Source organism: Hermetia illucens, chromosome 3 (genome assembly GCF_905115235.1).
Source record: "Hermetia illucens chromosome 3, iHerIll2.2.curated.20191125, whole genome shotgun sequence".
NCBI lineage: Eukaryota > Metazoa > Arthropoda > Insecta > Diptera > Stratiomyidae > Hermetia > Hermetia illucens.
This window is the reverse complement of record NC_051851.1, coordinates 126,708,909-126,780,997: the sequence shown is the minus strand read 5'-3', so window position 1 is coordinate 126,780,997 and position 72,089 is coordinate 126,708,909. Positions and strand designations below refer to the sequence as shown.

At 40.6% G+C, this 72,089-nt stretch overlaps 6 protein-coding genes across 6 annotated transcripts; 3 read left to right on the top strand and 3 right to left on the bottom strand.

Moving 5' to 3' along the window:
- The first annotated feature begins 41,559 nt into the window (after positions 1–41,559).
- LOC119652133 (protein G12-like) lies at positions 41,560–42,192 on the top strand. The gene has a single exon (XM_038056072.1). The coding sequence runs from the start codon at positions 41,560–41,562 to the stop codon at positions 42,190–42,192; it is 633 nt and encodes a 210-aa protein (XP_037912000.1).
- Positions 42,193–48,027: 5,835 nt separating this feature from the next.
- Positions 48,028–48,660, top strand: LOC119652131 (protein G12-like). The gene has a single exon (XM_038056071.1). The coding sequence runs from the start codon at positions 48,028–48,030 to the stop codon at positions 48,658–48,660; it is 633 nt and encodes a 210-aa protein (XP_037911999.1).
- A 5,640-nt stretch (positions 48,661–54,300) lies between these two features.
- On the bottom strand, positions 54,301–54,933 carry LOC119652130 (protein G12-like). Its single transcript, XM_038056070.1, has one exon. It carries the CDS (start codon positions 54,931–54,933, stop codon positions 54,301–54,303), a length of 633 nt encoding a protein of 210 aa, XP_037911998.1.
- A 2,462-nt stretch (positions 54,934–57,395) lies between these two features.
- On the top strand, positions 57,396–58,126 carry LOC119651119 (protein G12-like). Its single transcript, XM_038054492.1, has one exon. The coding sequence runs from the start codon at positions 57,444–57,446 to the stop codon at positions 58,074–58,076; it is 633 nt and encodes a 210-aa protein (XP_037910420.1). The 5' UTR covers positions 57,396–57,443; the 3' UTR covers positions 58,077–58,126.
- A 5,267-nt stretch (positions 58,127–63,393) lies between these two features.
- LOC119652129 (protein G12-like) lies at positions 63,394–64,026 on the bottom strand. The gene has a single exon (XM_038056069.1). It carries the CDS (start codon positions 64,024–64,026, stop codon positions 63,394–63,396), a length of 633 nt encoding a protein of 210 aa, XP_037911997.1.
- Positions 64,027–70,484: 6,458 nt separating this feature from the next.
- Positions 70,485–71,214, bottom strand: LOC119651118 (protein G12-like). The gene has a single exon (XM_038054491.1). The coding sequence runs from the start codon at positions 71,162–71,164 to the stop codon at positions 70,532–70,534; it is 633 nt and encodes a 210-aa protein (XP_037910419.1). The 5' UTR covers positions 71,165–71,214; the 3' UTR covers positions 70,485–70,531.
- Between the last annotated feature and the right edge of the window lie 875 nt (positions 71,215–72,089).

The following is a 72,089-nucleotide window of genomic DNA, read 5'->3' as shown; positions in this document are numbered from 1 at the left end:
CGGCCGTTGACTGCCGTCCTGCGAATTAAGCCACCATGAGGAATGCACTGGCTCGCGGTGCATTAAATGGTGGCGATTTCGTGAGAAGAAAAAAGAAATAATCTCACTTACGCGATTGCCAACCATTACGAATGTTGAAGAATCGTGGAACCAAATGAAAGATACGATCCACAAAGCGGCCTCTGCAACCCTCGTGGTCACCAAGCCGGGTAAGCGGTACATCAACCGAGACAGTTTGGTTTGAAATGACGATGTTGAAATGAAAGTCCGTGAAAAGAAACGCCTCTGCCACAAGTTTCTCGACGAACAAAGGCTGGCCAATTGGCAAATTTATAATGAAAACAAAGAAAGCAGTCGCTGTCACCCGAGCGGACTATTACAAAAATCTTTACGATAAACTGGACACTCCGGATGGCGAGAGAGATCTGTATCGACTTGCCAAAAGCCGTAGTGAACCCATACAGAATATCGAACACTTCTGTTGCATTAATGACAAGAACGGTACTTTGCTTACCAACCGTGGAGCCGCAACGGATAGATGGCGAGAATACTTCGAGAAGATTTCAACTAAAGAATTTGCTCACCCTCCACTTCCATAATCATTGCCGATATTTAGACTAGTTCCACCTGCCAGCGCAACTGGTGCTCAGAGGTGGCGGGAAGCAAGACAGGGTTGCCGCCCCGTCGGCTGAACCAAAATCAAGTGGCCGAGAAGAACCTCCATAGTGGTGGCACCAGGAGACGCTGTATCGCATTGGTTTGTCGTCCGTGATGCAGTAGGCAAATGCTCCAAAGCGCTAATTAGGGCGATCAGACCCGAATCTGCACGGGGACTCATTTGAAGTTGCAATAGGTCACGAAACCTTTCCAGGGGTATATTGATACCATGGGAACGGGATAGCCCCTGAGTTCACATACTCCAGGTGAACTGCTGTTGTATGTGCGTTTAGCTCGGTTGTTTGCGGTTGGCCCCCGTGGGAGCTTCAGGGGTGTTGTGGTTGCGTCCAAGCGAGCAGAGACCTTCGAGTCTCAGCGTCGTGTTGCGCATCCACCAGTATGAATGCTGAGCCATGCACTTGCCAGCTTGCTGCGGTGGAGCTCTGATTGTGGTGACAAAATCAATTCGTGTCCGAAGAGAACCGCGGGATTAAGTCCAGGAAACATAACACGATAAAGTAACTATCAGCGCAACTGAAGTCGAGGAGGCAATAAAACGAATGAAATTGGGGAAAGCCACAGGGCCTGACGACATCGCGTCTGAGCTCTGGAAAGCGAAGAGCTGTGACTCAACTCTATGGCTCAGTGAATTCTTTAATCGGGTTATTCAAGAAGGTAGAACACTATGTGATTGGCAAGAAAGTACTACTGTTCCAATATGGCAAAAGAAAGATGGTCCAGCAGAATGTTCAAATTACCGTCCGATTCGGTTGATTTCCCCCCATCAAGATTTTTGAAAGCATTCTTGACGTGTCTCTGTTGGTGTTCATCAAGGGACCGCCCTCTCACCACTCCCCTTTGTTCTTGTTATGGACACCGTCAACGGGACATCCAACGTCCAACGTCCTATACATCTGCTTTATGCAGATGATGTTTTCCTAGCATCTGATAGCAAAAATGATCTCGAGCAACTTATCCAAAAGTGGAATGATCGCCGCACACACGGTCTCAGATTGAATCTAAGCAAAACTAAATTTTTGATGACCGATCCCCATGGAAGAGGCACAATCACTGTCAGTGACAGTGATCTGCCCAGAACTGAGCGATTTCAATACCTCAGATCAACGCTATCAGTGAATGGAGAACTGCGTAATGAAATTGCTTCACGCATTAACGCAAACTGGATGAAGTGGCGTCTCACAACTGGTGTTCTTTGTGATCTACGTATCAACGAACGTCTCAAATCTAAAATTTACCGCAATGTCGTCCGTCCTGTCGCTCTTTATGTTTCTGCGTGTTAGTCAATTATAAAAGAGAATGAACGCATCTTGCGGTAATGGAGACGAAGTTATTGCGTTGGACTAGTGGCATGACACGTTTTGATCACATCCGAAATAAGGTTATCCGCAATCGATATGGAATTGGACCTCGTGGAAAAACTGCGACAGAGGCGTCATCGATGGAATGGTCACCTAATTAATGTTCAAGGCAGTCCACTTGTCAAAATTGATCTGAACATCGTAGTTGATGGTAAGCGACCGAAAGGCAGGCTGAAACAAGAAGTAACTGCTGAAACCAGCTTCCTATATGCAAGTTGGTTTAGTTGGTAAGACGCGCAATTTTAACCACTTTTTGCGATTTGTCGTATTATATTTTGATACGGGCCACATGGAATTTTGTTGGGAACCATGTGGGATTTTCATTTGCGCTTTTTGCTTTTACTCAATTGTAATTTCAATTCAATAAGAAAACATAATTTCATTTCAATAAGAAAACATATATTACGATAAAGTTTGATATGCGTTCTGCTACTATTAGCAAAGTTATAGCGTCAAATTTGTCTTTTTCCTTTCCGGCACCATATTGAAGCTGGGCGCTTCCGGTGTGAAAGGTTTTGTTTGCTTCTTGTGTGAGTATATTTGAGTGTAGAACTATCCCATTTGTACCTAGCCCGTTAAGAATATGCATTTAGGATATCAGATTTAGTACTTCGGGGTGTAAATTTACACGGTAGAGACAATTTTGAGCTACTGTAACTTTGTTAGTAATAGTATGATTTTGATCAAGCTTGGAGATAATATGCTTCATATTATATTTTATACTACTACCAACTTTTACAATTCTGAGATAAACTTAAGGGGGGTTTACTCAATTATCCCAAAAATATTGTAATAGACTATTATTAACTTAATTTGAACCGATATCGATATGGAGAGTATAGAGACAGCTTCATGATTTTTATCAGATTTTTCAGTTGGGTAGTTTCTAAGAATGGCTCCGTTAAAGTAATCATCACCTTGCACCTCCCCCCCCCCCCCACTCCCGCCTTTTCAACAAATCTCAAAACTAAGACCGGTTTCGAAAAGTACTAATCGAGACCTTTCATTTGATACCCCACATGACTATACTTGGTGAACAAATTATTACACCCCCGTTTTACATGTATGTGGACCCCCACTAAATCTCAACGTAGGAGGATATCACTCACTGCATGTCTGGGGGTCCACAGGTCCCACTTTCTCACCATTTCGTGTCAATCGGTATAGCCGTTTCTGAGAAAAGTGCCTGTGACAGTCAGACAGACAGAGAGACGAACAGACAGACAGACAAAACCTTAAAAACGTGCATACGTACACAAGAGTTTTTAACATAAGATGAACATGAAACATTTATACTTGTAGCGTCCAGCTTCCGGTATTCCGCATTCTGCTTCAATTCCATTGATGCTATGTCTGTGTGTTTCAAGCAATAATTAGAAATCCGTTTTTTTTTCGCTTTTTTTAGAAATTTTTTTGTGAAGAACTGGATAAAAAGCCCGATCATATAGTTGATTATTGAAATACAGAGCAATTTATACACCCATCTCCCAAAAAAGGTGTTTTCCTGCTGCAACGCTAGAGGGCGCTACGATCACCTTGAAGAAAAAAAGTAAATGGCATTTTAACGTCAAGACTTAACTACAGTCCGCAAACTAGCATTATTAAAAAGTATTAAAAGGTGAATTTTTGGTGCCTCGTTGTGAATTTTGGTGTTTTTTTAAAGGCTTCTTAATTGAATAAAAAAAACTACTGAATGGATCGCAATTATCCTAGTTTGCGGACCGTAGAAATATGTTCTGAATAAGTCGTGAAAATTTCAAAGAATTTCGTTGGATCGATTTTGGGCTATGGTGGCAGCCGATTTTCGAGTTTCGAGAAAAACGCATTTAAAAAGTAGAATGCGATTTTTAGCCATAAAATCTTAACTGATCATTAATCTGCTATACGTAGTCAATAAACCTTAGGTCTCTTGAAGAAACAAATGCACAGCCTTGGCTTCAATTCTTCTCCGTTTAGTGAAGTCATTCGAATGTAATTCGGATCGATAAATACGCGCTTCATTACGGCGATGGGCATAAATCTGGCATGTAACTTATTACGTGTTTAGCACTCTAATTTCCGAATGACTTCGAATATCAAAAAATCACTCTGCCCATATATTCTACACTTTGTCTAGATATAACTGATGACAAAAAAAATTCGATTCCGCGGATCTGACACACGGGATGACCCCCCTTAAGTCCTAGTGTAGGTTCGATCTTAATGGAATGATTTGATATAAGATGCTATTCTTTGCCCTGTTTGCCAAACTCTCGCTCAGATGATAGATATATTTAAAACTTAAGTAACCAGGCCAAAAGCGCAATACGACAGTTTTTTACTGAAGAATACTACAGGGTTTGTTGGCAGCAAAGTCATACGCATACAGTGTGTTACATCCTTTTACGTCGAATTTAAGGGAAAGTTCCCCATACATGCAAAAGTGGGGTGTACATTTTTTTCACCAAATATGATCACGTGGGGTATTAGATGAAATGTCTGGATTAGTACTTTCCGAAGCTAGTCTTACTTTTGACATTTGCTGGAAAGGTGGCGAGTGCGAGGGATCGAAAATGATCATTTCTTCAACGGACCCATTCTCGGAAAGTACCCAACCCCAAAATCTGAAAAAAAATCAAGAAGCTGCCACTATATGGTGTCTAGACTCCATACCGATATCTGTTCAAATAAAGTTGATGATAATACATTACTGTAATTTTCAGTAAAAAAAAAGTTTTGTAGCAATGTAGGCTGTAATATTAAGCATGATCTTACCAAGTTTTGTGGAAATCACACCATTACTAACAAAGTTATAATAGGTCTAAGTTGTCACTTCTTGCAAATTCAAGACTTTCAATGTCAATATCACCCGAAAGAGGATAATTTCACACAATATATGCATATATTACGTACACGTCCATGCATACTTATGGGACAAATGCACACTCAAATGTCTTTATAAAAGAAATACAAAAACCTTTCATATCTGAAGCATCCAGTTTCCCGACTTATTTTAGTTTGCACGAACAAAACAAATTTAACGTTGACACGCTTTTCTCATAAATTAGATAATACTTTGAAGCTAACTTAAAAATATTAACTGTAGTAATACTATCTGTCTTCTATCTTTTTCAAAATTTTATGTAAGAGAACGACTGTTCTATGAATTTCTCCACATTTGGTTATTCGTATGAATTCGTGTTGAATTCAATGGGGAACATCAATTTTACTATCCTTACCAAAGTAATAGTATAACAGATCAAATTTGTTTTTTCTGGAGAATTAATTGCATTCTAAGATCTCACAGCAAAAACTCACAATACAAATGGATTTTTTACTTACATGCAAATGTAATAATGGTGAAATCAAGGTCTTCATTTAGTTTGGCTACAGAATTCTTGTTTTAAATGCCTTGATTAGATCTCTTATGAACAGAGGGAAACTTTTGATATCTCAATTCATTTGCTGGAAGTCTTGTCAAGGACACCGTCCAGAAAGAAAAGCTGCATAATACCCCCATCCTCATTCAAAATAGAGATATCACTTTAATGAAATATGAATATAATCCCGTAAGTCAAAATGTGAGCGCGACTGATTCGATTGGATGAAAAACAAAACGAAATGTATATCAAATATCAAATTAGGAAGAATTCAAAAAAGTTGCTACGCACGGCCTTATCAGAATGAAGGATTATAATTCGCTACCAATGCACAGTTTTTTCAGTGTTCTCCCATCTTGAATCGATAAGAGATTGACGATAAAAGGATTATAAATTCAAAGGGGACTTTTTATCGGTAGACGCAAGTATGAGCAACGCACCTCCAAGACCTCTTACGAAATCGGAACAATAAGTTTTGACGTTAATGCAAATACGGACCAGGTGCTTATCAGTTTATTCATATCTGAGTGATTTATATTGACTTATATAAAGTCTGCATATTTCGATCAACTGCATTCCAATAAGGATGCAGACTTTGGAAGTTGCATGTATTATACAAATAATGTATGTGTAGTCGTTATAAACTTGTACAGGCGAGCTTCGAGAATTCGATTTCCGTTTAATTGAAAATAGGCTGAATTAATCCAGACCGGGATTAATATTAGCAGAGCAGGTGGACAATTTTTTCCCCCATGATTTTGATTGAGTTGTCTGGAGCTGATTGGGGGTTTATAATCAGCTTGGAAATTTATGAGCAAAATACATTATTATATTTGAGCTGGCTATTGTTAGAAAAATTTTTGCTCCCATGTGGTCAAAATATGTTTTGACAGTTACGATAAGAAATGTATAATTTTGATTGAAGTAGTTTTGTCACTGGGACATTGGATTTGAGTCAGGCTGACGTTATCGACGTAAATAGTTTCAAATGCGATTGAATAAGATAAAATGGCTTTAGCCAGGGAAATTCGTTTGAAATGATTCAAATAAATTTGGGAGTGTTGGAAAACATGTTTTTAAACTATACTCTAACCAGCTATGACTTAATATGTTTGGTTTTTCCCTCATATTAAGGATATTGTCCGTGATTCACGACTGTGTTTGAAGTTAATTCCATATACTTACTTGTTGCCACCCGGTGCTTACTGCAACGCAAAGCGTTAATACGGTTTAATGCTGCAATTAATTATTATTAGACCATGATAACGATAAGCGACCAATTGGTTGCTTCTATTTTTTTGCCATAATGTGCTGGTTATTTCTAACTCGTTCATTATTCGTAAGGCGACGATCGGTTAAGAACCAGAGCTACACAATAGCTAGATATGCATTTTTTTATTAAAAAATACTTTGCTCAGTTGGTTAAATGACAACATGATAACTGAGCAAAGTTCGAAGAGCATCGCACAAGCTTAAAGATATCCTAAGCAGATGAGATATTTCTAAACTGATTACTGTTAATCCTACGAAATTTTTCAATCCTTCACTAAAATTGGTGACCACCAAATTGGTTACCACCCATTCGGACCCCCAGTGTCCACCCGTGTTTGAATGGATCCATGCTCAGTTGAGGGAAATACCTTTCATAACTTTGGGCATCATTATCACTAAAGTGTTTTCGGGATGAGAATCAAGCTCTTTTGAAAATATGAAGGGTGAAAGAATAGGACAAGTGCTTCAAGAAATCTGAATTTGATGTTCGTATCATCAGGAAGGGAAATAACAATTCCTACTTCGCCTAAATAAAGAAATTCTGCAATCTATGCATGAATGTTAATAAATATTGAATATTTACTAAACATTGGGAAGCCGGAAACTGGGCGATTAAGTTATGAAAGCTTTGATGACTTCCTTTATATTCTTGTTTTGAATGCAAAATTGTTCTACTTGCACGTAGTGTTTTTTCACAGAAAGTGTTTTCGTTAGTATCAGTGTTTATGATCATCAGTAAACAATATTTGAATAGTATTCAAATATTAGGTACAATTGGCTGCAAAAAGTAAATGGAAAAATTCTAGCTATCTCACCTATTAATCTCTTTTTTTTTTGCAAATTTTTCAATTAGCAGAGTGTTGCACTCAGATTAGTAATTGTTACTTGACACTTCCAAGCTTCAGTTGCAAAAACACCAATAGAGAAAGCAATATCGACTTACTATAACATTGTATATAAAAGGATTTCCAAGAAACTTTCCAGAATGGTGGTTCATACTAAAAGTTATATAACTTCATTGATTTTGATTGAAGCCTAGATATGGCTATGGACCACAATGTCTTTTCCTAATTTTTTTGGTTGGGTGTTTTCTGAGAAAGAGCCTTTCAAATAATTTATCCCTTTCTAATCCCCGCACGTCCCCGTTTTATACCAAATGTAAGCCGTATTTCGAAAAGGACTTATTGTGACCTTTCCTTTTACACACTACACGAAAAAAAAATTTGCGAAAAAATTTAAAAAGAAAGAAAAATAGTAATTGAATTACATACCAAAAAAAAGAAATGAGAGGATAGCAGGAATTACCTTATAAAATTCCTGGGTTATTCTAGCGAACATTTTATGTTGATATCTAGTTTCAATTCTATAAGCACATTTCCAAGAGTGCGCCGAGCGATTCAGATGCAGAAAAATTCGCTATTAAGAGCTTTACTTCAAAACACGTCTTTTTGGTGGGAGGGGGTAGGGGTAGGTAAGCAAATCTAATGAAGCGATTTGATGCAAATTTTGTTTCCAAACTCATCGCGTAATAAAAATTCAAATTTTGAAATTTGGCAGCACTTTCTTCAATAAGAAAACGAAGAAAAAGTGTGCTATAAGAAAACGAAAAAATAGTGTGCTATATTAAGAAGATTGCTAAATTGCCAAATTCAGAATTTATGGCCCAGTGTGTATAGGTGCCTACAGTAAACTTTCATCAATTCTAAAGGAATATTATTATTTAGTTGCGTTAACTGGTCCCATATTTGATATCAGGTAAAACGTAGGAGAGTGAGGGCCCAAAATATGACCCCCCAAAAGTGTCTCGTTCTTAGAACCTATCCAACTAAAAAGTTTGAAAAAAATCACAATAGTAAAGTAAATCTACGCCTCAAAATACTTCCCGTTCCGATATCTACACAAACAAAGTTAATAATATATTAGCATATTTTAGACATTTTGCCGGAAACCCCCTTTAAGTTCATGCTAGAACCACAAAACTTGACGCTTGTATAAAGGATAACACAAACTTTGGGAAGCTGGAACGAAATCCAACTATTATTAACAAAGTTATAGAATTTGAAAATTTTACATTTTGTGCAAACATTTTCTAAAACGTGTATGACGTCATCATAACATATCAATTCGTCAAATCCACGCTACTGGACACAATACATTGCAGAAATATTAAAGGATAGTCAAAAAAGTATACACTTCTACCTAAAGAAGCTTGCATAAGCAAAGAAACCCAAAATTTGGATTCCTCATGAATTCAGAGAAATTCATCTGACCTATTTTGAAAAGGAAGATAACTGGTCTTGAGAGGTGGGACTTGAAGTTCCCCCTGAAATTATTTCAAACGCAGAACTTCACCGGACTTTACCTAAGAAAGTCTATGTTCTCCATGTGGTATGAGGTTTTGGTAACTGCTAATAATGATTTAAATAATCGACTTCGGAAAAGGCCGGAGGTTGTCAGTCGTAAAGGAGTTGTTTTCCATTACGACGTAACGAGACCACACAGATTTTGGCGACCCGTAAAAAGTTGTTGGAGCTTGGATGGGGTGTGCTACCTAACTCACACTACACTTGTCTGAACTTGCGTCGTCAGACTTGCACTTGCTCCTCTCCCTTTAATACTCCTTGAAAAGAGTACCGTAAAACTCAAACCAGGTAGTAAATCAGCACCTACGAAGGAATAAATATAAAGCTTACCGAAAGATGCAAAGGTCATTGCATAAAATGGAAAATGTATCATTGATTGACCTTTCTTCTTTAGAAAAACAAGTCTAGAAACCGGAAGCTGGGCGTATAAAAGATTTTGTCTTTCCCTTTGTGAGAAACTATGAGTGCGTGACACTTGTACTTGCAAAAAAATTTAAAATTCAATTACGTATCATTTCTCTTCTCTGCAAAGTACTCTATCGATTATAGTTAATTACATACGCTTCACACTAGCAGTCCAACATTATTAGCAAATATCCGAAAGTTCACCTAAAACAGATACAAACAAGTCGGGAAACCGGAAGCTGAACGCTTCAGGTATAAGAAGTTTTGTGTATTGCCTATAGAAGTATATCTGAATAGGCATTTGTACCAGCTTAGTACTTAGCTCGTTTATCGTTTATCGGACCCTTCACTTTAGTATGATCTAAACATTCAAAGTCTTAGAATGCAAGTAACCTGCACAAATTTGGCCTATTATAACTCTATTGGTAATGGTGCGATTTCCACCAAATTTGCTGGTATTATACTCCATAATATAGCCTATTACCGCAAGTTGACAATTCTAAGATAAACCTAAGAGGGTTTCTAGGCAATTTCCTAAAAAATAATTATAATGAATATAGTAATATACTATTATTAACTTTAATTGAACAGGTATCGGTATAGAGAGTATTTTGAGGCCAAAATACCATATGCAAGGACCACCATATTCTTTTTCAAATATTCATCCTCATCCTCCCCAATACCGATTAGGTGCCCACCGCAACCCGTTGAGCTGTATTTTATCTATAACCAGATTGCCGAGGTATCGCTCATACATTTCATCATTAGGATACGGAAACCGCCATGCTAATGTAGGGGACCAAAAATTCTTCGGAGGATTCTTCTCTCGAACGCGGCCAAGAGTTCGCAAATTTCTTGCTGAGAACCCCGGTGTCCGAGAAATAAATAAGAACTGACAAAGTTATTGTCTTGTACAGCTTTGACCTTATGGTGAGAAGTTTCGAACGTCAAACTTTTTTTGTAAGCTTTTAGTTGATCTTCTGCGTGTCTTTGTTTTGTTTGTGTTACAGTTTTTAAATACAATTTAAATTCTGTTGTATTCTTCCAATATCGATCGCCTATTTTTTTACTTTACCTTTTAACCACTTAGTCTTTTTCTTTAAAATAAATTATAACCCGTTTTCTTCTTATTTACAAAAGCATTTATCTAAAAACAATGCACCACACTTTGTTACTATTTCACACTGCCTATTTCTCCTATTTTTTTATGAGCGAGCCGAAGTGTTCGGAGCCGCGGTTGGATACAGAAGAGACCGACTTATTTCCATGCGGTCCTTACTGTCCCAACCAACGGCATTTTTTTTACCGCTGGTTCTCCACTTCCCCGGTGCGTTCTGAAAACGAGTGAGTGGAGAGTTTCCGCGTTCAGCGCCATCTACCCGTCCGCATCCGCAACATCCGAAATAAATTTCGAATGCTGCAGATCCTGCCGTGCCACATCACTCCGCCCCCAGACGAAACCTAGGGGGTTTCGGCGACGGATCCCCGAACTTCGTTCGCCGTTAATCCACAAAGCGGACACGACGTTGCTTCGGGGCGCACACGGGTTTCAGCCTGGACAAAGAGACCGCCTTTTTGTGACCACCGATCTCGAGCTGGAAGAAATGTTCTCCCCTCTCGAGAACGCGGTACGGGCCCTCATATGGAGGCTGCAGCGGCTTCCGGACGGCATCCGTCCTGATCAGCACGTGCGTGCACGTGTCCAGCTCCTTGGGCGAACAAGCAGGTATGGACGAGTGTCGAGTGGGTGGTGGCGCTTTGATGCGTCGGAGATTGTCCCTCAGCAGACGCACCAACCCCGACTCCGTGAGACCCGATCTCTTGTCGAAGACCGGATCGCATGGGAGTCTTGGGTTCTCCCCGTAAACCAGCTCCGCGGGGCTGGCAGCAAATTCCTCTCGGCGGGTTGTACGAAGGCCGAGTAGGACGAGAGGCAAGACTTGAGTCCAGGACGGGTCGTCGCGTGCCATAATGGCGGCTTTCAGCCGTTAAAAAAAATAATTATATCACTTTTTTTTTACGCGCAGACAGCCTCTTCAGACCACACAATCTCTCGTGTGTCTTTTGTTTTGGGGCCAGACAAGTACGCGTTCAAAATGGACTGGTGATGGGCGGCCTTGGGCAGGAAACGACGATAAAAGTTTAGCATGCCCAAGAACCTCCTCAACTCCCTCACTGTTTTTGGACGCGGGAAGCTTGTGATTGCTTGCACCTTGTCTGGGTCGGGCTGTATTCCTTCAGAGGAAATGGAGTGGCCGAGGAATCTCACCTGTTGTTGAAGGAATTTGCACTTCTCAACGTTTAAGACTAAACCGGCCTCAAGGAGACGTTGAAAAACGCACTCGAGATGGGCTAAGTGCTCAGACTCAGTAGAAGAAGCGACCAAAACATCATCCAAATAGACGAAACAGAAATCGAGGTTTCGCAGGACTGAGTGAATGAACCTTTGAAAGGTTTGCGCCGCATTGCACAATCCGAAAGTCATTCGGGTGAACTCGAAGAGTCCAAAGGGTGTGCATATTGCCGTCTTTGGAATGTCTTCAGGAGCTACTGGGATTTGGTGGTATGCCTTGGCTAAGTCCAAGGTCGAAAAGATGCGGCAATTCGCGAGGTGATGCGCAAAGTCGTGGATGAGTGGAATCGGATATCGGTCAGGAACAGTCTGTGCGTTTAGCCTTCTGTAATCCCCACAGGGACGCCATTCGCCATTTGGCTTAGGGACCATATGTAAAGGGGAAGACCAACAGCTGTTTGAGGGCCTGCAGATACCCTGTTGAACAAGTTGTTCAAATTCTTCCCGCGCGATAGCCAGTTTCTGGGGTGGTAGAGGACGCACCTTTGAAAAAATCGGGGAACCAGTAGTATTTATGTGGTGCTGCACATTGTGCTTTACTGGTTTCGAGAGACTACACTCGGTAGTTATCTGGCTGAACTTTTGGAGGAGTGTCCGAACACGAGAGTCGGAGATGTCTTCCAAAAGAACGGAAAGGTTATTGTCAGCGTGAGATACCATTTGGCCCGACGAATTTAGTTTGGTTGTGGGGTCTATAAGGGACTTATTCTGCAAGTCCACCAGCAACCCATAGTGACACAAGAAGTCTGCGCCTAATATGGGGAAGCTGACATCCGCCAGGATGAAACGCCACGGAAACGTCCTACGCAAGCCAAGACTCACGTCCACTTGCCTGTACCCGTATGTATTGATGCGGGAGGAATTTGCTGCCGCCAGTTTGAGGGGTTGTGGGTATAGTCGATGATGCTGGGGTACGGGAAGAACCGAAACCTCCGCACCCGTGTCGACGAGGTAGTTGCGCCTGCTGAGGGGGTCGAAAATAGTTAGGCGACGTGGCGCTGCGCTCTGGGTGGCCGTCGCCAAGACCCCCCGCGGACCTAGTTTTTTGCGGTAGGCGCGAATTTGCAAGGTAGCGTACATCTTGTCGCTTTATCTCCGAAGTTACGATGATACCAGCAAATACCCTGGTCCGCAGGCTGTCTTGACGACCTGCTACCCGAACGCCCTTTTCGTGTGGCAGACCGTGAGCGAGCTCGCGACCTGGCACTCGAACGCTGAGCGTCCAACGTCGCCCGCATCTCAGCCACGCTGGCAGTTAAGGCAGCGATCTCGCGCCGTAAGTCGCTGACCTCATCCGACGGTGGTTGAACGGCCGCTATGGTTGGGCGAACGTACACCTCCTGTACCTGATCGGCCGTTGCTGCTAGTTCCTCCAAGGAACCGGAGACGCAGGCTAGGATCGCCTGGGTGCCCTCCGGGAGCCGACGCAGCCAGAGCGACTTGATCAGGTCGTCGCCGATCTTGCTCCCACCCAATTGCCTCATTTCACGAAGCAATTGGCTGGGAGTTCGATCCCCCAACGTTAAACCCGTCAGCAAGTGGTCTAATTTTGCCGACTCGCTTGCCGACAGGCACCTGATCAACTCGCTCTTGAGCTGCGAGTACGATGCCGACTTCACTACGTCGGACACCAGAAGTATGGACTCTTCGTCCAGGCCGACCACCGCGTAGTTGAAACGGGTCGCGTCCGATGTGATGCCGGACATTTGGAACTGTGCTTCCAAATGCACGAACCACAGCTCGGGGTTCCGCCGCCAAAACGGAGGAACGCGTACGGCGAGGGCGGTCACTTGTGGGTCCGATGGGCCTGCCGCGTCTTTATTGTCAAACGACATTTTTCTTACCGAAAAGTACGAGTTTGTGATGCAGACGCGGTGAGTTTATACTGAAACGCGGTGAAATTTACACCGACACGGCAGGCCGTACCCACAAATGCACGCACGAACCGAGAAAAACGACGACCGAAGCGGACGCTCTCCAGCGCAGACCAAAAACACCGGGAAAACAGAGAACTCGCGATTCGAAACACCTCAACGCCGTCTCTTGCAGCGGCTTTAATTTTATTATCACTTTTTAATATAATGAACAATTAGTGCGCAACTAATGCTACAATTGAATTTGGATATAAAATTATTATAGAGATGAGATAATATGAGATAATGAGATAATAATATATAATAATTTCAAGCCGAGCTGGGGTCCTCCTCGACGGCGGCGCTGGTTCAAATTCGTCGGGCTGTAGCTGCGGCGTTGGCGGTGCTGGGGACGTCCGTTTGCTGCTGTTGAACGTTGTCGTGACTACTCCTAAATTCTCAAGGAAAATGTGCTCACCAAAATGACGACGGCAATGACGCGGCCACTGACTGCGAGGAGACCGGGCGGTTGTTCAACTTATCCTTTCCGAACGCTGCAGCGCCAAATTGCTCTGAACCTGCTCGCGGGCTGGACTCTGCCCAATTCTGATTTTCCGGATTTATTATTTTTACGCCATTAATCCGCCCACACACATTGGGAACACCTCTGAAGCGCGGATAGTATTTCCTGCAAAGATTGTCGGAAGGTCGTGGCAATGATGGCAGGTCCGGTGCGTGAAAGGTGTTGTGCAGGAGGGCGCGCGTACGGGAAGTCGCGTGAAAATCTACTTCTGGTGAGGGTCCGTCGTGGGTCGCGCAGTACACTGTGTAGAGAAAGTTTTCTCGCGTTTTTTTCTTGCCTCTGCTCCGACTCGGGATGTGGAGATGCGACACGTTTTCGTGATGTTTACAACGGCACTCGACACTCAACTGTAGATGCGAACGCGTGAAAATCGCTTGCCGTACGGTCTACTGATGTTTTTGATAGATTTCTCGGTGTTTGGAAGTTCTATTTCTGCCGTGTTGCTCGGACGAATTTTGTCGTTAATAGAACTTCACCAATGGTGGCGATGGCGGACAATTTGTCACTTTTTTCTATCGGGGTCACCACTTTAGTTGATCTTCTGCGTGTCTTTGTTTTGTTTGTGTTACAGTTTTTAAATACAATTTAAATTCTGTTGTATTCTTCCAATATCGATCGCCTATTTTTTTACTTTACCTTTTAACCACTTAGTCTTTTTCTTTAAAATAAATTATAACCCGTTTTCTTCTTATTTACAAAACATTTATCTAAAAACAATGCACCACACTTTGTTACTATTTCACACTGCCTATTTCTCCTATTTTTTTATGAGCGAGCCGAAGTGTTCGGAGCCGCGGTTGGATACAGAAGAGACCGACTTATTTCCATGCGGTCCTTACTGTCCCAACCAACGGCATTTTTTTTACCGCTGGTTCTTCACTCCCCCGGTGCGTTCTGAAAACGAGTGAGTGGAGAGTTTCCGCGTTCAGCGCCATCTACCCGTCCGCATCCGCAACATCCGAAATAAATTTCGAATGCTGCAGATCCTGCCGCGCCACAAGCTGAAATACGGCTCTATGCGCATCGTTGAGGCGTCGCCATTTTTCTTATTTTTGTTTCCAGGTTTTAGCTCGCATTTTGGTTTAACTCGTTGGGCTTACGCGAATTCCTATGTTTGTGCTAATATTTTCAAAATGCAGTGCGGAGTGAATCTTGTATAATGACGTGTGAGGGATTGTAACGCTCAAAAGACCTCCCCACATTCCCAAGCCTGGCTAGCACGAAGGTGCGCAAGCACGTGTCGACCGAGCGCTCGGATGGAGCTTCAGTATTCGCGGGCGGGCCTTCACGATCAAATTTGCCAACATTTTAGGTTTTTGGGATAGCTCTTCCTTCGAGGTCGTCTTCGGCCACTCAGGATGGTTATTTGATCATCCTACTTTTCATTAGTTTCATTACATTCATTATTAAATCCATTTTAACATATATGTTCAGTGCTGCCCTCAACACTAACGCTATCAGATAAGTAGATAGAGAAGTGCGATGATAAATCAGACTGTCGACCTTGGTTTTGTTAATATTTGTCTGCACCACGACTTTGCGTGCTCCTTCTCCAAATTCAAACCCATTTGGCCAGGACCAAGCCAATGTAATAAGCACAGCCGGGGTGTTTAAGGAAAGACGTTATGGTTCATTGAAGTAATACAGATCCTTCGGATGAGGCAGCATAAAAGACGTAATAGATGATATAAAGGAATAATCGGTGGCAGAGATGATGACCGAGATTACTTCATTTTTGTTTTACATCCACAAGAGAAGAGACTTCACTGAATGTTATACGGCTGAGAACCGCGATGAAATGGTAGACAGCCGTTAACGTCTCTAACTGGATCAATCACATGCAAGTTTTAGTGCGGTATATGCTTCCACTTCCCTGAATAACGAAATCATAAGTCCCCTTTTATCTTTATCACGCTACGCTACATTTTCCCAGATTTGCCGTGGTACCCGAGCACAAGCGCATCGCGCTCGCCTCCCGTAGCTGGGATAATAAAAACCATCAGAACTTTGTGCTCGTCGATCTGCCTGCAAGTTTCAGCAGCCAGTCAAATCTCATAAGGCCCCTTCAGGTCATGGCTAGCAGAGGGACAGATGTAAAAGCATTTTTGATAGCTGTCCAATGCTCATCACTATTTTCTAGCGAGCTGTTCAAGATGGCTAACATTAGGGTAAAAAGATAACTTTCCCACTACCAAACGACAGATATATCAAGCAAGCGGACTGTGTTGAGCTTCGGGGGGTCGAGGCTCTCTATTCTTGTGATTAGATGGTGATGAAGAAAGTAGCAAAGACAAACGACCATCAAGTAATTGTTTTAATTGGGGCGGATGTCAATGCCTGTCCGATTTTGCACATTTAGGAGGTAATTTCTATTATAAATACTGCTTATCTCTATGTAGTTGACAATACCGGACAGTTGAAACCTTAACGTCCTTGTGGTCTTATGGTTTCCTCCCCTAGACTGGATTTAATTGTCTATAGAAAGTCTTCTCTTCTTCAACGTTGGTGAGAGACATGTACATGAAACATGAAACAATTAAGATGTTTTCCATTCTGGAGTGGAATCTAGCAGTGAGTACATGAGGACGAGCCTTTTGAATGCAATGAGCGTGAATTTAACATTAAATTTACGCTTATTTCCACCAGTTCTGCCACATTATAGGGCAACGGAGCCACGGAGGTAGACAAGTGCTCTCCAGAGTTCCACCATTTTACCTCACCTAATCCTGGAATGACAGGCTGTTTTTGTCGTTGAAGTTGGCGAAGAAGAGAAGTTCGAAGTGTCTTAATGACGTTGTCGACGGGCGTTTACATATTCTAGAATTTGATGTTAAACTGTTGTCGAAGACAAAAGTCCGTAACTGATAGATTATTCCTCCTCTAAGGTATGGTAGCCGTTTCGAAGAATAAGGAAATTTCACCCAACGTATTTGTCGAGATGGCCAAGAGTTACACTATGATTCTACAGGGACCCCCCTCCCTTCCTGTATTGCTCTGGCGCACTCACAATACAATTAGAAATGAGATGGTCTAATGTTTCTGACGTCGGAGTATACATTCCGCACTGATCGTTCCCCACCCGTTCTTTGATTAAAAGTTTCGGGTGGCGACCATGTCATCTTGAATTGGGTACTAAGTTCCTCTGTCTGAGCAAAGAGATTCCAAACACGCAGCCATCTGTTCAATAAGAGCTATTAGAGAGCCAGAAGCAATTCACGTTTTCACTATGCATTGGCTTCGAGTTCCACTCAACAATCTGATCCCGATCGAGATTCACCCTACTCGAAGGATTTAAAAGAGCATTCCTTCAAGTTAAGTGGAGTCAGCCCGCAATCTGCTACGCCAGAATTTGAGTGGTGCATTTGGAATTTGAACATAGTAGTCCGTATCTGCCTTCGGACATTTTTCAGTCTTCTCCGTGAGGGCATAGCGAATACACTCAATACAAACATATTTGCCTCGCATATACTAACGGAAGCCTACCTGGGTCATAGCTTGGATTGCATGTCTGCATTCTCGCTAATGCTGCCCTTTCTACTTCCATTAGCTCTTCGCCAATTTTCACTCCATGGTGCTACGAGAGATAAGGTGATCCTAGTCTCCAAGAAATTGCCTTAATTGAACATTGAAAGCTGAGAACATTATACCAATAACCCCAAAAACAATTTGCAAAATGTCAACAATATTTTGAATTTGCCTCTAAGATTGCAGCTCGAATAGAATTTCATTCAATTTTGAATCAGAGCTCTTGAGTTCCGAACTTGTTAATGAACATCTCTTTTGGGATAGCTTTACGATATAGATTCGAACTTAATCAATAGGGACAGAGAACAGAACACCAAATTCTTTGAGAGTACAATATTTAATTCTTGACCTCCGACGAAGTGCACATGGGAAGTGTAGATGGGAATTTAATTAAAGTTAGACCTATACATAATGGAATCATAGCCTTTCAGCTTTATTGACTAATTTTCAAACTGAATTGATTGATTTCTTGTTTGTGTTTCTTAAGAATACTCGTATTTAAACCACGATTCACAAATTTAGTGAAATGTGACTGAAGATGGGCCAAAGAGTAAGTGTAGCCTTGGGGGACATTACAATGGTATTCAAAACAGAAAATGTTCATACTTAACTCGGGGCTATATTATTAACTGGTTAAGTATTGTAATAACCTCTGAAATTTCGTTAAGCGGAGGAGGAAAGATACGTCCTCCAAGCAAGCAAGTTAAAACGATATAAGGAGGCATACACGGCAATAAAAGAGATTTGTGAGATACATGCGACAGTCTATTTAACCATTAACCATCCCATATTCTAATCAACGTTCTACCTTAGTATCATGAGGTGTATCAAATTACATCATCTCGGTTAGTATTTTCAAAAGGTGGCCTTTCGAAGCTCTACCTGAATGGAGTCGTATCGAGGCTAAGTTACGACAGCTGGTCTACTCGTGTTTGAATCAATTATAATACAAGAAATTATTCTGAATTAGATGAATTTTTTTGCGTTGCTGTAATCGACTACAAAAATAAACGGCAAAGTAGTTGTGTTGCCACTTTGCGCTAGAACCCGGATGGAATTCTTAAGAACAAAGATAACTTCGCAAAGATTGGAGCTCAGTGGAGCTTCATTATTGGCCGAAATGGTAGATCTGCACAAAGTTCCTGTGTTTTGCTGATGCGATTTTACAATAGTGCTGGCCTGGATAGGGAGAGGACCCGCAAGACTGGAAAGTGCCGTGTTGTGAATCGAGTACCAAGCTAGTCAAATATCCCTTGTGGTGTAAAGGTCCAGAATGACTTTCTAGAAAACATGCACACAGTATAGCAATAAATTCTATCAACGCTTTGGCAATTTATTAAAGAAAAACTAAAATAGATACAAAGCTGAAATTATGTCAGAATTTACAAAATAATCTAATAAGTAAGCGTACATAGTGGTTATTCGAAGTGATCGCCACCGTTCTTCACACAGTCATCGATCGCTGCATGAACTGTTTCAAGCGGCCTTTCACGCGCGTCTGTCACTATGCTGGCCTTCAAAATTGCCAAGTCGGCGACAGGCAACTTCTTCAAGCGTTTCCACAGAGAATAAACCAATGGATTTAAGTCTTGGCTTCCAGACGGCCAGCCAGCCTGGCACGTTCACCGATAAACAATTTTGAAAGCACTAATTATTACCCTCGAACAAGCTTGCATTCAAAGGCTCAACTGCGATCTCTAACATCTGTTCACACACCGCTGAATTGGTCTTGACACTGGATTCACAAAAATCAATGTCCATCGCGCGGAGGTAGGAAACTCCCACTACACCACCACTGAAGGAGGGTGGCGCCTCCTTTGATCGCGTGGTGCTCGATCCTTAGCCTCATAACATGACCTTCCATACACCCGATCATTTTTGGTCGATAGAAAAGATTTTTTCATCCATAAAAAGGATTTTAAGATACTCATTTTTTGCAAAGCGTTTTATCAGCTTTTTACACCGCTAAAGACAGAGTTCTTTTAATTTGGGCGTAAGTAAATGGAGATCATCGCGTAAAATACAATTGATGTTCCGACGTTCATTTCATTCGCAACACGCTTTGGTTTGTGTGTGTATGGTGGGGGAGAAGCTACAGCTTATGAGCACTCAGGCCGTGTTGGCCTATTGTACTCGACGCTTCGGTTTACGTAGCTGATTGCGATAAACCATAGTATGAGCAGCCTGCACAATGTTCGGCTGTCATATAGACCTCGGACGCCCTCTCGTGGCCGATCTCCGATGTCATTTGTTTCTCTGTACCGTTGTAACTGTTTATAAACGAATCGTTCGTTTGATGAATCTCTTTGGCGGTCTTTCCACACTTGTATAAGGCAACAATAGCCACGCGTTTCTCGTGCTTGCCGAACCTCATCGTTACGCTGTTCACGAACAACTGCCTATGGCGGTATGAAACTTAAGAGGGTGTAAGAATGGATTCCGTATTACACATTCGCAGTGTTGCTTTTCGTTTCTCATTTCTCTTGCTACGACGTTTGCGATTTACTGACAGAATTACGACTATACTATGCACATAGGAATATCAAACGAGCTCGACCTGGTAAAGGGTTACCAAATTTTTTAAAGCTTGTAATTCGGTTCTCCGCTAGATCAGCGTGCTAATTTACAGTCAAAAATACGGCCAAAGCAGGCAGAGATTACGACGACTCATTCAAAAATCGGAATTTTCCACAGATATAGAAAGCATCAAAAAAGGAAGACAACTACAGAAAAAGCTACGAAAGTTAAAGCCATTCATTGATGAACAAGAACTATTGATAGTGAGCTGCAGGCTTCGCAACGCTAACTTCCAGGAGGATCATAAGCAGCATTCATATCATCCAACTAATAATTTGAGAAACTTACAACTGCACGCTTCACGTGAGCGTCATGACAGTCAGCTCTTATTTAATTTTGTGCTACTTCATCCTCACTGACCAAAATATCCGCGGTGAGCTGAATCGGTGCCCTACTTCGAAAAAGTAGGCGTAGAGTTTATCAGAATAATTGAGGAGCAATTTACTAGTCATTGGAATCACTATATGGAATACTCTTTTAAGGATTTGTGTGAAACAAAACCTTACTAGAATCGGTTCAATGTCAGTCTGTTCATCTGCCTGTCACAACCGATATACTCGGAAGCGGCTGAACCAATTGTCATGAAATTTGGTGATAAGTTGAGAACATGTGGTCTGTGTGCCACTTCACATGCAGCGAATGGCATTATTTTGCGTTTGGATGAAAGAGGGGCTCCCCTAAATATGCGAAAGCGGAGTGTGAATTCCTTTTTCACAAAATATGGTCACGTTGATATTGGGTAAAACAGTGGGGAGTGCGGGCTTAAAATGTGTGCCCCAAAAAGGGTAAGAGATCTCGTTCCAGAACCTATCCAACCGAAAAATTTGAAAATATTCACAATGGTGCACGCATTTTGTATGCAGACCTCAAACTACGTTTCAATCTGATATCTACTCAAATAAAGTTAAGAATAGTATATAAGCATATTTTAGAAATTTATCCGAAAACTACCCATATATTCATCCTTCAAGTATAAAATTTGGTAATAATATAATACACAATGTAATAATCAGACACACAACGTGCATATGGACGAATGGGAAAAAGCGTCAAGGAAATTTCTCACGCTGGTATTCCGACTTGTTTAAATTCAAATACCAACTTGAAAATATCACAAATTAGTTTTGATATGCAATTACGTAGTTGGTGTCAGATGCAAATTTCCAAGTATCGATTAGAGATTTTAAAAACTACTGAATGTATCCGTATCCCTAGCGGGTGGAATACAACCGGTACTATCTGGTACTACTATTGCTACGGATTAGAAATGGAGAACTCTAATACATTTCAAAGCCAAGACAGGAAAAGAGGATGGATTTTGGTGACCGCCCTGCTTAGGGTCAAACTTGGTTAGGTGACCTTGAGAGACTAGGGGGAGACCAAATATTCAGGCCCTCCATTAGGATTATTTTACTACCCCCTGAAACTGCCAATTAAAAGCCTTCCGCCTTCGCAGGCTTTTGTGAATCTGAGAACGCCATCTAGAAGTAGATTTGAGGCAACAGCGACTGTTACCAGCTAACTTGCTATGGTGCTGTAATTAATGCTGACTACGCTGCTTGGCTGTTGGAATAAATTTGAATTATCCTATCGAGCGCAAAGTGGCATGTATTATATCTCCGTCTAGAGTATGGTTGTTACTTCTCCGGGTGCTCAAGGCAGTGTTATAATCGGGTTTTCTGAAGATACCTCTGAGCCCGAACCATATTTCATGATTGCCCCTTTGATGAAGATCATCCCAGACGACCCAAGGTCATATGTCGAGCACTATTCACTTTTTTTCATTGCAACTCAAAGACAAATCTTAAAACTCAATGATCAGCAGGTATTAAAGCCACCTTATGCCAAATCAGGAATTTCTAGATGGACTCAGGACCGTGCGATATTTTTCTCACGGAAAATAGCATTCAACCCATATATACCATTTGACGGTTTCTGTTTTAACTCAAAATAAACGCGGGCAGATTTAGTAATACTTGGACAATCGAACTTGTGGATCTATGTTTGCAGCTTCCTTCTGTTAGCCTAAGTTTAGTCTTAATCATCAGGTGGTGCATGAATGAAAAGGATTTTATTTTGAGTTTGTAGTGAAAGTCATCAGCTCATACCTATAGTACCGCTATAACACCTGAGTAATCTGCAGGTGCACATAGCTTAGGTTGGAACGTACTTCTAAATAATTGAATGCTTGTGCCAGCTGGGTCTATCGTTTCTGATGAACATAACTAGGCTAGCCTCCCCGGCATTTACGGCGAATTTGTTTTCGTTCCGTTCACACTATGCCCAAACACTTAGCGACAATTACTATAGACAGATGGTCCGCAAATATTTGTGCAAAGACCTTTATGTATTTTAAGGGCCAGTACCACGAATCATAATAAGAGGTGTAGGGGAGTTGTTCCCTGTGAACAAAACCTAAGACATCTTGTTTCAATAGACCTCCGTCCGCCTACAATGTGGACCATCTTTCACTCCAGCAGGCGAACAAACTGAACTGTATTTCAAATAAATAGACCCGAGGCATCCATTCCCTGTATTACTAAAGCAAAAATGATGCCATGTCGGCCAGAAATTTGGTATTTATGAAAGGAGTTAAATGCTGATTTAACTCACTCCAATGGCACTACTTTGTGTGCTAAATTCCTGTCTCTTTGGTGAAAGCTGTATCTGGCGATCAGCAATGGATGGTTTTTGCTATTTCTCTACTTTCCGCTTTCTATGTGCTTTCCGCTCAGAATATAGGTTACAAAGTTGTTGGCTACGTGCTTCGGCGAAGGTCCGCTTCGGCTTTGAGGTCGCCTCGAGAAAGCTAGTCTTTTCGCAACGCGCCTCCATGATGATTGTTTAGCCGACCTCATCCTTTCCTTAAGAGCTTCCTGCGCCTCTTTGTATCGATTCCAACTTGTAATTGCACTAGTCTTCAGAGCTCGGTTGAATAATCGCTTTGTCACTTTTCGCTGTTTTGCCAAATCCGAGTTATTCCATGGTGTTTCATTCTTCTTAAGTGTAATGAGTGTTTCTCTAACACTAGTGATCATCAGCAGTAATGAAGCCAACATACCCACATTTGCGGATGACACTGCTATCTTTACTACCGGATTTTTGGATTATTAGAAAAGCAACGGTAAAGGCAAAATGTGATTTCGTATTGACCACATTGACCGAAAAGCTCGGGATATGGAAAATCAAATTAGTGAAACCCAATCGACTTCCAATAACTTCACTAACAAAAAAGGAAATCCAACTAAAGTCATCATAAATGAACAAGATTTACCACAGGTGAATGGAATTAAATATTTAGGAATGACACTTGATGTGAAGTTCAGCTGGAAAAAAAAACATCCTAAAAAGAAGCAAGAGTTGAATGACAGATTTACTGGCTATTGGGCAGGAATTCCCAATTTCCGGTCGACAAAAGCCACTCATTCACAAGCACATCCTTAAGCCCTTATGGCGGTACAACATACAGTTTGTAACTGTCTACAGGAAACTAACTTCATACAAACTTTCTAAAGCAAAGTGCTAAAAAGTACGGTAGACGCTTCTTGGTACATATAAAATAAGGATCTGCATAGAGACTTGGGAATACAGGTGATTAGAGAGGTTATCAATGAGCACTAAATTAAGATATCACATGTCTGAATAGACGACTGAAAGGAAGCGGGTAAAAATCCGACATTCTTGTGGCACATGAATTTTGGAATTTGTTTTTAAACGTTTCCACGTTAAAAAAAAAACTGGATTGTTTTTTCAATCCCGGGAAAGGAGTTGATACGCGAAGGTAAGGACTGAAAAAGTTTACATTTTTATTATTTTCGTTATCGATTTTTACAGTTTTATTCACTCACCATTATTGAATTAAGTTAATAAAATGGTTATCTTGAGTTCATATTTAGAACATGACAGCAAAAGGACGAGAGCAACGAACTCCCAAAATAGTTTGAAAAGAAGTAATGATCATGTGAGTATTTTAATACTCTTTATGGGTTATAAATAGTGTTATTAAAAAGCAATCATTATTCCCAAGTTCTTTAATCATTCCTCTGGGAGTTAGTCTAGCTGATATATTTAATTCAACTTTCCGAATAATTAGCAAAACAGGTGTTCACCAAATCAATGACATATTTGATTTCGTAGAAATATTCCATTCAGAGTAAACAACTGTGGCTTAACTTGCATTAACGGATTGTTATCAGTATTATTATAACATTACTGTAATGATATACATACTTTATAATATAATTATAATGGCGAAAATTTTAATTGCTTGCGATCATTTGTACTGTTAGTCGTATGAGCAGTTAATTCAAGAGCCAATTAAACATTAATATAAACTAATGTTTCTGTAATATTCGATATACTTTTGATTTCCATTCTGTAGTGTGTTGATAGCTAACCATATGCATGAGGGTTTTCGCAAGATGGGTTTTTGCGATGGTTTAATAGACTGCAGACAGCATGGAGGAAAAATTCCGCTCAAAGTGCTTATCAACGGGACCCCGTGGCAGAGTACTAGGTAACCAAATTAAAAAAACGGGATCACGAGATACTAGAGGCTACCGTTTCACATAAAGGTAGGGAAAGACACTCCTTTGAAGCTCAAGCTGGCAAAACCTTAGAACAGATACAAAGACCCGTAGATCCAAACACTTCTCCCAAAAAGGGGCCCGCGAAAGAAATAATCACTCCCTAACTTTACCTCTCATTTTCGGGTTCACAGTGTCAACTTTTTCATAAAATATAAAAAATAAATTTAAATAAATTTAATTATCTTTGGGAAAACTATGTGTAACAGACAAACACTTGTGAAGAGATGCCAGATCTCTCACCAAGCGTCTCGCTCCACGCTGATAAGGGAATTCTCGGCGGCGTATGAACATTTACTAGTACGCATCTAGAGGTGAAGTCGCTGAAAGCTGGCAAAGTTAGGATCGGATAGTCGTCTGTAAGATTCGGGAGGAAATATCTTCTGTTATCTAGATGGTGGAGTACGGTCAGATTGCCAGATCTTGAACAAGCACAATAGATCCAATTGATGCAAACATGTTGCGAAAAAGGAGTTCCGAGAAAGACCTTGAGTGTATATTGCATAAAGGTTACAGGGTGGAGTGGTTCAGTAGTAGATATTAGCTTCATAGCCGTCGTCAAGCTATATGTAACGAACAACAAGTGAATCTGGTATCCGAAAGACATAAGGCGCAGAAACCTTCGCTGAGACGTTTAAGGAAAGTTCCACCCCAATAGGTTCGACTATGGCCGCAGATAAGGCGCGGAAATATTGTCCCCAGATTATCGAAATCCTTGTAGAATAACGGAAGCAGGCAACTACGCGCCGAACGCCCGCACGAGTGATTACATATTTAATAATATATCATTGGAAAAAAAAAAACTATAGTAAACTAAGGAACTATTTTTATAAAGCTTAGCAAATAGGAGAAAAATCACAATCCTATACCGATTGGGTGCATTGAGAACGTCGTGTGCGTACCGTACAACATCGGACGAAGCAACGTGTATGATAGCAAACATGGTCTCCACTGACATCTTGGTGAACGAGGGTCGACGCTTCTATGACCCACTAAATACAACCGGCCAGTCCTGTAACTATCGTCGGCAACTAGCATGAAGTGAAGCTATTTTGGAGCAGCAAAAAAGATGGGATGATTCTCCTAAACGACGCTGGACTCACAATATTATTCCAAATGTTTCCTAATATATAAAACAAAGGCACGGTGAAGTTAGCTACGACGTAACTAAATTGCTAAGCGGATATGAAGGGCAGTGTGCATAACTTTATGCTTCGGGGTGGCCCCATATTGCCCGACATGCAAAATTTTTTTTAACTGCCCGATGTATGCCACATACAGAGCTGAGGCGGAAATTAACCTCGGTGCGCGGTTACCATGGACCACATGCTAGCTTCGGAGACAGCTCAAAGGGCAATTTAAAAATTAATGAAGGCGATCCACAACTTATTGAGGAAGGAGGAGCTTTGGAGGGAAGTAGCAGATAACGACACAAGCCGCAGTTCGTAACTGATCCAGCCCCGCAACGTAATATTGAAATGATAGTCCCGCGGGCTAAGTGAAGAAGAAGGAAGTGGTTTTAGTGAGTAAAAATGTCACATAACCGCATGGTAGGAGCCAGCGATAGGTTCCGTTCCCATTTTCCAACACCAAAAAAAGACAGACAGACGGACAGACATCAAATCGATTTTATAAGGGTTTAAATGAAGTGTAAAAATTGCTTTTGTAAACTTGCTTTCGTTTTTGAATGCCATGAACTATTTTCTCAACAGTCCCAACTTGCCTATAAGCAACTTCCAATATCTGGTGACCCAATGACTCGAGATGCCCAAAACTCTTCAAAAATACTCCGATCTGATAAACACAGGAATCAGGAGCCGAAAGGGTTAAACACGAATTACAGAGGAATTCGAGAGAAGTACTCGAAATTAAAGAGCTTATAGTGTTTTCCTAGTATTATATATCATGTAATGTGTGTAGATATCTACAACGCATACAGAATGTAAAAATTTTTCACGCAGAGAGAGTGCAGATATCTTTCACGCAGGGAGATAAAAACTCAATAATAATCAGGTATGAATTGAGATTTAGAAATTCAGTAAGCTTGTACTAGATAATGATTTCAGCATTCTACAGATAAGGGCATTTTTGAACGAGGAAAAGATAATCTATGACCTGACAAGTTGATTATGATACTGAATCTGCTCATAACATTATATTAGAAGAAGGTGAATGGTTCATGGTTTTATGCTTTTGTTATGTGAGCAATATTCCATGTAAATTTACCTATTTGTGTATGGCTAAAAATTCACAAGGGAACATTTTGAAAATGTTACGTAGAAGTATTGTGTAACACCGGCAATAAAATACATTTAAACTCCAGTTGTAGGATGCCTGTCTGCTTAGTGCTTTTTGTATAAGTCATTTGTTAATTGAAGAAAATGAATTTTTTAGTTGAATACTTGATTAGTTTAGAAAAATTTGTTGAACGGTGAATACTAGACAATTCTGCCTTGCAAAAAGGAGCAACTGAATTTAAAACAAAAAGTTGCTGCGATCGAAAATACGAGTTACTCGGATGTTGCACGTAGCATGCCTTGCTCTCAAAAGAGAGTAGGAACGTAGAGTGGTAACCACGATGAAGCACCCTGAGAAACGCACGCTTAATCAACACCAACAGTTTTACTACCGAACCCTATCTTCACCTCGACGTGGTTATCGCTGAGAGTTCTTTCTTAATGAAAAACTGTAGACGGAGAAGGATGAAGTCGAGTCTCCCGGGCCTAGAAACGGGACAAATTGTACCAACTGGTCCTCCAGGTTGTGAGTTGGATAAAACCTACACGGAAAACGGAAGTTATGAAGCCACACAAGGAGCCTCGCACTAAATATACTTTAAAACGGCGAACCCGGCAGCGAAAACAGAACAACGATCTGCGTATTTTCTCATGGAACGTGCGCTCTCTGTACAGACCGGATGCTGCTGAGCAGCTAGCCAATATAAGTCGAAGGTAACAGCGTTGCAGGAGACGCGCTGGATAGGGACAGGTTTCCTGGAGAAGTGCAACTGGACCATATATTAGAGCGGCAATCCAGTAAACCATGTACTCGGGGTAGGTTATCGGCTTTGAAAAGATAAGCAAAATGAGCTCTGCGTTTGCGAGGTAAATTTAGAAATATAGCCTCATTAACGTTCACGCCCCTACAGAGGATACTGCAGAGTCGGAGAAGGATATCTTCTACGAGGCAGTTAAGCGGTCCCCCGAAGCCTCTCACAAGTATGATATCGAAACCATACTTGCGGATGTTAACAGTCAAGTAGGGACGAAGCTAGTTTTCAGGAGCCCAGAGCTTACAGAAGGACACCAATGATAATGGACTCCGAAATGGTTATTGGACACAAACTCTCCAGACGGAACCACTTTCAACCAAATTGACCATGTATTGAGTGGACGTCGCCACCTCTCAACTTTGATGAAAGTGAAAACATATAGGGGGGCTAATATAGATTGGGATCACTATCTTGTTTGTATAGTGCTCCGAGATCGTATTAAAACACCAGCTACAATCCCCTCTGACAATCAGGTGAGAGTGAATACTGAAGCCATTCACAGCACAACCCTCCATAGCACCTATAAGGGGGGAATGGATCCCTCAAAACCGCAGCTAACAGATGTCCTGGAGATGAAGCATCTACAAACGATATTCAAAACGACCTGAAGAACGTTATCACTGATATGGCCTAAACATTCTTGACTCCAGCTGCACGGCTCCGATCATTAAATCATCAACGTAGAAGTATCTTTATAAAATCTCTGCAGCAATCGGATATCTTCCACCTTCGTCCTTGGCATGTTGCTTCATTGTTCGTACTGCTAGAAATGTGGTTGAGGCCATATCATAGGTTACAGTATTCAAGCGATATGGAGTTTATGGGGTTGTCTTTGTGTTCCCACAAAAGTATTCGTTGATAATCTCGATCCTCGGGGGCTACTTTAATTTTCTAAAACATCCTGTCGTTGTCGGCAGTGTACACATACTGGTATTTTCTTCATGTGCTTAAAATTTGGGATAAACCGTACTGTAGCTTCGCGCCTGTCTGAAGATGACCATTTAAACTGGCAATACCGGATTTCTTGGCATCGAACACTACCTGTACTTTGGACGTGGTGCTGCTTTGCTTACAGACATGATGATGAGGTAAATAGAAAACATTTCTTTCGTCTCCAAAGTATGGCTGTGCTTTTTCTATATGACTCAGCTCAAGATATTCTTCCAGAAATTCATGATATGTTTTAGCCAGGTCTTTATTTTTTGACACCATTTTCCCAGCTGTTTTTATCTGCATAATGTCATGTCTCTCGAACTTTCTTCCGTGTCGATTTCGAAGAATCGTTCAATTGGAACTCTGTCATCATTATCATGGCTGTTACCTTCGTCAATTGACTTTGTTTGGGGCTCATAGTTTTTCAGAATATTATCCAAACCAATTTTCTGAGCTAGTAGAGGATGACATTTCCTTTCTTCAAGAATTTCTTCGGAAGTTTCAATTCCCAGCATCAACTCAATATCTGTCTGGTCCGTTGAAAAGTGGATATGCAAACTCTAATGACGAAATTGGATTAAGATCATTCACCAAAATAGTTTCCTCGCACAGCTCTAGAGTCAGTTTTAGTATAACCAAAATTTCAACCAAGTGTCCGAATAGTTCAGTGGTTCGAGCACTGGGTTGTCATACGGAAGGCCGCGATTCAACCCTCGCTGGTGGCAGTGGGATTTGTATCGTGACTTGACGTCAGATAAAAGTCGACTCAGCTGTGAATTAGTACCTGAGTCAAATCAGGATAATAATCTCGGTCAAGCGCAATGCTGACCACATTGCCTCCTACAGTGTACTGTAGTGTACCGTTATGGTCTTGAATGAAGTGCTCTAACACACTTCAAGGCCTTGTCCAATATGGATTGTTGCGCCAACGATTATTATTATTAAAATTTCAACCAGACGATTGAGCTTTGAATGGAACTTTGATGTGATTCGGATCGTTCCTTTTTTCCGCACGGGTAACTCCGATTCCGGTGACGTTCGCACCCCGATCCGTTTATCAGCTTTAGCAAAAAAAAATAATGACGTTCGCGATTCTGGATTGATCGCCGCTCGTAGTGTTGCTTTTTTTGCCTAGCGTTTTATTTGTACGTGCTCTTGTTGCTAGATTGCTGATCCTGGATAATGTAGCAAAGTCTGGTGAGGTCTCTTGCACTCAAATCAAGTATATTTGTTATTACGTTTTAGGGATTTCTTATGCAACAGACAGTTTTTTAACAAATTACTGATTGAGGTGAATTGGGTGCGTTCACGAAGAGATTCTTCAATATCTCATACCGATATATGCTATACCTCTGTTCTTTGTATAAGCCGCATTTCAGATCTGTGGTCTTACTCTTTGCAGATCGACCAGAGTTTCCCACAGATATGCGTGACTTCTTCTTTTCCACAACAGGACACGACTCTCGTGGTAATTTTAACGTGGCCAGTACTTGATGTCTCCTCAAAAAAAAAATCGTATAATGATGACTGTAAGCTAGCAACGAAATGGAAGAATGCGCATACCGATTAGTGTTGCATTCTCAAAGAACGTGGGCACACGCAGAGATTTATCACGAACTCCAGTGAGCAACGAGGCATTATCTGCCCCATACATAAAAAGGGAGCAGTGCAGCAATTATAGAGGTGTCACGTTTCTGAGTACCATCTATAAGATATTCTTCGCTATCTTGCTAAGCCGGATAGGCCCATACCCCTAGAAATTCATTGGCTTCACTCCGGGCAAATCAGCAACAGATCAGATTTTCTCTCTGCACCAAGCCATGGAAAAACTACTGGAATATGGACATCAGTTGCACCATCTTTTCATCGATTTTAAAACCCCCTATGGCAGCATAGCCGGAGTAAAACTGTACACGATCATGAGGGAATTCGGTATCACAACGAAATTAATGAGACTGACCTTGGCCAATGTGCGAGGCCAGATAAAAGCAGCAAGATCACCGTCTAAGACAAAGGGATGCCCTATCATGCGTCATCTTTAACCAGGCCCTGGAGAAAGCGATTCGCGATACAGATGTAAATGCGAGAGGCACCATCCTCTTCAAGTCCACTCAACTACCGGCCTATGCTGACAATATTGACATTATGATAAGAACAACATGAGATTTACAGTCGACCTTCATCCAGATCGAGCAGGCGACGCAAGATCTCGGGTTGCACATTTATGAAGACAAGACGAAGTACATGGTGGCAACGTCAGCACCAAAAACCAAAGAACGAACAATATTGAACCGAACTGGTCAGGCGAAAACAATGAAGATAGGAGACTACAACTTTGAGACCGTTGATAATTTCTTCTATCTAGGGTCGAAAATCACAACCGATAATAGCTACGATGATGAAATCCGCGCATGGTTGCTGGTAGTCAGCAGTGCCTATTTCAGCTTACAAAAACTGTTCCGCTCGAAACGTCTCAAAGCTCTTACTGTACAAGACTATGATCTTGCTCATTTATTCCTCGGAGACCTGGGTTCTGCACAAGAAAAATTGCGAACTCTTGGCCGCGTTCGGGAGAAGAATCCTCTGAAGAATTTTTGGCCCCTTTCATTAGAATGGGCGATTCTGTAGCCTACATAACAACGCAATCTTTGAGCAATACCCCATAACCGTCAGATTGTGGATAAAATCCGGCTCAACAGATTGCCGTGGGCGGGTCACTTAATCCGTGTGGATGAGGATGATCAAGTCCGGAAAGCCTATAAGGGTAATATCCACAGTAGAAAAAGAAGACGAGACAGACCCCGTCTGAGATGAAGCGATGGCGTAGATCAGGACGCCAGACAGCTTTTAGGGATATCGAATTGGTAGACCTCTTTGAAAAACCGGGATGTCCGGAGTTCCTTACTAAGGCAGGCCTAGACCGGCCAGTGTATTACGCTTGACCTCTTTTAGCACGGAGAATAAACGGAACATCATTGACATAAAAGGATATTAGAATTTGATTATTTGTTTCAGATATCAAATCTGTAAATCCAAACACGCCAGGCGCAACACGCAACGTTATTTCAAACTGGAAACAAAATAATCTTGGAATACTTGAAACAAATAATTGGTTCAATTCGAACAGGATGCAGGGCACTTATAGTCCTTAAGGGGACCAATCGATTGCTTTTTTAATGATTTTAGTGGGGCCTTTTCGATAAATTTCCAAGATATGATAACATATCACTATTAACTTCATTTGAGCAGATCATGAAATGGATGCATTTTGAGGCCGAAATATGTTTCACAACTTCTGGACAAACTGCTCTTCATCAAATTCAAAGTAAAAAATACGATATATATAATACATATGCGGTAAAGTGAATCAATTGTGCGATCAGCTGGTATCAGAGACTTCTGAGATGCCAATGTCCACACCATATTGCGTGGTTGGGTTATCAAAGTAGAGAATTTTATAGCCATTTTTCCAGCGTACGCATTCTATGTCTTCTATCTTTTGACACCACACCATGGAGTTTTTTATAGACGGCAAATATCAATGCGCTCCTCCGGCATTCCAGTGAACGTACGAATATTTAGCGTGGACAAACGTATCTATTTTATTTGGACTGATGGCAAAAATCTTTATCTATTTCTGGACAAGATCGGACCCCGTTTCGCAACGTCGACTGAGGTGAAGGCCTCGGAATTAGGACTTGAATGCATTTTCATTGTTTGCCTGTCATGGCACCAAGAGAGATCAGATCAGATTTAATATAGTAGAGTAGTAGTAGTTAGTTAGTTTAATTAACTGGGGGGAGTCGCAGCTCCGAGCACTCAGGCCATTGATAGGCCCATTGTACTATCCCCGTAAGTTGCCTATTCAATGGCTTCCCGCCTATGGTGTTCGCAGGCTTTAGCGAATCTTAGAACATTCTCCAGAGGCAGAGAGTGTGCAGATTCTTCATTGAAGAAAACCTTGCCAGGCTGCCTTCGTCTGAGATCTGAGGATGCCGGACAGCTGCATAAAAAATGCAGGGCCGTCCCCTCCTCCTCCTCCCCACATTCCTCCCACTTTTTAAGGGACAACAAAAATGTCGCTCTAGTGGCCCTAGGCTCCTTCACAAGGATTTTCGCTTGCCGGCAAGAGTCCAAATTTCGCCACTCGGTTGCGTGAATCCTTGCAATTTCACCCTTCAGAGTAGACTTGACAGTAGATGGTCGGATTCCAAGAGCTGGTTCTGGCCCCACCATTGTGGATCTAGACCCTCGGTGAGCCAGTCTGTCAGCCTACTCATTACCGGCGATGTTAGAAGGCCCCGGCACCCACATCAGGAATGTTTCGTTCAGTCGGCCAAGTTTCAGCAGCACTCCACACCAACTGGCTTGATATGTTGTTGCCATTTAGTGCTGATAATGCCACACGACTGTCAGAACAGATTCGAATTTTCCATTTTTGTTGCAGACATTCTTCTGCTGCCAATGAAATGGCATATACCTCTGCCTGGAATATGGTCGTCATTTTTTCGAGGGGTCGGATTCTCCGAGAGCGTGATTATTAAGTCTGTAAAGACTCATGGCCACTTGTCGACCATTCTTCTCTTTCGGTGATTACGACAGTGTATGTCCTTTCAAAGACGAATCTGGAAACTATATGATCGGCCGGCATCAGGGCTACCGGATGTTTTTCAAGGAATTTGCAGATAGACGCATGACCGTTTGATTGGCCGCCTTTCCACGCCCCAATGGTATCGAGCCTATATGCGTCGTTGGCCGCTTTCCGTTTTACCTTCAAGTGAATGGAGGGTAAATTTAGGATAGCTTCAAGTGCCGCAGTCTCATTGTACTCATTGCTCCAGTAATACTTAAGCAACCAAGTCTCTGAATCTGCGTTAGCAGCTTCCTTCTGTTAGCAAAGTTCAGTCTTGGTCACCAGACGATGCATGCATACATCAAAATTTATTATGGATGTATACATCCAGTATATCCGTTTAGGTGAAAGTCCCCAGGTCTTACCTATCGCATTCCTACAGCACCAGAGCAATCTGCAGGATTTCTGATATTGTTCCTGGATATGTTGCTTCCACGTTAACTTGGAGTCGAAATGTACTTCTAAGTACTTGACTGTTTATGCCAGCTGGATTTCCGCCCCTGCTAAGGTATGTAGTCTTCCTAGCGTTCACCGTGAGTCTATTGCGGAGGCACCAGGAGTAGGGTAGTTGCTATTGTACTGTATGCATCTCTCTCCCTGATCTCAGCATTCTACTTTTGTTTTGTTTGTAAAACAAAACCTTTTCAAAATCGGTTCAATGTCTGTCTGTCTGTCCGTCTGTCTGTCAGTCTGTCTGTCTTTTTAAGGTTTTGTGTGAAACAAAACCTTATTAGAATCGAGACGGTGTCTGTCTGTCCGTCTGTCCGTCTGTCTGTCTGTCTGTCTGTCTGTCTGTCTGTCACACCCGATTTATTAACGTTTTGTGTGAAACAAAACCTTATTAGAATCGAGACGGTGTCTGTCTGTCCGTCTGTCCGTCTGTCTGTCTGTCTGTCTGTCTGTCTGTCTGTCTGTCTGTCTGTCACACCCGATTTATTCGGAAACGGCTGGACCGATTGTCACGAAAATTGGTGAGAGTATGTAATCTGGTGATCCCTTTACATGCAGTAAGTGGCGCCATCTTGTGTTAAGTTTAAGGGGGGGCTCCCCGTACATGTGAATGGAGGGTGCAAATTTTTTTTTTACAGAATGTAGCCATGTAGGGTATCAAATGAAAGGTCTCAATTAGTACCTTTCGAATCTGGTTCAATATTTGATATTAGATGAAACATAGGGGAGTGAGGGTTCAAAATATGACCGACAAAAAGTGTAACAGGTCTCGTTCTCAGAACCTATCCAACCGAAAAATCTGAAAAAAATCACAGTGGTGCATCTCTACGAAATCTAGGCCTCAAAATATATCCGATTCCGATATCTACACAAATAAAGTTAATAATAGTATATTTCCACATTTTAGAAATTTACCCGGCACCCCCCCTTATGTTCATCCCAGAAGTACAAAATTTGGCATGCCTGTAACGATGAATATAATGCACAGTTTGGTCAAGTTTGAAGAAAATCCAACAATTATTAACAAAGTTATTGGGGGCGAAACTTTACAATTTTTCGTGAATTTCGTGCACTCTACAACCTGCATGACGTCATCATGACATATCAATTCGTCAGTACCACAACGAAATGAGTTCTTATGAATTGGGTCGCAGAAAATTATTTTGTTTTAGTTTTTTAGTTATTTGTCAGCCAGACATGTGTGTATGTAGGTATATAATATATGCGTGCTAATGAACTTTGCGGGTAGTGCCTAATTCAAATAGATATAAGAAGTAAATCGGAAATATGGGTATGATCAATTTATATACGTGCATATATGTGTACAGTATTCGGTAATAGGCAGTTTGTTTGTTTAGGGTGAACGTGATATCTATGGTTGCAATATGTACGTATGTCTCGTAGTTTGGAAAAATATGAAGGATTATGTTGGATTTGTAGCTATATACGGACAGAAAAATGTGCGTTGAAGTTTCTTCCATAAGATGAGCACAAAACCTTTATACCCGAAGCGCGAGCTTCCGGTATTCCGACTTGTTTTTTTTATACGTTGGAAGGTGGAAAGGTTCAAAACCTACCGCTGACTCCTGCCATACGGTTATGTGAGACTTTTACTCACTAAAACCACCTCCTTCTCCTTCGCTTACCCCGCGGGACTGCCATTTCGGTATTACATCGCGGGGCAGGATCAGTTATCAACTGCGGCTTCTGTTGTTATTTGTCACTTTCCTCCGAAGTTCCTCCCTCCTCAGCAGATTGTGGATCGTCTTCATTAATTTTTCAACCGCCCTCCAAAATGTTTCAGAGGCTAGCATGTAGTCCACGATATTCTCGGGTGTCAACCGTGCCTCGGCGTTAATTTCCGCCTCCACTCTGTGTGCAGCGAACCGCGGGCAGTTAAAAACAACATGCTCCGCATCTTCCGGAATCATCACGCATGTTGGGACGACTCCCCGGTCACGCCCGAAGCGATAAAGGTATGCACGGTACCCTCCGTGTCCGCTTAGGAATTGAGTTAGGTGGTAACTAACCTCACCGCTTAATCCATTTAGAGACATCTGGAATAATCCTGTGTGTCCAGCGTCCTTTAGGTGAATCATCCCACCTTTTCTGCCATTCCAAAATAGAATCACTTCGTGCCAATTGCCGACGATTGGTATAAGACTCACCGATTGCATATAATGGGTCATAGAGGCGTCGACCCTCGTTCGCCAAGATGTCGATGGGGATCATGCCGGCTATCACACAAGCTGCTTCATCTGAAGTTGTACGGTAAGCGCATGACGTACGTAATGCGCTCAATCGGTATGGGGCTGCGATTTTTCTTCTGTTTGCTTCCACCTTCAAAGACGATGTCCAGACTGGAGCCGCATAAAGCAAGATGGAGCTACTAACAACCCTCGGGATCAGGAGCCGACGGCTTTGCCTAGGACCACCTATATTTGGCAACATTCTTGCCAACAATGTAGCCACTCCGGAAGCCTTGGTTGCTAAATTTTCAAGATGAGACTTGAATTTCAGTCTTTGGTCAACCATAACTCCTAGGTATTTAAGCGTTGGCTGCGACTGTATTATGTGTTCGCCAATCCTGACCTTTACCGACGTCTGCTTCCTTCGCTTTGTAATCAAAACTACCTCGGTTTTATGCTCCGCGAGTGTCAGACCAGCTTCCTCTAGCCAAGACCTCATTTCAAAAATTGCCTCGTTTGTGAGTACCTCGATCTCATCAATGTCTTGTGCGACGATAGTTACTCCGATATCGTCTGCGAAGCCAATGATTGTCACTCCTTTTGGTAGTTGCAACTTTAGAATTCCGTCATACATTATTATCCACAGGAGAGGACCGAGGACTGATCCTTGTGGAACCCCGCAGGTTGTTGTATACGTTTTAGGTCCATCATCCGAATCGCAACAGAATATCCTCTCCCGGAGGAATTCCATGACTATGCGCACCAGATATTTAAAGCCCAATCTGGTTAAAGCCGCAATTATTTTGTTCCATTTCGCTGTATTAAAGGCATTCTTCACATCGAGAGTAACTACCGCGCAAGATTTATTGGCCTCCATTGCTTTTCCGCAATTTCCGTCACCGTGCTGATGGCATTGACAGTAGATCTTGCCTTTCGGAATCCGAACTGCCTGTCTGAGAGACCACCCTCCCTTTCTGTGATTGTTTATCCTTCTACGTTGAGATTTAGGAGGGTCCCCATACATGTAAAAGGGGGTGTAAGAATTTTTATCACCAAATATAGTCATGTGGGGTATCAAATGAAAGGTCTCGATTGGTACTTTTTGAAGCCGGTCTTAGTTTTGAGATTTGTTAAAAAGGCGGGGAGTGGGAAGGGTGCAAAATGATGATTTCTTTAACGGACCCATTCTCAAAAACTAGACAACCGAAAAATCTGAAAAAAATCATGAAGCTTTCTCTATACGTTGCCCAGGCCTCAAAATACTCTCCATATCGATAAATGTTCAAATTAAGTTAATAATAGTATATTACTATAATATATTTTTGGGAAAATTGAGTAAACCCCTCCCCCCCCCCCTCCTTAAGTTTATCTCAGAGTTATAAAAGTTGATAGTAGTATAAAATATAATATGAAGCATATTATCTCCAAGTTTGATCAAAATCATGCTATTCGTAACAAAGCTACAGTAGCTCAAAGTTGACTTTACCGTGTAAATTTACAACCCGAAGTACTAAATCTGATATGCTAAATGCATATTCTTAACAGGCTACGCACAAATGGGATAGTTCTACTCTCAAATATACTCACACAAGAAGCAAACAAAACCTTTCATACCTGAAGCGCCCAGCTTCCGGTTTCCCGACTTGTTTTTGCTATATTGGTACACTCTGCATATGAACGTATGTGAAGTTTCATACCTGTCTGTCAATTTATTCTTTATTTACAAGCCATTTAGTATCGACGTGTCCTAGTATTTTCTTCCAATGGAAAAAGTCAAGCATCGTGCAGTGATTGAATTTTCTATGAAAGAATATTGAAAGAGTAAATTTGTACGGTGGAAAGATGGGTTGCTGAATTTAAACGTGGTCCTTGTGGCCTTGTAGACGATCCACGTTAAGGACCTCTACCAACAACACCAGAAATCGAAGAAAAAGTACAGGATAGCATATCGTAAAATCGTCATCTCATTGGGCAGTGTAAGCAATATTTCGACTGAAGTATTGGGTTTCAGAAAGCTGTATGCACAATGGGTGCTGCATTCGCTAACAATGGAATAAAAACTCATTCGAATGCGGCTTCTTCAGCAACATTTACAGCGGATAGGACAGAATAGGATAAAGTGGAATTTTGCGTCGATTCAATACTATGAATGAGACTTGGGTTTATCACCATAAACATGATTCAAAATAATAATGGGCGGTGGTTCTTCGCCCCGAGTTCTTCTTCAGAAATCGGTCAAGAAAATCAGTTGTTTAGGATGCGAAAGAAATTTTGTTTGTGGATTACTTGCAAACTGGTAAAACAATAAATTCCAAATATTATTGTAACCTGCTAGGACAGTTGAAGGAAAACAATTGGGAGGAAAAAACCCCTTTTGCAGAAGAAAAGATTTCTTTTTCATCAGGACAATGCAATGTGTCACAAGAGCACTTAGACAATGGCTAAAATCCATAAATTCAAGTTCGAATTGTTGGAGCATCTACAGTATTTACCAGATTTGGCCCCTAGCAACTTCCATTTGTTTCCGGTCCTAAACAAAAATTCAAAGCGAGCAAAGAAATTTTAGACCGATTTACAAAAAAGAATGCGATTCGTCAAGTTTTCTGTCGTGTGACAGTCAATCAGACAATCTGGCTTAATAAATGTTACCACAAGCATAGTTGAGCACCACACTAATTGGTGGTGGTGGTCTGAGCTGTAAGTGAGTGGATTTTAAAACATGTGATTTGAAGTGAGAAACACCGCAGGGCTAAGGATCTAACTCACTTCATCCCTCTCTTCTAGATAAACTGATAAATATAGCTAAACCTCACTATTGACAAAGCCCAGTAACCCTTGCTAGATGAACTACTTTAAAATAAACCAATTGTTGGGGATATTGCCCTACAAATAATAATAATAATAATCGTTGGCGCAACAATCCATGTTGGATCAGGGCCTTGAAGTGTGTTAGAGCACTTCATTCAAGACCGTAACGGTACACTAGAAAGCAATGTGATCAGCATTGCGGTCGCCCGAAATTATTACCCTGATTTGACTCAGGTAGTCATTCACTGCTGAGTCGACTGGTATCCGACGTCAAATCACGATACAAATTCTACTGCCACCAGTGAGATTTGAACCGCGACCTTCCGTACGATAGCCTTGCGCTCTAACCACTCAGCTATCCGCCCTACAAAGTCAATCAAAAATAAATAAATAAAAAAGTTGAAATTGCAATAATTAATTGCCTTAAGAACTACATATAGTCTCCTCGGCATTCAACTAATTTCTCTGTTAATGATGGTCATATTTTCTGCCATTCTTCCATTATACTAGATTTTAGACAGGTTATGCTATTATAGTTATTATTATTTTCGTTTTCCGAATGTTCCTTTCGAGATGTTCCCATAAATGCTCTATTAGATTAAGGTTCGATGATAGTGTTGGGGTATTATGCAGCTACTTTATTATTTATTATTTTATTATTATTTTAGCGGCATGTTTGGAATCATTTTCCTGTTGGAAGCTTTAGCAGCGACATAACTCCAATTTGTCTACAGACCCGTGGAAATTTTTTTTAAAATATTGAGGAACCCTGCTTTTTAAGGTTTTGTGTAAACACAAAACCTTATTAAAATCGGTTTACTGTCTGTCTGTCTGTCCGTCGAAACCGTTTCGAAACCGGTCTTAGTTTTGAGATTTGCTAAAAAGGTGGGGAGTACGGGGGGTTGAAAGTTGTCACTTTTCTAACGAACCCATTCTCAGGAAATACTTAACCGAAAAATCTGCAAAAAATCAGGGGACTGCTACTTTATGGTGCCTAGGCTCCGAAATACCCTCCATACCGATACCTGTTCAAATAAAGTTAATAATAGTATATTACTATAAGTTTTAGTAATTGATAGGAAAACCCCCTTAAGTTCACCCTAGAATCCAATGTAGGCTACAGTATAGAGCATGACCCTGCCAAATTTGGTGAAAATCGCACTATTACTAACAAAGTTATACTAGGCCAAAACTGTCGCTCCTCTGCAAATTCAAGACTATGAATGTCAATATCCCTTGAAAGTGGCTATTTTCACATAAAGTATGCATATTTTACGTGCTACATGCTAATGAGACAAATGCACACTCAAATCTCTTTATAAAAGAAATACACAAAACCTTTCATACCTGAAGCGTCTAGCTTCCGGTTTCCCGACTTGTTTCATTGTGCTTTCAATAAACACCAAATTGCCGACTACATTCGCCGCCATACACCCCACACGATCACTGAACCTAAACGGTGTTTCACAGCAAATGCAGTGACCCACTCACCTAACCTATTCAGATGGATTTTATCCACAGCCTGACGATCATAGTACCGTTCATAGATTTCGTCGTTATGTATGCTACAAAATTGTCCATCCTCATGCACGGGGCCAAAAATTCATCGGAAGATTATTTTCTTGAACGCGGCCAAGAGTTCGCAATTCTTCATGCTAAGAACCCAGGTCTCCGAGGAATACATGGAGACTGGCAAGATAATTCTCTTCTACAGTACGAGCTTTGACCCTATGGTGAAACGTTTCGAGCGGAACAGTTTTTGTAAGCTGAAATAAGTTCTCTTAGCTGCCAACAACGGTGCGCGGATTTCATCATCGTAGCTGTTATCGGTTGAGATTTTCGACCACAATAATAAAAGGTTTAAATATTGTTTTATAAAAATCTGAAATATTTTTTGAAATTTTGTAAAGTATTGAAATGAAGCAGACAAATGTTGAAAGTATGGTGCACACTTTATTTTGGTGCTCACTGAATACCAAAATAGGACACCAGATATTCTTGCATTTCGGTGAGATAATATAAAATTTCTTTCCGTAGTATATGTACTGATAGAAACTGATGCACTCTATGAAATTTGTTGCGATATTTTGTCAAAAACAAGTTCTCAATTTAAAAGTTTTCTTTGAAAAGCCATACTAGGCAAACTCTTGTCTTGGCAAAGGTGAAGTTGAGTGCAACTGATAACCTCATAATTTATTTTCTACAAGAAATCAGTTAAATTTAAAATTTATTGGGTTATAGTATTCTGGGAAAACATAGCAGGGCATGTTGCTGCTCATATCATTTCTATCGAAATGTTTTCTTTATAACACCTCTTCATCAATTGCAATAATATTAGAGTTCCCACCAAACAGTATACGCTTACATTACTTATCTATTCGTTAATATCATTTAATTCCTTTTCAAATTACTGAATAATCTTACCAACAAATGTAATATTGATTAACGCACTAACAATTTTTACGGAGATGAGATAAGAGACATCTGTATCACTATTGCGTATAGGATCCAGTTCATATAAATAGGCAACTTTATTTAGTAGGAAATAGTTTCATTTTGAGGTTTGAAGCAGATCGACGAAAATGAAGGTATTGGCTATTGTTGCTCTTTTGGCTTGTGGTGCCTTCGCCGCAGAAGGACCCCAATGTCAAGCTCCAAACGGAGGAGGACTTCAACCAGTCTTGCAGGAATTCACCGCCCTCATCCCAACTGACAAAATTTTGGAACTCCTCTTGACCTCCATGACCTCTGATCCAGAAACTCAAGCCGTCATGGAATTCTTGTCATCATCCGAGTTCCACCAAGTCGTCAATCTCGTCCAAAGTCAACCATCATTCAAGACTCTTTTGGATTTCGCTTGCAGTGACTTGTACCTCGATGCTGCCTACTACTTCAACTTCTTGGCTGGTATCTTCGGATTCCCAGAAGTTCGCTCCCACCCACGTGCCATCGCCCGCGCTGGTGGATTCCGTGGTCTCTTGTTGGACATCCTCGAAGTTATCCCAGTTGATGAAATCAAGGCCCTCTTCGAACAGAAATTGGCTTCCGATTACTACCTCCAATTGGCTTTCCAAAAAATCAACTCTGATGAATTCGGAGCTATTGTTGATACTCTTAAAGCTAATGCTGCCTACGTCGACATGAAGGACCGTCTCCGTGGATTGGGAGTTGATGTTGACCTCATCATTGACACCATCAACAAGATCTTCCATTAATTGCCAGTTTGTAACTTAAGTTAAATAAAATTCTTTATTAAAAGAAAGTAAGAGTTTTACTATACTAGTTACATATGTTTTTGAATACTAATAATTCGTCAGTATTCGAAGGATGCAGATCGGTAGTTATATTCATCAATGCATGTGGCGAACCTTGTCATCTTTCAGAATACTGGCTTACATTAGCGGTAGACGACAACCATTCGGGGTTTAAGGCAAGTATGGTGGGATCGTTAGAAGCGCCTTTTGTTTTGTAAGTTTCCCAATTGCGGACTCAAAGTGGTGCTAAGTGACATTGGCAGATTCGGCTATAGACCAAGAACGCCAGTGAAGTCTTTCGACACAGGGTAGCCATAATTTCCCTGAAATTTGTACCAAGTTATGTTATGCATTCAGTTCAACCTCTTGGAAAGCAGCGACTTGAACATAATGTAAGCTGATAGCGTAATCGTTTTTCCGAAAATTCTGTTGATCAATGAGGTGTCTTTTCATGGTTATAGTTTCCGCACACTAATTACTTGGTCTTTGTTTAAAATTAATAGAATTAAGGATGTCGGGGAGAAGTGTTTCTCACCGAGAGATTGGAGATGATTTCGTTTCGTTCTGTTCGACACCCTTGTTGATGTAATTGTAATCTCGCGGTGTTTCTACCGATTAAATTATTTTATATTTTAATATTTAAGACTTGCCTTTTATTTTCTCCAATAATATTTATTAACCTTGTAAATACCGATATTTTGGGAAATCTTTTAAAGTACAGTACCAGTTCAAAAATTAGAAATTACAAATTTTGGTCAGTTCTAATTTCTTATATTTCTAAACGTTTTTACATTTTTATTAATAATAATGACAAAAATAAGGTTCGTGAGACTAAAATTTGTTTGGCATGAATTAATAATTTTACTTAATCCAACTAAATAAAGCTTAAGGGGGTTATCCGGTGTGCCGGATCCGCGGAATCGAATTTTTTTTTGGCATCAATTGAAGGACAAGAAGTGAAGCCGAGGCTATACATGTATTTCTTCAAGAAACCTAAGGTTTATGGATATGGTATGGCAGATTAATGATCAGTTAAGCTTTTATGGCTAAAAATCGCATTCTACTTTTCAAATGCGTTTTTCTCGAAACTGCATGTTGAAAATCGGTTGCCACCATAGCCCAAAATCTATCCAACCAAATTCTTTGAAATTTTCACCACTTATTCAGAACATATTTCTACGGTCCGCAAACTAGGATAATTGCGATTCATTCAGTAGTTTTTCTTTTATTCAGTAAAGAAGCCTTAAAATAACACCAAAATTCACAAAAAAAGTTTACCACGGCACCAAGAATTCAGCTTTTAATATTTTCTAATAGTCCTAGTTTGCGGACTGTAGTTAAGTCTGCACGTTAAAATGGCGTTTACTGTTTTTCTTTAAGATGATCACAGCGCCCTCTAGCGCGGCAGCAGAAGAACACCTTTTTTTTTAGATGTATAATTGTATAAATTGCTCTGCATTTCAATACTGAGCTGTGAAATCGGGTTCGAAAAATTACTATGCACGCTCAAGATATCAATAAATCTATGGTGGAAAATTCGTATTGCCTCTTTATCCAGTTTTTCATAAGAAAATTCTAAAAAAGCCAAAAAACGGCCTTCACACGGGATGACCCCCTCAAGTGAAATTAATTGCCTCTGCATGGGAAAGTGCTTATGCTCAGTTCCTACTCCTCGAAATCGCAGCTACCCGATGAACTTTTGATCAATAATGTAGTCATTCTATTTTTCGTTCTTAGCACCCATTATTTCCTATAAGAATCAGAGATCCTTCCGATGTCTGCTGTAGCATTCGAAAAACTCAATCATCTACCTGCTTCCTATCTAAACCTAAGAATACTCTAAGCACAGTGATCCAAAAGTTTCTTCCATCTCTATTGCAGTTCAGCCAACTTCAATGACAAGGTAATGTCTGATGAATGGCCACAAGATTTTGGAACGAAGTTTTGAACATCGAATCCGCATCAACGTTCCGGTTGCCAGTATTCCCGATGAAATTTTCGCATCGGAATCACTGATGACGTAGGTAACAAGTCTGATTCGCCTAGAATTTCGGAAAGGTGAACATCACGAGATTCCTCGAAGTTCTTGGATCAGACTGAGGAGCGTAGTGGCGTTGAAGCTGACACCGCCGCAAATTCAGTTATGAACCTGGAAACGACAGCCTATGGGGCTTCCATACTCCGCCAAAAGTATATAAATTGGTGGTTCTCCATTGGCCGGACCTACTGTCCACATTTAATGCTTACCTAAAAGGGGATAATTTTTAATTGCCGCTTGAAACTGGTGAAGCTAACGGAAATGCGTGAAAATGTTGGTAAAGCTCATGAGAAGTACACCCGCCGAAGAGATACGTCCTGCCAATGACTTATACCTAAGACAGATCTTTTTAGAGCAAGGAGATGGACGCGGTCATGGAAGTTGTGGATACTGCTAATGGATCTGAGAAACCCAGCATTGATTTCGATGAGTAGTAGTTCCCTTAAGGCTTCATGACAGTAACGCCTTTGATTCCGTAAGATTGAAGATATGCTAGCCAAGATAAAAAATGTATTCTATGTGCCATTTCTTGCGTATATTGAGAGATTATCTGAGATACTGCTTTCTGCCCTATGAGACGCTAGAGGGTTAGAGGAAGATGGCGATTACGTCATAGGTATCCATCCAAGAGCCGGATATCTGGAATGCATCTCTGCTAGGACTGGCCATACCACAAGAACCGCACCTGCTCGATTATGCAGATGATCTTGGGCACTTGTCGTTGGAACCACTGTTGGCGTGTTGGCGCAAACCAGACGTGGGTGAACTTTTTCGAGCGAATGAAAGCAGCAGAAGACAAGACCGCAGCTAGAGTTTCGTTCGTTCCATTTATATGAGGCCGCAGGAAGAGCTCCGGCCTTAAGTCGGTAAATGGCAAATGTTTTAGGGTCTTACATCTAGCATGAGGTGTCTTCTTATGAGTGCAAAATAGTCCGTTCTGTTCTATGTTGCGGAAATTTGGGCTGATGCTTTTGGGAAGAAAATGCATCGTAAGCAGCATCGGTTTTACGGGTGCAAGAACCGGTTGTAATGGTGATTGTGAGAGGGAGCGCCGTCGCTATCGTTGCTAAAGGAACCAACGACCAACCACAAGCCCAAGCGAGAGGACTCAAGGGAGGTCTACTAAGAACGGCAACATGCACTAAATTAGTGGCACCGCTCAGCGGCAACTTAAGTTCGTGGCAGATCCGAAAGTATTCCTTACTTAGTTTCTAAGTGGGTATGGGGGTTTTCCGTGTGATCTACGCAAGATTTCGAAGGCAGAATTACCTCACTGTCTTCTGCAATGGGGTGACGAACGGCATCAATTATACATTTTTTTCTTGCATAATGTCATATGAGATTCATCAGCAACTTTACGCAAATATAGGAGCGTTCTCGGTGACAAATTGTGCCATTTTGCACTTTACGTTCAGATTCTTATTATCGCCAAGAACATTGACGACCTAGCCTGATAGAGGGAACAGATGGCAAGGGCAAGGGATACTTTAATAGAAGACTGAGTCACTCCACGACGTTTCCCCCAATATCAGAAATAGGATTCGAAAAGTACTATTCGAGCCTTTGCATTAGATACCACATATGATTATATTCCATTAATAACAATTTACATCCCCTTCGCATGTAGAAGGAGTTCCCTCTTAAGCCCAGCGCTAAATAATGTCGCATGTAAATGGTTTCACAAACCACATATTCCCCCGAAATTTAATGATAGCTTCAGCCGTTTTCGTATAAATCGGGTGTGGTCGACAGACAGAGAGACAAATGTAGGCGGCCTGAAACATATCCGCTGATTACTATAATTACGATCAATCAAAATTATAGAAAACCACAAACAGCTTGAAACTGCATATTGGGTAAGTGCTCTCCATACATCCTACGCCTACCGGACATGTGAAAATGTGGTAGTTTTTGGTCCGTAAGACAGAAAGGTATTTCGACTCTCGCCATTTTTATCGAAATAAAGTCCAAAAGTACTAATTATTAAGATAAGGAACAGCAATTTGAGAACGAACTCAAAGAATAACAAGCCGGGAAACCGGAAGCTTCACGCTATAGGTATGAAAAGTTTTGCTGATCTGTCATGTTATAACAAGGGTATATGATGGCTCTTATTGTAATATACGTTGAATGTACCCGATATTCAATTCGATGTGGTACTGACATTTTATTTCTCAGGGAGTGCCAATTTGATGCGAAAGAGGCAATTTTTAGCTGCTGTAACTTTGTTAATAATAGTAAGCTTTCCACCAACCTTCCCAGTAAGCTGCTTCACATTAAACCATATATTAATGCGAAATTTTAGGATCTAAGATAGACTTAAGGGGGGTTCGCAGTAAATTTTAAAAGTAGTATTTTAGCAAATATCAGTATTGAGGGTATTTCAGGACCTAGATGTCATATAGAGGCATTATCATGTTTTTTGTTAGATTTCAGTTTCTGCGAATGACCGTTAATTCAACTGATCCTATCATGACCCCGTTACACTTCCGTTACTCAATCGGCTTCAAAAATTAAGACCTGACTTGGAAAGTACTAATCAAAATCTTTCGTTTGATAGCCCACATGACTATAACACCCCTCTTTTGTATATACCTTTGACCCCCCTGTAAGTTCCATATAAAACGATGAACTCGCTGCATGCGTGGGGTTTCACAATTTTCACCTTGGTGTTATTCGTGCCAGCCGTTGAGAAAAGTACGTTTGGCGTATTTTACGAATATTCACAAATTTATACAAATTTACACATTAAACATATGTATTTACAATTATTATTGTCTGCAATATCCAGTTGTACAGAGGGGTATCAGCCCACCCTAATTACATAGGTTCATTACAAGTTTCGCTACATGTACAGTGATAGAGCGCACCTTACGGACACCTGAAATAATAATAATCCACGTACTTGCACAGGAATCTTTCAATGAATATCACTCAGATTACATTTTTCACAATAGACGGTCTAGAGGTACTCCGGCAAACATACATAGGCATTACCGTTAATAGGATCCACTAATACCTAACACTAACCAATAACCGTGGGGATTTTCCACTACATAATCTAAACCACGAAGTTAGGGAATCTAAAACACGAAGTTAGGGGCCAATAGATATAGCACGAAAAAGCACTAATACTGGAAACTCTTAAATATCGGTCAGATTGTATCAAATCTCCTTCCTTATAGGTACTGATATAAGCTGAAGCATCATTGCACATTTGCTCCGACTTTTTATCGAAAATGCATTTTTAACTTAGGAGAAATTATGGCAGAATCGAAAGCAGAATTGTGGGAATTTGTCACCAATTTTTTATCTATTCTCATGGTCATAGTCATTTAAGATAGCAACCAATTTCTCTAAATGAATGAGGGATGACTAAAATGATGCTCGCCAGCAAGGCATTGGCATTATCAGTAAAGCAATATTTAATAGAGTCACAGCAACACGTATGTACATGTATATCTATTCATACAGTTTCTATTCAAATATTCTCACTTCCTAGACAATTGAAAAGTTTCCTTTGAAAAGCTTACGCTTACATTGCTTATCTATCTTCGTTAATATCACTTAATTCCTTTTCAAATTATTGAATAATCTTACCAACAAATGTAATATTGATTAACGCACTAACAATTTTTACGAAGATGAGATAAGAGACATCTGTATCACTATTGCGTATAGGATCCAGTTCATATAAATAGGCAACTTTATTTAGTAGGAAATAGTTTCATTTTGAGGTTTGAAGCAGATCGACGAAAATGAAGGTATTGGCTATTGTTGCTCTTTTGGCTTGTGGTGCCTTCGCCGCAGAAGGACCCCAATGTCAAGCTCCAAACGGAGGAGGACTTCAACCAGTCTTGCAGGAATTCACCGCCCTCATCCCAACTGACAAAATTTTGGAACTCCTCTTGACCTCCATGACCTCTGATCCAGAAACTCAAGCCGTCATGGAATTCTTGTCATCATCCGAGTTCCACCAAGTCGTCACTCTCGTCCAAAGTCAACCATCATTCAAGACCCTTTTGGATTTCGCTTGCAGTGACTTGTACCTCGATGCTGCCTACTACTTCAACTTCTTGGCTGGTATCTTCGGATTCCCAGAAGTTCGCTCCCACCCACGTGCCATCGCCCGCGCTGGTGGATTCCGTGGTCTCTTGTTGGACATCCTCGAAGTTATCCCAGTTGATGAAATCAAGGCCCTCTTCGAACAGAAATTGGCTTCCGATTACTACCTCCAATTGGCTTTCCAAAAAATCAACTCTGATGAATTCGGAGCTATTGTTGATACTCTTAAAGCTAATGCTGCCTACGTCGACATGAAGGATCGTCTCCGTGGATTGGGAGTTGATGTTGACCTCATCATTGACACCATCAACAAGATCTTCCATTAATTGTCAGTTTGTAACTTAATTGAAATAAAAGTTTTTTATTGAAAAAAAACGGCACTTTTAAATTCTAAATACCCAAAATACGTCTATCTAAATCAAGTAAAATTTTCTATACCATTAATATCAGATAATGAAGGCAATACTACGGGTGCAGATCGAAGAGTACCTCCCGACTATTGGCTATTCGAGAAATACATTATTCCTGCGGCAATATTACGGCATCTTCTTTCAGCGGTATTCTCAGCGTCCGGATTTTTAGCTTTATAAGATCGTAAATTTTTTTTTTTAAGTAAACATGTTAGGGTTCTTAGGGACATTTTTCTTTTTCATTCGTCATTCATCAGAACATGCGAATTAACTCTGGTCACTCACGAGGACCGAAAAGTGGCGATATTTTAGCCTGTGGGCCAACCGCTTCTTACCCTCAGAAATGCCCTGGTGTGCATCCCTCTGTATAACCTAGGCTCGGGACGCATTGGTATCAACCTAGTTCCTTACGTGATGTCTAACTCCGAAAATAAACTTAAGAGAGCATTATGGCTCAAAATGATCGGAAGATTATTTGAATGCAGAGAACGACTGTATTTTGTGTTGTCACAGCGAGGCTGAAAAATACGGAAATTGTACTTAAATAGTGCACATATTCGTTTAAACGCACTATTTAAAAGTGCAGCATGTTTGAATTCTTGACGGAAGAGTTTACTTTATAAGATTTTCTATTTTCACCAAATATAATCGGGTATTAATTCGAAATTCTCCTTAAGTACTTTCCGAAGCCGGTCTTAGTTTTGACATTTTTTGAGAAGGTGGGAAGTCCGTGGCGTTGGAAGAGATCACTCCTTTAACGGACCTATTCTCAGAAACTATCCTTCCGAAAAATCTGAAGAAAATCAAGTGGCCGTGAGGCTCCGAAACCGATATTCTTTTAATATTACTATAATTTTTATTAATTGGCTGCAAAGGTTCATCCTAGCACGACAAAATTGCAGTGATGGCTATAGCATAGAGTATGATCCTACCAAGTTCGGTGATAATCGCACTTTTACTAATGTAGTTATAATAGGTCAAAGTTGTCGCTTCTTTGCAAATTCAAAAATATCACCCGAAAGTGGATACTCTCACTATATTACGTGCTACGTACTAATGGGGCAAATGCACACTTAAATATCTTTATATAAAAAACACAGAAAACCTTTCATGCCTGAATCGTCCAGCTTGCGGTTTCGCGGTTTTTCAAGGTTTTTTTTTGCAAAAAAATCGGTTCCATGTCTGTCACACGCACTTTTCTCAGAAATGTCTATACCGATTGACACAAAATTTGGTGACAAGGTGGGAACTATGAACGCCCAGACATGCAGTACGTGATATCCTTCTACGTCGAGATTTAGGGGGGTTCGCCATATTACAGGCGGGTGTAAAATTTTTTTTCACCAAATATAGTGATGTGGGGTATCAAATGGAAGGTCTCGATTAGTATTTTTTGAAGCCGCTCTTAGTTTTGTGATTTGTTAGGAAGGCGGGGAGTGGGAGGGGTGGAAAGTGATGATTTCTTTAACGGACCCATTCTCAGAAACTACTCAACTGAAAAATCTGAAAAAAATCATGAACCTGTTTCTATATGGTGCCCAGGCCTCAAAATACTCTCCATATCGATATCTGTTCAAATTAAGTTAATAATAGTATAGTACCATATTTTTAGGAGAATTGAGTAAAACCCCTCTTAAGTTTATCTCAGAGTCATAAAAGTTGGTAGTAGTGTAAAATATAATATGAAGCATATTATCTCCAAGTTTGATTAAAATTATACTATTAGTAACAAATTTACAGTAGCTCAAAGTTGCCTTTATCGTGTACATTTACATCCTGAAGTACTAAATCTGACATACTAAATGCATATACATAACGGGCTACATAAAAATGGGATAGTTCTACACTCAAATAACTCACAGAAGAAGGAAACAAAACCTTTCATACCTGAAGCGCCGAGCTTCCGGTTTCCTGACTTGTTTCATTTGTATTTGACAATTGGAGGGTTTTGAAGCCATGTTATTTACAAAATTTGTGTTTCGAAAAAATAATAACTAGTGTGTGTATCTGTTTTGAAATAACGTCTTATATATTCTGAATATGTCTACGAGAAAACATGTTATAGATACAGAGAAAATTTAAATTCCATTTTTTCACTATGAAGGGTATTCCAGTAGAGAAATTGTAGTGCAAAATTATTTAGAAGAAGGATCAAACACTTAAGAATGAAAATTCCAGAGAAGGGAGGGTATATATAGTTGTAAAATGAGCATATAAGTGTCATTAGACATGAGGTTATGTATGTTAGTTTGAGTGCAAGTTCAATTCAGCACCTTATAAACGGTTTAAATTAATTGCTTACATGAACTGGAAAACATCCAAGTGCAACTCGTTTCCTAAAAGTCAACATAGGGACGCTAAACTAGAATCCAGTGTGAACAAATTGTTTTCGAGGATGGAAAAAAATGAGTTTAGACGTTTAGCGCTGCAATCCCTTTTATGGATGAGAAAATGGGTGAAGATTGTATTTTTTAGCAAGTTAGCGTTTCCATACATGTCTCCAAGGCGCTAATTTTGCGGTTTGAAAGCACAAAACACCAATATTTCAGTTGGCGGCGTGTAATCCGAAACTAAACCCAATGAATGCAATGCATCATTTATATAAATAAAGCACAAAATTGCATTTTTCATACATTTCATTTCATTGCATTTCATTAAATTAGGGAAATATAGGATCAAGCAGATCTCTGTTTTCTCCAAATTTCGCTGAAATCTGTACCAAAATGAATATTTGAAGTTATCTGCAAAAATGGTTAGCCTGCTCAGTAATAATGTCTTTATTTTAGCAGGTTTTCGTAGGTGTTCACTGCTATAAAAAATGAAAAAATTAAACAGTTTGGTAAAATCGGCGCCATTTTTCTAATAGTAAAAAGAGTTTAAATCTTGATTTCTGGTATACCATTATGGAGTTATTTTGTCCACCGCCAAATTTGGCAAAAAAATCCATTTTGAAAAATAACTGTAGACCCGCCTTTCTTCAGTTTTATTTTTCTACAAAAAAGTTTACAAATACCTCACAATATATATTAATCGATGATGCTAACCGCCTTTTAATAAATGTTTACTAAGTTGTCAAAAAAAACCGAGAACATGTCATCATATCACCCATCATAATTCCATCTAATTCCTTAACTTACAGTGGCTTTGTTAATAATTGTAAGTTTTCCACCAAATCTAATGCGAAGATCCATATCATGGCCAATATTAAAATAAAATATTAGGGATCTATGGTAAACTTAAGGCAACAGACATCAGACATCGGCATGGCATGGGCATGGGCCTAAATGTCACCATGATTTTTTTTGCGATTTTTTCGGGCAGGTATCTAGGAATCATCATCATCATCAACGGCGAAACAACCGGTATCCAGGCTAGGCCTGCCTTAATAAGGAACTCCAGACATCCCGGTTTTGCACCGATGTCCACCAATTCGATATCCCTAAAAGCTGTCTGGCATCCATCGCAGGCAAGGTTTGCCTCGTCTTCTTTCACTATCATAGACATTGCCCTTATAAACATTCCGCGCTGGATCATCCTTATTCATACGAATTAAGTGACCTGTCTACCGTAACATATTGAGCCGGATTTTATTCACAATCTGACGGTCTTGGTATCGCTCATAGATTTCGTCGTTATGTAGTCTAATGAATCGTCCATCCTCATGTAGGGGGCCAAAAATTCTTCGGAGGATTCTTCTCTCGAACGCGGCCAAGTTTTCGCAATTTTTCTTGTTAAGAACCCAGGTCTCCGAGGAATTCATGAGGACTGACAAGATCATTGTCTTGTACAGTAAGAGCGTTGACCCTATGGTGAGACGTTTCGAGCGAAACAGTTTTTGTAAGCTGAAATAGGTTCTGTTGGCTACCAACAACCGTGTGCTGATTTCATCGTCGTAGCTGTTATCGGTTGTGATTTTCGACCCTAGATAGGAGAAATTTTCAACGGTCTCAAAGTTGTTGTTTCCCATCTTTATTCTTCTCGTTTGACCAGTGCGATTTGATCTTGTTCGTTGGCTGGATTCTGGTGCTGACGTTGCCACCATATGTTTTGTCTCGCATTCATTGATGTGCAGCTCAAGATCTCGCGTCGCCTGCTCAATCTGGATGAAGGCAGTTTGTACGCCTCGGGTCGTTCTTCTCATGATAACCCCGTAAAAGAAATAATCATTTTCCAGCCTCCGTACTCCCTCGGTTTGCAACTTATATCAAAGCTAGTACTTACTTCTAAAGGTATTAATAGAAACCTTCAACACGATAGCCTACGTGGCTACATTTGGTGAAGAACTTAAATTGAAGGCTGAGAGACGCAATTCGCTGCTGTAATACCTGTATTAAACGAGGTAAAACTCTTGCAAATATGTATATTTGGGAAAAGGGCTGGGCTTGTAATGGATATGCATTTAGTATCTCAGCTAATGCACTCTGTTACTGTTTCACAATACACGAGATAGAAAATGTTTACCTAATATAACTTTAGATAATTTAAATAATATGTAGTAGGGTGTGTACCAAAATTTCTAGTATCCAATTTCTGAAAAATGTAGTAATATACTATAATTAACTTCATTTAAACAAGTGTCAATGTGGCTGTTAATTTGATATCTAAAAATTTACAGTGTCCTGACTCTTTAGATTTTTTGGTGTGGTAGTTTTCACAATCGGTCTTTGCGTCAATACTGCTCTTTCTTACTCTCTTAGGAGGATAAAGAATCGTAGAGGAGAGTGGCAGTTCGGGAAAAGAAGGAACGCGAAGCTTTCGACCAGAGGTTATCATCATCTCCAAATGAGACGAAGGGTCACGATGACATTCACAAGAGAATAAAAGAAGATCCAAAACTGAGAAACTTGGGAGTTGACGGCTAAAGACAAAAATCTTGTGTCCTTCAAAATGAATGAATGTTTTAGTGTCATATTCTTTCAAAAATATAAAAGATTGATTGTGAAATGCATTTGTACAAGACTAGTTTGACAGAGACCTGAAAACATCACCGATTTGATAAACCAAAGTAGTTTACATACATACTACTTCTCAAATTAGTGATATAGGCGTCCATTATTATAAGAAGTACCATTTAACAATTAGATCAGAAAGGGAAAATGGTGTGGCATCTAATAGAATATATTTATTTAAAATTCTTTGTGAAACTAGAATTAGTGTATCGAATTAGTATCGCTACCTAGGCAATACAGTATAAACTGTGCCGTAAGGCTTCACTGGCGTTATTGCGATATTTCTTAGTCTACAGCAGAATCTGATCTAAGTGACATTTAGCACCACTTTGAGTCCGCAATTGGGAAACTTACAAAACAAAAGGCGCTTCTAACCATCCCACCATACTTGCCTTAAACCCCGAATGGTTGTCGTCTACCGCTAATGTAAGCCAGTATTCTGAAAGATGACAAGGTTCGCCACATGTATTGATGAATATAACTACCGATCTGCATCCTTCGAATACGAACGAATTATTAGTATTCAAAAACACATGTAACTAGTATAGTAAAACTCTTGCTTTCTTTTAATAAAGAAGTTTATTTAACTTAAGTTACAAACTGGCAATTAATGGAAGATCTTGTTGATGGTGTCAATGATGAGGTCAACATCAACTCCCAATCCACGGAGACGGTCCTTCATGTCGACGTAGGCAGCATTAGCTTTAAGAGTATCAACAATAGCTCCGAATTCATCAGAGTTGATTTTTTGGAAAGCCAATTGGAGGTAGTAATCGGAAGCCAATTTCTGTTCGAAGAGGGCCTTGATTTCATCAACTGGGATAACTTCGAGGATGTCCAACAAGAGACCACGGAATCCACCAGCGCGGGCGATGGCACGTGGGTGGGAGCGAACTTCTGGGAATCCGAAGATACCAGCCAAGAAGTTGAAGTAGTAGGCAGCATCGAGGTACAAGTCACTGCAAGCGAAATCCAAAAGGGTCTTGAATGATGGTTGACTTTGGACGAGAGTGACGACTTGGTGGAACTCGGATGATGACAAGAATTCCATGACGGCTTGAGTTTCTGGATCAGAGGTCATGGAGGTCAAGAGGAGTTCCAAAATTTTGTCAGTTGGGATGAGGGCGGTGAATTCCTGCAAGACTGGTTGAAGTCCTCCTCCGTTTGGAGCTTGACATTGGGGTCCTTCTGCGGCGAAGGCACCACAAGCCAAAAGAGCAACAATAGCCAATACCTTCATTTTCGTCGATCTGCTTCAAACCTCAAAATGAAACTATTTCCTACTAAATAAAGTTGCCTTTTTATATGAACTGGGTCTTATAAGCAATAGTGAGCAGGTGTCTCTTATCTCATCTCCGTAAAAGCTGTTGCCTGAGCGGTAATCACTATTACATTTGTTGGTAAGATCATTCAATAATTTGAAAAGGAATTAAGTGATATTAACGAAGCCAGATAAGCAATATAAGCGTACATTTTCACACCTGCTTGAATGAAAGCTGCAATATTACTATAAACGTGTAAAAAGCTTTAAAAGTGAAAAATTTCCTAATCCAGAACAATTGGAGGGGCATTGACTTTCAATAGAACATGCTAAAAATACCGATTGCTCTCCAAAAATATGGCCTTTTGTATATATATAGTCAAAAAGCGTTTCCTTTTTGCTACCGCCAGTCATCTTACTTCTATGATGAATGAAATATAAAATTATATGTAGTTTATCAAATGTAAGGGGGGAGGGGAGTTCTAGGTAAACACTGCAACCTACAGGATTGAGCACTTGTTTACCATCATCTGTCTACAGAAATAGTTTGCTAATCAGAATTAGAAAAGCCGGACACCTGGAGCCGTTTATGAGAAAAAATATAATTTATAAGTGTAAAACGATTGTCCTAACCTTGGTCAATAACAACACGATTTTCAGAAAAGTTTGCACTTTCCACGCACCACTTGATGATTTAAGTCTGGAAAAAATTTTTTGAGAACCTGGGATTTTATTAACGTTGTTTTCAGGCATTTACCAAATATAGTAATATGGTATTATCAATTTGATTGAGCTGATATCAGGGTGTAAGCTATGTAACATATAGAGTCATAATTATTTTCTCAGATTTTCCGATCGCGTAGTTTCCTAGGATGTGTCGTCAATTTAAGTGTTCAGTTTTCAGTCCTCCCGTTCCGTCCATTTATACCCAACGTATAGAGTATGAGTTGTGTGTCCTTCGCAAAATCGCTTTTTGCTGTATGCCTTACCTTTGATCTGAAGTATAATTCGTTGGTTGTCGCTGCCGGATTGATCACTAAGCTCGATCCTGCCGCTCGGAAAATTGACACATTTCCAGTGTTCGCAAGTACCACATCTAATTTCCCGAGAAAGTCCGGCAGAAGAAAGCTTCTTATGTTTGTCTCACGAGAGCTCCTGTGCCAGACGCATGCAAATGCACTCAAGATTACGGCGGTCTGCACGGAGCACTGGCCCATAGGAGACCATGCCGCTAGGCTCGGCATACTCTACAACTCGCATTGCCGAAGCTGCGGAGAAGGAAGGGAAACCCTCATGCACTTTCTCTGCGATTGCCCAGTTCCGGCCAGTCAGGCTGCGGACACTAGGTAAACCATTCTTTGGGAACCTCAGAGAGATTTCTAGCTGTAGGGTGGGAGAGCTGCTTTCCTTCGTGAATGCTACGGGCTGGCTCTGAAGATCCGAGCCGGCTGGACTCTGCCTCCCTGCTCCCATAACAACAACGGTCCGCCATATACCAATGGTGAGCCGCAATAATTTGAGTAGCCGCTCGCTCTATAGGGTACGCGTAATATTTATAGTTCAATGTAAATATATCTGGTAGTTTGGAACTATATGAAGGAACATTGCGAATTTTTCAGCTGTCTCCGAAAAAAATAGGTTTGAAGGTAGTAGCAGATCCCCTTTATGAGTATGTTACTCTGGACGGATGCAAGCAGTTGCAGATAGAAGAGACCACATGGAAGGCTGACTTGTCTTTGACAAATTATAAACGAATATTTGGTCTATTGCAGACAAAAATAAAACGCCCGTGGTTATTATTGGCTCAGATATACATTCATAGCTGAGTTAAATGGTATTCTAAATTCAGTCACGATACGAATCACTTTGCCCCCAGTAAGATTTTAATCGCGACCTTCCATTGCGCTAGCTAAGTGCTCCAACCATTGCATAATCCGGATTTATTGAAATTTTACAAAATCGCAGGTCTTCCTAAAAAAATGTTATTTCACTTTTTAGTTGTTTTTTCCTCCTACATATTTAGCATAGCATTTCTCTAAAGCATCCAGGTAAGAACGAAACTAAACCTCACTTGATAACTTAATAATCCGAAACATCATAATATTTTATTAAAGCTTTTTCTTCGGAGAACCAGGAAAGAAACATTGCTCGAATAGCTTACATAAAAATGATGAGCTTTGGTTGGCAAATTGTCTCATATCTGAAGCTTTTATAACGATTATAGTAATGTTGCAGCTTTCATTCAAACAGGTTTGAAAACTTACGTTACATTACTTATCTATCTTCGTTAATATCACTTAATTCCTTTTCAAATTACTCGATAATCTTACCAACAAATGTAATATTGATTAACGCACTAAAATTTTTTTACTAAGATGAGATAAGAGACACCTGCATCACTATTATGTATAGGATCCAGTTCATATAAATAGGCAACTTTATTTAGTAGGAAATAGTTTCATTTTGAGGTTTGAAGCAGATCGACGAAAATGAAGGTATTGGCTATTGTTGCTCTTTTGGCTTGTGGTGCCTTCGCCGCAGAAGGACCCCAATGTCAAGCTCCAAACGGAGGAGGACTTCAACCAGTCTTGCAGGAATTCACCGCCCTCATCCCAACTGACAAAATTTTGGAACTCCTCTTGACCTCCATGACCTCTGATCCAGAAACTCAAGCCGTCATGGAATTCTTGTCATCATCCGAATTCCACCAAGTCGTCAATCTCGTCCAAAGTCAACCATCATTCAAGACCCTTTTGGATTTCGCTTGCAGTGACTTGTACCTCGATGCTGCCTACTACTTCAATCTCTTGGCTGGTATCTTCGGATTCCCAGAAGTTCGCTCCCACCCACGTGCTATCGCCCGCGCTGGTGGATTCCGTGGTCTCTTGTTGGACATCCTCGAAGTTATCCCAGTTGATGAAATCAAGGCCCTCTTCGAACAGAAATTGGCTTCCGATTACTACCTCCAATTGGCTTTCCAAAAAATCAACTCTGATGAATTCGGAGCTATTGTTGATACTCTTAAAGCTAATGCTGCCTACGTCGACATGAAGGACCGTCTCCGTGGATTGGGAGTTGATGTTGACCTCATCATTGACACCATCAACAAGATCTTCCACTAATTCGAGTTTCCAAAAGAATGTTAAATAAATATTCTCTATGAGATGGACAATCATTTTTATTTATTGATCTGATTTTTGTGCCACGATTATTATATATATTTTGTTACCATTTACACATTAGTGGGGCGCAGTGCGGTAGCTATATGTACACAGTATTATATTTCAGTTTCCTACACTGTGTCCTGACAATCTTCTCACTGTTCTGAAACACGTAGCTGTAGGCAAATCAGATACAGAGAGTGCGATGACTCGTCAGAATGAGAGCCTTGGTTTTGTAGAAATTAAAGTCCACTCAACTTGTCTAATTCGCCGAATCACAATTCATGTTGCCACATTCAAAGTCAACGTGAGAAAGCATTAGAAGTCGCAGGGCTCTATCTGAATAAAGGCAGTTTGTATGTCTCGGGTGGTTCTTCCCCTTGTCGTAAACCGTTGTTGATGTCGCATACTTTTATCTGGCCTCGCACATTGGTCAGGGTCAGTCTAGTCAGTTTTATTAATTTCGTCGGGGTACTGAATTCTCTCATCAGCGTGCACAGTTTTACGCTGGCTATCCTATCATAGGCGGCTTTAAAGTCGATGAAAAGATGGTGCAACTGATGTCCATATTCCAACAGTTTTTCCATCGCTTGCCACATAGGGATAATCTGATCTGTTGCAGATTTGCCTGAAGTGAAGCCCCTTTCTTCTGGGTGTATGGGGCTATCCAGCCTAGCAAGATAGCGGAGAATAACTTATAGATGGTACTAAGCAACGTGATACGTCTATAATTGCTGCACTGTGTGAGAACTTCCTTTTTATGTATGAGACAGATAAGGCCTCTTTGCCAGTCGTCAGGAACTGATTCGCTGTCCTACACCTTGAGCACAAGTTGATGAACCACTTGGTATAATTGGTCGCCTCCATATTTAACCTATTCGGCTGTAATTCCATCGGGCCCTGGCGACTTATTTATAAGGGGGCCATCCCGTGTGAAGGCTGTTTTTCTTTCGCTTTTTCTAGAAATTTTTTGTGAAGAACTGGATAAAGATACAAATACAAATACAAATTTTTCACCATAGATTTATTAATATCTTGAGCATGGGTAATAATTTTTCCAGCCCGATAACATAGTTCGTTATTGAAATACAGGACAATTTATACACCCATCTCCAAAAGAAGTGTTTTTCTTCTTCCACGCTAGAGGGCGCTGCGATCATCTTAAAGAAAAAAAAGTAAACGACATTTTAACGTGCAGACTTAACTACAGTCCGCAAACTGCGATTATTAAAAAATATTGAAATCTAAATTTTCGGCACTGTGTTCAATTTTCTTTGGAATTTTGTTGTTTTTTTAAGGCTTCTTTAATGAATAAAAAAACTACCCAATGAATTGCAATTATCATACTTTGCGGACCGTAGAAATATGTTCTGAATAAATCGCGAAAATTTCAAAGAATTTCGTTTGATCGATTTTGGGCTATGGTGCCGATTTTCAACATGCAGTTTCGAGAAAAAACGCATTTAAAAAGTAGAATGTGATTTTTAGCCATAAAATCTTAACTGATCATCAATCTGCTTTACCTAGTCCATAAACCTTATGCTTCTTCAAGAAACATTCTTGTCCTTCTAGCGAAGTCATTTGAACGTCATTCGGACCGATAAATACACGCTTTATTATGGCGATCGACATAAATCTGGCATGTGACTGATTACGTATTTAACACTATAATTTCCGAACAATTCCGAATATTAAAAAATCGCTTTGCCCATAAATTCAGCATTATATCTAGATACAACTGACGCTAAAAAAAATCACACGGGATGGCCCGCCTAATGGTGGCAGTATTTGTCCGTCGTCTTCGGTTGGCGGGATTTCCGCTTCAGATTAAATGTTTTCCTGAATTATCCTAGATCCAGTGATGTTTCACTATGGAAAATATAATTTAGGAGATGCGTAAGAGTAAAAATACTGCAGTAAATGATGAAGCAAAAGGAAAGTAGAAAGAGGCAGAAGCATGAAGAAGGCCTAAATGTAAACCCATCCCGCGATATAATACCTAGATGGTGCTTCTCCACGGTCGGGGCTGGAGAGGTCAGGGATGGGTTTTTGGGGATATATATAAACCCCGCCCACCCACTCTAGCTACGACGTTCACGTTGTTGAGTTGGAGTAGATGTGCCTTTTTACGATGTTTGTGCCTGCGTGTATGAACGAAATATGAAGAAATTTAACTATATTAACATTACATGAAACGAAAGGAGGAACAACATTATTTGACACTGGTTAAATAAAAATAATAAATATAGGAGAATACAACTTGGAAACCGTGAAACTGAATTTTGGTTCTGTAACGGCTAAACATCACCTCCCATTGGTGGCAGTGGGATTTGTATAGTGACTTGACGTTGGATACCAGTCGGTTCAGCTGTGTGGTGCTGACATTTTATCTTCTAAGGAGTAGTAATTTGATTCAAAAGAGCCAACTTTGACCAATTATAACTTGCTAATATTGGTAGGATTCTCACCAAACTTACATATGATACTTTGTATTAAAATCTGCATTGGTTCAAAATTTTGCGAATCTAGAATGAACTTAACAAGGTTCGCAATAAATTGTCAACATATAAAAATGAAATATTTTTAACTTTATTTGAGCAGCTATCGTACCGGAAAATATTTTCAGTCCTAGATACTATGTGCATGGATCACTATACTTTTTCCAGATATTTCAGTTGGGTAGTTTCTGTGAACAGATTCTTGACGTAATTGACCCTTTTTGGACCACAGCACTCCTCTCCTTTACAACCAATGCCAATACTAATATCTGTTTCGAAAACTACCCCTCGAGATCCTTCATTTGATACCCCATATAGCTATTTTCGCAACAAAAATGTTGGTGCACGGGGACTCCCTTAAGTTCAAAGTGCAACAGTATAATTCACCGAATGTATGCGGGTTCCACTCTTTCTACCGAAATTCGCGTCAATAGGTCAAACCATTTCAGAGAAAAGTGCGTGTGAGAGAAAAATAGACGAACTTGGGTGTAACTAGACCAGTGTAACAATGCCACGGATAGTGCTTTCCGTCAAACGCAATACATCGCTAAAGCATGTCACAATGTCTATAAGATGTGGAATGTGAGCTGGCCAACCTTTTATCAACTTGCTACCGCGCCAGACGAACGGCTTAGAGGGCAGTAGGTAGGATCGATCACGGACAAAAGGAGGCGGACATAAATCCGTGGGGTAACATCTATAAAATCCTGGCGGGACAATTCAGAGACTGTTCAGCTCCGTAGATCTCGTGCCCCGCCTTCATGATAAAAATTATGCAGGGGATATTTCCCAAGCAAGAAGAGGGCTTTTACACCTTCCAGCGACCTCTGAATATGACGCCGATATCAGTTGTAGGAACCGACGCTTCCCTCTAGCATCACAATGAACAACCGCGCAATCTTTTGAAGTAAAAGTGATATTCATTGGCTGGTCACCGAGTTCGGCCTCGCATGTTACAGTAATTAGCTGTTTCATATACAAGTGGTGGAACTGCAATGTGATTTAACATCTAGTGAAATACGGTTGTCAAGAATGCGTTCAAAAATCTCCACTTTCCCATACCATGAAGATTTTTGAACGCATTCTTGACAACCGTATTCACGAAATCGTTTAAATATTCGCGAATCAAGATGGATTTGTCAAAAACTGCGGAGCTGCTGACGCAATGCACGCCACTTTACATTGCGTTTCTGGATTCGGAGAAAGCGTTTGCCCGTGTGCCACACGAACTCATCTGGTATGCTTTACGACAACACTTAGTGCCAGAAGAACTCGTGCGCTGGATTCAATTGCTCTACCACCCGAAAAGTAAAGTTCGAAATATGGCTGCTGTATCAAAACCGCTTCGTGTCTCTGGTGGTGTTCATCAAGGAAGCGCCCTCTCACCACTCTTCTTTGTTCTTGTTATGGACACCGTCATACGGGGTATCCAACGTTCAGGACCCTACACACTGCTTTATGCAGATGATGTTTTCCTAGCATGTAATAGTAAAAATGATCTCGCGCAAGTTGTCCAAAAATGGAAAGATCGTCTCATGCAACACGGTCTCAGATTAAATCTAAACAAAACTAAATTTTCGACGGCCGATCCCCATGACACAGACACAATCATTGTCAGCAACAGTGACCTGCCCAGAACTGAGCGATTTAAATACCTCGGGTCAACGCTATCAGCCAATGGAGAACTGCGTTATGAAATTGTTTCACGCATTAACGCAACCTGGATGAAGTGGCGTTCTACAACGTCTCAAATATAAAATTTATCACAATATTGTCCGTCCTGTCGCACTCTATGGTTCTGAGTGTTGGCCGACTATAAAAGACAATGAACCACGTCTTGCAGCATTGGAGACGAAGATGCTGCGTTGGACTAGTGGCGTCACAAATTTTGATCATATCCGAAATGAGGATATCCACGATCGTTATGGGGTTGCACCGATCGTGGAAAAGTTGCGAGAGAGGCGTCTTCAATGGTATGGTCACGCAATTCGTGCTAACGAGAATTCACTTGCCAAGATTGGTCTGAACATCGAAGTCGAAGGTAAACGACCAAGAGGCAGGCCGAAAGAGCAGTGGCTTGATAACCTGGATGGGGATTTACAAGCCTCGAGATTGCACCCAGATCAGGCATTCGATAGAGCCAAATGCGAAACCGATCAGGAGGAGCCGACCCCGCTTGTGAGCGGGACAAAGGCTGAAGAAAAAGAAGGAGAATCATGTGAAGGGATGTGTTGCTACCAACGATGTGAACAATTTTTAAATATCTACAGTCAATTACGTAAGATGAGAATATTATATCGTCAAGCAATGAATACAACAAAAACAACTTTCCGCTCATAAAAATTTATTAACCATTCGTATTAATAAATTTACTTAATGGAAAATTTTATTAATAACGTCAATAATAAGGTCAATGTCAACTCCCAATCCACGGAGACGATCCTTCAAGTCAACGTAGGCAACATCAGCCTTGAGAGCATCCATGAGAGATCCGAATTCATCAGAGTTTCAGCCTCTCCCAGGCAATTTAGCATATGAGACTCCTCATTAACACAAGTTGTCTCACATTCTGACATGTTACAATTGAACAATTTTCAACTTAAATAACCTTACATAAGTAATATCTACACTGAATCCATCATGTTTGCAGCATCCAGTTTTGTGGTTCACACTTGTTTAACTTCCCATCTAAATGTCTACAAACAATCAACACGTATCAACAGACAACAACAATTTTCTGCTCAAAACAATTTATTAACCATTCATATTAATAAAGTTCCTTAATGGAAGATCTTGTTGATAACATCAATAATAAGGTCAACGTCAACTCCCAATCCACGGAGACGATCCTTCAAGTCAACGTAGGCAGCATCAGCCTTGAGAGCATCCATGAGAGATCCAAATTCATCAGAGTTGATCTTTTGGAAAGTCAATTGGACATAGTAGTCGGTGGCCAACTTTTCATCCAAAAGAGCCTTCAAATCATCAACTGGGATGAGAGCGAGGATGTCCAATAAGAGACCACGGAATCCACCAGCACGGACAGTGGCACGTGGGTGAGCACGAATTTCTGGGAATCCGAAAATACCGGCCAAAATGTTGAAGTAGTAGGCAGCATCGACGTACAAATCGGTACAGGCAAACTCCACAAGCGATTTGAATTCTGGACGATTTTGGAACATGACGACGATTTGGTGGAATTCAGATGATGACAAATATTCCATGACGGCTTGAGTTTCTGGATCAGAGGTCATGGAAGTCAAAAGGAGTTCCAAAATCTTGTCAGTTGGAATCATGCCAATGAATTCTTCCAAGACTGGTTGGAGACCACCACCGTTTGGAGCCTTACATTGAGGGCCTTCTGCGGCGAAGGCACCACAAGCCAAAAGAGCGACAAGAACTAATACTTTCATGTTGGACGATTGATTTCAAATCTCAAACTGAAACTGAACTTTTTGAGGTGATATCCTCTTTTATATTTTAAACAGAGCTGGAGAATTTGCTTATCTATCCTAATTTCGGTCTATTTGAAAGGTAAAAGTTCTCGGATTATGCGAGATTATTTGCAATCAATCATTATACATTGGAAAATGCAGTGAAAAGTAAATGATAAAATTAATGGTGCATGGAAATACTTTATAATCAACCCATGTATATTAGTTAGATTATAACCTTGTCAGAGATATTTATTGGGGATTTATGTGAGGAATATGAAGTTGTGATTTGAGGCGCGTTTAGTTTTGCTCCGGAGTATTTATCTAAACGAAGTTCTAGCACTTTCTAACTTTCAAATAACTATTCCACATGAAAAGATTGTGCGCGATTAATGCGCAGTGTCCTTGTAAAAACATCTAAATATCTCATATACACAGTTAACTTCGATAGATGTTTGAGTTAGCTGAGGGTTGAGATCAAGCCTTTCATGCGGAACTAGCATGCGGGTACGCCCATGGATTCATCGAACCGATCCTAGTAGACCGCTTTCCAATTTTCCAATCCGACGTATTTCTTTAAAAAAAAAAAGAAACGAAAATTCTGCTGGCGAAAGATATGAAAAAAATTGCTTGGAAAGGACTGTTGGGAGTTTTGATTTTCTTTGAAGTTTTTTAGGGTTTGTGGAAAACAAAATCTTAGTAGAAACGATTCGATGTCTATCTGTCTATCTGCCACACCCGTTTTTTCCGGAAACTAGTATACCAATTGTCATGAAATTTGGTGAGAGCATAACTTTCACTGGGTTTAAGCACAGCTCCCCATACATGTGAAAGGAAGGTGTACATTTTTTTTTCATAGAATTTGGTCGTGTGGGGTAACAAATGAAAGCGCGGATATAACTGTTGGTGGATCTTCCCACCCGTTTGTCTCAAAAAGCAAGGTCACTTTTGGGATTATTCCACTCTTGAAATCCCAAAAAATAATTAATTTGTTTATTAATTAATCAATGAGAATAACGTAAACAAACAGAGGTAGTCCACTTATGTTGTAAAATGTTTGGATGTTTGGATGATCTCAGATCAAAAAACCGAAAAGGTTTAAGGGGACATTCATTTTCTGAATTGAAAAAAATGTCTGTTTTTCTATTTAATAAGTGTATTCTTAAAGATGACAGAGATACATTCCCAAACCCGTTTTGAGAAATTGAGATACATTCCCAAACCCGAATTGAGAAAGTTATAAAAAGACATTTATAGCCGAAACCGAGAACTAGTTTTGGGGGCATTAAGCTCGGTTTACGCAATAGCTACTTTGTCTCGCCTATATTCAGCTTTTATATGTGCATTTAATATATATATACATATATACAGTTGCTTTATATCATTTGTCGAGAAGCGCTTAATATATTTTTTTAAGTTTTGGTTTTGCAAACAAAACCTCAAAAACGCCTTGGCCAGAATGAATATTTGGCAGAAATTGAAGACCTACAGTATTTACCAAGAAAAACACAATAAAGTAATATATATAAATAATATATTTTTATGTATAAATGATCAAAAGAAAAATTCAGTCGTTTTTCTCGAAATAACATTTTGTTGAACTGGTGAGACATTTCCCAGACTCTAATTATCCGATTTGGAAAAAAAACAAAGAGCCTTCGATTTTCAATTTAAAATATCAGGGATGATACCTTTGAAAATTTATATACATAGAACTCTACCCCTTTTACAGGGATAATTCACCTAATGAAGTAGTCGATTTTAAACGTTTTTTGAAAATCATGAATAAAGAGACAAAAAAATTTTTTTATTTTTAGGCAGCAATATCCCCGAGAAAAATATCTAAGGAACATAACATACTTGGAATTTTGACTTGATACTTTTCAGAAAGCTCAAAAAATGTCTTACTGTTTAGAACGTAACTTTTGGAATGCGCCCTCTACCGATGATATGATGAGTTGAAAGTTATAAGAAATATCTTTTATGTTCTTCAACTATATAATTATTATTTATTATAAACCGAATAACTCTCAAGAGAATGCAGGCGAAACGTGTTTTGTAAGCGGTAGTGCGGTGAATCGTTATAATTATAAAAGAACTTTTTAACAAAGTACTTATAAGTGCAAATATGATGGAAAATTAAATTAAATTATTTCTAGAAAACGCTTCAGTTTCGAAAAGCAGCCGGTTATTCAGAAGGGCCCTATATCAAAACATTAATAAAAGTGCACAACAACCAAATCATTTTGGGATAAAAAATTATACACAAACAAATGCGTGTTCACTCTGCAAAGTAGTGATATAAATTTATCCTTATTATGTTTATCTCGTGTGCTTCAATTTCATCATCACAAGCACAAGATGAACACAAGTCAAACCCAAGCATCTCCGACGACTGAGGTTCGAACCCAGGGCAACGAGATCGAGGGGCCAGTGCTCTAATCACTAAATCATCGCAGCATCATTATAAGACATTTTTGAATACCTCCTATTAAGAAAGTATAATTACGCTCTGGTGGATTTTTATTTTTACACAGTAAACGTGGTAATAGTGGTCAAAGGTTAGTATAGGCCCCCGAGCAAAACGTGGATTGGTACCCACGATGGAGCATAAAACCTGGGAAACGCCTGCTGAACCAACACCAACAGCTCTATTACCAAACCCTATCCCCCTCTCCACGTGGTGACCGCTGGGAGCTCTTTCTCAACGAAAAGCTGCAGACAGAGCAAATTTAGAAATATAAGCCTCAGTAACGTTCACGCCCCTACAGAGGAGACTGCAGAGTCGGAGAAGCATACCTTCTACCAGGCGATAGAACGAACCCTCCAAGCATGTCCCAGATATGATATCAAAATCATACTTTGGGATTTTAATAGCCATGTATGGTCGGAGCCCGTATTCATGCGATACGATGGCTCCCATAGCTTACATCAAACTACAAATGATAATGGACTGCGGATTATTCAGTTAGCAGCATCGCCAGAAATGGTTGTTCAAAATATCTGGTTTGCGCGGAAAGCGGTCCAATATAGACTCGGACCACTATCTCGCTGGTATGGTGCTCCGAGCTTGAATAACAACACCACCCAGAATACCTTCTGACAATCAGGTGAGAGTTAACACAGAGGCCATCCACAGCATTGCCTTCCGCAACACCAAGGGAGAAATGGATGCCGCAATAACTGCAGTCAACAAAGATCCTGGAGATGAAGCACCAACAAATAATCTTCACAACCACCTGATGAACGTTATCATAAATACGGCCACAAACACACTTGGGCCCGGCCGCAAAAAGAGTCGGAACGGCGGGTTTGACGATGAATGTAAGCTAGCAACGGAACAGAAGAATGCTGCATACCGAGTAATGTTGCATTCTCAAAGGACGCGGGCACGAAGTCCGGCTAGCGGAGAAGCGACCTAACAGACGGAACACGGAAGTCTGGAAGAACCAAGAAGCCTGTGAACTCGAAAAATACAGGGAGCAACCGCACCAGGTGCGGAAGTTTTACCAACAAGTCAGCAGGATGAAGCCTTACACACCTCGATGTTCATCCTACCGAGACAAACGGGGAAATCTGATTTCCGACAGAATGGACATATTGGAGCGATCGGTTGAGTACTTTGATGAACTACTGAACAACCAGAACATTGGCGAGTTGAAGGTCCAGCCAGGTGAAGGCGACGGAAAAACGCTGCCACCACTAAGCATAGAAGAAACAGTCCGTGCAATTCATCGGCTTAAAAATCATAAGTCGCTAGGAGCCGCTGGAATTACAGCCGAATTGGTTAAATATAGAGGCGACCAATTACAACAAGTGGTTCATCAACTTGTGCTCAAGATGTGGGACAACTAATCAATGTCTGACGACTGGCAAAGAGGCATTATCTGTCCCAAACATAAAAAGGGAGATAGCACACAGTGCAGCAATTATAAAATTATCACGTTGCGGTATACCATCTATAAGATTTTCTCCACTATCTTGCTAGAACATCGCCCAGAACATCATTGGCCCATACCAAAGAGGCTTCACTCCAGGGAAATCAGCAGATTTGGTCTCTGCGGCAAGCAATGCAAAAACTGTTGGAATATGGACATCAGTTGCACCATTTTTTCGTCGACTTTAAAGCTGCCTATGATAACATAGCCAGGGTAAAACTGTACACGGCCATGAGAGAACTCGGTATCACGACGAAATTGATAGGACTGACTAGGCTGACCCTGGTCAATGTGCGAGGCCAGATAAAAGCAGCAGGATCATTTTAAAGACCATTCGACATCAACAACGGTCTACTACTACTACTATCATGCTTCCTCTTTAACCTGGCCCAGGAGAAAGTGATCCGTGATGCTGAGGTAAATGCGGGAGACACGATCTTCTGTAAGTCCACCCAACTACTGCCTATGCTGACGATATCGACGTCATGGGAAGAACGACGAGCAGTCCGCGCGAGATCTTGGGCTGCACATCAATGAAGGCAAGACAAAATATTTGGTGACAACGTCAGCACCAAAAACCAACCAACCAACAACATCAAACGCGGGTCAAACGGGAAGAATAGAGATAGGAGACAACAACTTTGAGACCGTTGATATTTTCTCCTATCTAGGGTCACAAATCACAACCGATAACAAGTACGACGATGAAATCCGCGCACGGTTATTGGCAGCCAACAGAGCCTATTTCAGCTTACAAAAACTGTTCCGCTCGAAACGTCTCACCATAGGGTCAAAGCTCTTACTGTACAAAACTATGATCTTGCCAGTCCTTATGGATTCCTTGGAGACTTGAGTTCTGAGCAAGAAAAATTACGAACTCTTGGCTGCGGTGGCCCTACATGAGGATGGACGATTCCGTAGCCTACGCAATGACGAAATCTGTGAGCGACACCATGACCGTCAGGTTGTGGATAAAATTCGGCTCAATGGGTTACGGTGGGCGGGTCACTTAATCCGTATGGATGGGGATGATCCCACCCAGAAAGTCTATAAGGGCAATATCTATGGTAGAAAAAGACGATGAGGTGGAACCTGCCTGAGGTCCTGCGTAGGTCAGGACGCCGGACAGTGTTTAGGGGTGTCGAATTGGTGGACCTCGGCGCAAAACCTCGATGTCTGGAGCTCCTTATTATGGCCGGCCTAGACCGGATACCGGTTGTTGCGCTATTGATGATGATGATGCGTGGTAATAAAATATAAAAAGTTCTAGTTAAATACGAAGAGTATTGATTGATAGTTACTATTAAATCGCACATTATTGTGAAGACTTTTAAACTCCCCACTTTTTTGGCCTGGAGATAGAGGTTTCTGTTATGTGATGCACTTGTTGTCCATCGCGCTCCAAACTGCTTCACTTGAACATTTGACAATTTCGTCCTCAAAAGCTAACTCTCAATCAATGTGATAACTCTACAGAACCTTCGGAGTAAAATTTCACCGATTTTGCTTTATTCACGAAATACAGTGAATTTGCCATAATAGTACTAAGAAAATAATCAATACACAACAAAACAGTTCTACGTTGGCATTTACACTTTTTTAAAAGTTTTTCTCACATTTTTTTAAGAGCGATATCGATGGTTTGTTATGGCGAAAAAACCCAGTCAGTGGTGCGATCAACTTCTCGTTTGCATGCTGTTTTTCAAAACTCCCGGATGAATATCTTAACATTACATAATTGTTGATCACACTTTCAGCCACATCCACCTGAATTTTGAGTGTTGAAAAGTATATTTGGCAGATTTTGATTTAGTTGGCAAGCGCATTACAGCGTGTTTTCTATCTGCAAGCACAATTGGGCTAGATATGCAACGGGGAGACCAGATCTTCATGATGGTGACAACAATTTTTAAAATTTGATGATTTCTTATCCCTACCACAGCGCGGAAGGCTTTGTTGCTAGGCTGCGGCAGCAGATAGCGCGGTTCAAAACAGCATGGGGATTTGTATCGTAACTGGATGTCGGATTATGGTCGGGTCAGCTGTAAATGAGCAGCTGTGCCAAATCAGGGTAAAAATCCCCGGCGAGGGTAATGTTGACAACATTACCTCCTATAGTATACCATGCTCCTGTAACTTGCGGTTACGGCATTGAATGAAGTGCTCTAACACTGTATAAGGCCATGATCCAATCAAGTTGTCATGCTATCGATTATTATAACTAACGGTTTAACTTTCAACATTTTTTGGACGGCCCTTCCCACGCCCTTTCTTTCAGCCTCTCCCAGGCAATCTAGCATATGAGACCCCCCATTAACACAAGTTGTCTCACATTCTGACATGTTACAATTGAACAATTTTCAACTTAAATAACCTTACATAAGTAATATGTACACTGAATCTATCATGTTTGAAGCATCCAGTTTTGTGGTTCACACTTGTTTAACTTCCCATCTAAATGTCTACAAACAATCAACACATATCAACAGACAACAACAATTTTCTGCTCAAAACAATTTATTAACCATTCATATTAATAAAGTTCCTTAATGGAAGATCTTGTTGATAACATCAATAATAAGGTCAACGTCAACTCCCAATCCACGGAGACGATCCTTCAAGTCAACGTAGGCAGCATCAGCCTTGAGAGCATCCATGAGAGATCCAAATTCATCAGAGTTGATCTTTTGGAAAGTCAATTGGACATAGTAGTCGGTGGCCAACTTTTCATCCAAAAGAGCCTTCAAATCATCAACGGGGATGAGAGCGAGGATGTCCAATAAGAGACCACGGAATCCACCAGCACGGACAGTGGCACGTGGGTGAGCACGAATTTCTGGGAATCCGAAAATACCGGCCAAAATGTTGAAGTAGTAGGCAGCATCGACATACAAGTCGGTGCAGGCGAAGTCCACAAGCGATTTGAATTCTGGACGATTTTGGAACATGACGACGATTTGGTGGAATTCAGATGATGACAAATATTCCATGACGGCTTGAGTTTCTGGATCAGAGGTCATGGAAGTCAAAAGGAGTTCCAAAATCTTATCGGTTGGGATCATGCCAATGAATTCTTCCAAGACTGGTTGGAGACCACCACCGTTTGGAGCCTTACATTGAGGTCCTTCTGCGGCAAAGGCAGCACAAGCCAAAAGAGCGACGAGAACTAATACTTTCATGTTGGACGATTGATTTCAAATCTCAAACTGAAACTGGACTTTCTGAAGTGGGGTCCTCTTTTATATTCTAAAGAGAACTGGAGAATTTGCTTATCTATCCTAACTTCGGTCTATTTGAAAGGTAAAAGGTCTCGGATTATGCAAGATTATTTGCAATCAATCATTATAAATTGGAAAATGCAGTGAAAAGTAAATGATAAAATTAATGGTGCATGGAGACACCTTATAATCAGCCCAAACAGATTAGTTAGATTATAACGTTGTCAAAGATATTATTTGAGGATTTATGGTGTGCTTACTTTTTGCTTTGTAAAGAATATGAGGTTGTGATTTGAGGAGTGTTTAGCTTGGCTCAGGAGTATCTGAAAAGGACGAAATATTGCAAAGCAAAGAAATGCAACTTAACTGACTACCAAGAAACTAAGTGCTATATTTGGTAATTTGTATAAAGTATGATTTTTTTTCTATAGTAAAGATGTACAGACTAAAATATCTTCAACAGTTTCGTCTGACTCTGAGAGTTAATGATCAGGTCAAATTCAATATTTTAGGGATAGTTCCTAATGCTATTGAGGTCGGTGTGGAAATATGGAATAATTTTTATTAATATCTAATAAACTAATAATTATTCTAATTGGAAAGATATGGTTACAACGAATTTATTGTAAACCTCCGCGCGATTTTACGACGATTTCAGGTGAGCAACGTATTGAAATTGAACGTGATTTTTTGGGCAACGTCCTCAATGGGGATCACCCCAGCAAACTTTCTTTTGTTCCTTCGGATTAAGGTGGCCCTGAAAGGAGCAAAATTTGCGTCCATAAAAGAGATCCAATCAGGCGTGGTGGGGACTTTGCGAGAGGAGTCTGTAGACGCCTTCCAGGGCGTGTCGGTGGAAAAAACGCGTAGAGGCCCAAGGACAGTT

Excerpts from the sequence above, each read along its gene's own strand:
- LOC119652133 (XM_038056072.1), top strand. The coding sequence starts at position 41,560 with ATGAAGGTATTGGCTATTGTTGCTCTTTTGGCTTGTGGTGCCTTCGCC.
- LOC119652131 (XM_038056071.1), top strand. The coding sequence starts at position 48,028 with ATGAAGGTATTGGCTATTGTTGCTCTTTTGGCTTGTGGTGCCTTCGCC.
- LOC119652130 (XM_038056070.1), bottom strand. The coding sequence starts at position 54,933 with ATGAAGGTATTGGCTATTGTTGCTCTTTTGGCTTGTGGTGCCTTCGCC.
- LOC119651119 (XM_038054492.1), top strand. The coding sequence starts at position 57,444 with ATGAAGGTATTGGCTATTGTTGCTCTTTTGGCTTGTGGTGCCTTCGCC.
- LOC119652129 (XM_038056069.1), bottom strand. The coding sequence starts at position 64,026 with ATGAAAGTATTAGTTCTTGTCGCTCTTTTGGCTTGTGGTGCCTTCGCC.
- LOC119651118 (XM_038054491.1), bottom strand. The coding sequence starts at position 71,164 with ATGAAAGTATTAGTTCTCGTCGCTCTTTTGGCTTGTGCTGCCTTTGCC.